The following is a 71,347-nucleotide window of genomic DNA, read 5'->3' as shown; positions in this document are numbered from 1 at the left end:
AGTTTTGCCATCAGCTATACTTTTAGTATATTTTGGCACACGTTTAGTTTTACAATATATATACATTTTTCTATTGCAATTCAACTTTTCCCTTAATATGACTTCAATGCTTGAACGGGGTTCGACCCCTCTGAAAAATATGTATTTGAATGCCCATTTTTTGGTGAAGCAATGTTTATAATAAAACTAAATTGTGAATGCAGATACTGTGAATGTTTTGCTGCTGGTGTGTACTGCATGGAGCCATGTGCCTGTATGGATTGCTTCAACAAACCTGTTCATGTAGAGACCGTTCTTGCAACCCGCAGACAGATTAAATCAAGAAATCCTCTTGCGTTGGTGAGCTTACATTTCGGATTTTTGGATAATTTAGGGAGTTTGAATTTTTCATAGCAATTCTTAATCTTGAGATTGGTGGTAATAATAGGAGTGGAAGCTGAATATGAAGATGAAACAGATACAACCGAGAACAGTGTGCTGGAAAAAGATTTCCAAGAAACTGCACACCATAATGAGCAGAACATGGATTTTGCACCTCTTGCAACACCTTTAATGACCGGAAGGTACGTTTAATCGACAAAATTTCTTGCATTGTTATACCCATCAACATCCATCTAATGAATCTAAATTCTGTGTCTGCTTTATTAGGCTACCGGTTAAACATCTGTTCTCGAATAAAAAACCACGAAGATGTTCTTCTCCCTCCATCAGTTCCCCCTCGAGTTTATACGAGCCAAGATTCTTTCAACCTCCACCAAAGTTTGATAAACATTTGGAAACAGTTGAAGAAGATGAAATCCCCAAGTTTCTCCGAGAAGGGTCTCCAATCAGTGACATCAAATCATCTTCTCCGAATAGTAAAAGAGTTTTGCCGCCTCGTAATGCCGGACATCTTCCAGTTTAAGGAGCAGTCGAAAACTGATACTTCGATCTATTCCCTCTTTTCCTTCATTCGCTTCTAATTGTGAATTTTCGAGAATCACAGACCACGCTCTTATAGAGTAAAAAGTTCGCCATATCATTCATTCAGTTTTGTTAGTTGAGATTGCCTTAGTTATGTGCTCCTAGAATATGCATATTGCTTGTATAATAAATAATGTTTTTGTCTTCATATAGTACCTTTTTTTTTTATGACTTTGAGCATCTTTTATAGATCAGGAGGCCCATTTATACTTGAATTCATAAAATGTCACAAGTCTTGATTGTAATTCATTTAATTTCCGTTGTTTTTCCGGATTAGCAAGTCACATGCTGTTCCTTAGTGTACCCTAAAGATTAAATATTTGTGTAAGGTCATGCTTTCCGGGTACCAATTTAAATGCTCAATTTTACTAAGTTTTTTATTTTTAATGCGCGTATCGTTTTTACCACATGATATCAAAAATCATTATTTATAACTTCCTAGCAGATGATTTTATTTGCATCTCTTTTTGTAGGAATATCCCCCCCGCACCAATCCAAACAACTACAATTACACCCAACATAGCATTTTCCTCGTTTCAAATACCAAAGGAGATTCCAAATCTAGTAATCATCAACTCTTTCTTCGGTATTGAGGACTACCGAAATAAGAAAATTAATAAATTTTCCACTGAAAATTGTCGATCACATACTCGTAACTCTACCTCAGCACATTTCATCACATACTCATAACTCAACCTCAGCACATTTCATTTTGGTCTGAACACTTTGTAGTAAATCTTTTATTCTTATTCCTCTGCGACTAAGCTAATGACTTAACAGGATCGGTCACTAACTGCCCATAAAATTAAACATAATGTTGGGAAGGGAGAAAAATTAAATCTAAGAATCAAAATTAAAGTAAAATGTCAAAAAGTCGCATTATAACAAAGCTTTCACCAACACCATCTTCTCAAACGGAACAAAACCATTCCAAAAATTAAATAAGCAGTACATTTGCATCCCCCAACTCTTTCAAGATAACTCTAAGCCAGCTGCAAGGCAGCACGGAAAAAAAACCAAGGTGGTATAGAATTACAAATCTAAGCACCAACAACTTCGGTTGCCTCAGCCATTGTCTCCTCAGCAGGCCTTTCCAACTTCACGCCAACATCTTCACTATAATCACCGTGCACCTACCACGATCAACGCAAATAATATAAAAAGTCAAGAGAAAGGAAATGATGTTTAAGCTCTAAACAACCAAAACACAGACGAGGGCTACTTCCACTTAGAATCAATACTACAAACTGTATCAAGGTTTCAAATTTAGCACAAATGACCCAAAAACTTTCTCAAGTGGTGGGTGCAAGATGGTTGGGGGTTAAGGCATCCAAATACAATTACCTTCTTGGTTTGACAAAAATAAATTAAATATCAAAGGAACCCATCATTATCTCTCTGGTTAAAGTTCAATTAACAATATACCAGAACTTTCCAAAGAAGAGGAATAGTGAAGTTTACCTCCATCAACTTGCCAAGGTCAAACTTGGGGGCTTTCAAAATCTTAACCTTCCGAATATACACATTCTGTAGGGGATAGATGCTTGAAGTTGCTTTCTCGATCTCTTTGCCAATTGATTCAGGGATGAACTTCTGAACCAAGTCTTTCAGATCACAAGATTGTGCTTGGTTAACCATGATCTCACGCATTTTCCTCCGAATCTATCAAAAAAATGAGGAAATAACAATGAAAATCCAAAATAGATCCTTCAAATTGCTTAGCATTACTTCATAGGTGCACTCCAGTCCTAACCATGAATATTATGCGGTCTTACTAAAATTTATCATGGTTTATTACAAAAAAATACTCAAATACTCACTTGACGAATCTGGCTGGACTGAGCATAACATGTCCTCTTCTGTTGATTCACACGCTTCTTGGTGAAGCCAATGCAGAACATTCTCAAAGTATAATTGTCAGTTGTTTTGACATCAACATGAGCCTCAATCAGCGATTGCCATTTCTTAACAAGTGACCTTAATTTATCGGTAGTGAAGTCCATACCCTGCAATTTCAAAGAAAATGTCACAATCAGAGAGACACCTAGTGCATACTGATAAAAATCCATCTTCCGTTTCTTCATACCCAAAAATTTGTGAGAACATTTTTTCCCTGGACGTCCTCAGCTCTCAAGCGGATCTTCCTGAAGGCATGATCTTCATCACCTTGCAGATCAGCCAAGGACACCTCATACACACGGTGCTTGAGTCCTTCAGATGCAATCTACAAAAAATAAATTAATTTCGATCTTAAAACACTTTCAACAGAGATACAGTAACATAGTATTTTCTAGCCTACTTAGAAAAATTAAATTTAAGAGTATCAGGTTGAAATTTCCATCCGCAACAAATCGAACCCACAGAACGAATCCATAGAATGATAAAACAAAGGTGAACAACATATCCGTGCCTTCATTACAGCATTTGTTTACGTATTTAGAATTTTAAACATTTCTCCTGAATTTATAATGTCACAGCACATAAGCAAGAAAAGAAACACACAAACTCACAACTGAATCAAGTCATGCTAGTGATAACCAATAAAGAGAAGACCTCGGACCCAATTAAATGATCAAAAAACAAGAATAAGAACCTAAAAATTTAGAGAATGTCCACATACAAGCCAGTTTTGAGCATCCAAGGCACCAATAAAACAGACAAGTACAAACTACAGAAGTGAAGTGTCGAAGCAAGAGAAAACCAAATTCAACCAACAAAATTAACCTCCATTCAAGAGTTAAATTTCAGCAAGCAATGCTAAAGCAAAAATAATCAGATCAAAATATAAGTGGACCTCGTAAAATTATACCTTAGTGCCCTGAGTACGAGTGACAAGGGTTTTGCCAACATTTCTAGTATTGAATATGGATGGTGCCTTAATATCGTACCAATCCTTCTTTGCAAAAGGGTCAGACCTATAATTAATCAAAGGAATCAGCAAATCACTTCTCAGGTTACACTAAAACGCAAATAATAACAAAAAAACTCACACTTTCTTCTTGCCTCCCTTCTTCCCCTTCGAAATCCTCTTGTTCTTACTGTAAATGGAAACAACAATGAACATCCAAATTCAAAACAGAGTATTGTACGACTGTGGTCACACAAAATGAAGCGCAACCTTAAAATTATCTATATAATATACGCATGGAGAGAGAAGGTTTACCCGACGGCCATGGCTGCTGAGCTCTGCTGGATGGAGAGACAGACGGCTACAAGATAAATTCCTGCGTAAAATGTGCTCAGCAATGAAACCCTAGGTTTTGTTTGCGCTTTATATATCTGTGGATACATAACGGGCTTGCTTTATTGGGCTGATTATTTAGATGTTCAAATTTTAGTAAAGCTTTTTCCTTGGGCTCGTACTATCGATGAGCTAATTTTGCTCAAATGTACTGAAAAGCTTTTTCCTTGGGCTCAAATATATACACATCGTTATGTGTCACAATTACTAATTTATTTTATTTATAAGAATATATGTATCGGCTGCAGTGATTCGCTTTGATCAACTTAACCAATTAATAAAATTATCCAAATTCTTTGTATACATACGTACGTACCTAAGGAAGTAACGTGGCTTGACATGAAAGTTTGTAGAACGTAAGGCCAGTTTTTAATTATTAACGAACTCCCAACCAATGTTACAATTACTGCGGAGCCCGATTTATCCCCTTTGGCTTTTCAACTGTAAGCAAAATCTCCAGAGCCACTAAATACACAGTTAAAACGTATTAGTTACCTCCCCTGGCAAGCTATTCCGCTAATTCACTTGAAGATTTTGTTCATGGCTGTGGTTTCTGTTCTTGCAATCATTCTCCTTCTTCAATCTAGTTTTGGCACATCCAATTCTGCTCCCTTGTTTGGTTTGTCTCTTAGCCCGTTCTCTTTAAAATTTCACAATTATTTCTGCTCTTCATTTTGATGAATATATGGGATGTTCGCGTTTTCTGGTTTGGATGATTTATGTTCTATCTCCTCAAGATTATCAAGTTTTTTATTTGTGGGATGTCGTTGGATTTTGCGAAACTGTCTTTTGGTATTGTAGAAAATGTTTGCCAAGAAAGTGATCTGTGTGGGAAGGGAAATTGCTTAGCTTCGAATAATAGCGCTTTTGGTTATAAATGCGAATGCGATTCTGGTTGGAAACAAAGTGGTGATCAAGGCGATGAATCTCTCAAGTTCTTGCCTTGTGTGATTCCCAATTGTAAGTTATTTTCTTTCAACGATATGTCTTCAACCCCGTATTAATTGTTCAAGTTTATTAAGTGACAATAATGGCTTGAACAATATATAATTTATTTATCGTAAAATCTTCCTAGATTTTGAAGGAATATTGTCATAATTATTGGATCTCTCCCATCACATATCAAATGCAAACTCAAGTTACTCGAGTCGAGTTCGAGTAGCTAGGAGTGTCAATCGGGTCGGTGGGTCGGGTTTCAGGTCAACTCGTGAATTTTTTTTCAACCCGAACCCAAACCAACCCGAAAACTCATAACCCAAACACGAACTCGTCTAATCCGCCTAACTCGTATTTTATTTATTTTTTTAAAAAAATTAATGAAAAAAATTCAAAAAAATAAATAATAAAAATAATAATAATATTTTAATTTAAACACATAATAACAAAATTTCTGATTTAAATTTGAAAGTTTAATTGTAGAAAATTAAAAGTATATTTACTAAATTAAATAAACAATTGTTAAAAAATAAAAAATATACAAAATAAATATTAAATGATGAAAATTTATCATATAAATATACAATATATAAAAATATAAGTAATATTTTTTTAAAAAAAAAAAAATTCGGGTCAAACCCGTCTAACTTGGTACTAACCCAAACCCACCCGACCTGAACCTGATTTTTTTCGTGTTGGGTCGTGTCGGTTGACGGGTCGTGTTGCATTTTACCATCCATAAGTTCGAGCTCGAATAAAAATATATTTTCGCTGAATTATATATGACGATATTTCAAGTGTAGAACTAGCTCTTAGTTTGACCTTGAGTTTAGCTCTGTGTGAGAATTAATAAATGATCTTTTAATTGCGCATCCAAGAATACTTATAAGGTTGATCGGCATAGTCCTGTTCAGATACAAAAGTATTTTTGAGCCCACGTAGACTAATGGTGGATGATTGATGAATTTCATATAACATAAAATAAAATAAAATAAAATAAAACAAAACGTGGCATATATGTATATATATATACAGGTTCATGGAACAACAGCTGCGTCAATGCCTCTGCACCGGCGCCTAACAACGACAAGCCTACTTCATCATTCTTGGATCGTATGTCCTACTTTTGTTTAACCTCGAGCTCATAATGATTCATTAAATCCATATTTATTTATTATATACTATGCGTACGTGTGGGAATTGACTTTGTTACACACGTAGCATGCTTCTGGACCGATTGTGGACGTGGGAAATGCGTGAAAACCTCGGTTTTCAGATCCACTTGCCTATGTGAAGACGGTTACTACAATTTGTTCAATGCCACTAATTTCCCATGCTACAAACAATGTAAGAATAATACACACATGCACGTATAACATACATATATATGATCGAAAGTCGAAACATACAATGAGATATAGTAATATTATTTTTTGGGGGCGATGCATGGAAAGTTGAATATAAAATAATGATTGGAAAGAGTTGTAAAATAATTTCTTGGGGGTGAAACCATCATGCATAAATGAAGTATATATCACAAAGTTACAAACTAAATTAAGGAAGTGGTATTGAATAAATGAATTAGGTGCATTCGGAGTTGATTGCACAAGTCTAGGAATCAACTTGGGCAACGGATCAACTTCATCTTCCACTGCAATCTCCAGTACTAGCTACGGTAATATTACAGATTCCTTCAATTCCCCACTACTGGACCATTTTGGATTTTCAATGATGTTCCTAACATAGTATTTTGTTTCTTGATGTATAAATGAATGTGCTGTGTTAGGAATAAGCTTGATCAGGAGGGCCGGAGTTGTTTCTATGAGTAGCGTGATGACAATTTTGGTCATGGTTGTTTGCCACTATATTTAAATATACAGTTATGGAGTAAATTTCGAATTTTAAAATATTGTACAATTTTAGGATTATCACTGCATGTAACATAGTCAAGTGCGATTTTGTATGAACGTACGTAATTGCGATACGGTGGCTAATATTTGTAGTGCTAAAGTTGCATCTATTTATAATAGAAGTTTGCTAGTTTCGAACGGTTTGAATCTTTAGCACTTTGCATAGAACACCAAATAAAACAATTTGGTAAATGAAACAATTTGGGCCCATTTTAGATTCGATCCACTACATTATACATATCACATAATACAAGTCTCCCTTCTGTTATCAAAAATATCTTTAAGAAATTGCCATTTATATTAATTAAAAAAATCTCACAAAAAGTCGACGCCTTGTGGAACTTGCTGGATATATGTTGGCCGTGTTTTTTTGTCATATATGGTTGTAAAGAGCTATAAGTCCATGAGTCGGATAGTTCGTGGTTAAGATTAGTGTGGAAACAATTCTGGGTGAGTGAAATGATGGAATAATAGTAATTTTATATCTAAGTTTGAGCTATAATTCTCTTTAAAGGATCAGAGACTTGAAAGGATCAATTATTTTGAGCACAAGTGTTTGCACAATATTTGATTTGCGGACCTGCCAAGTGCGAAGATGCACCGATTTGTGTGAAATGATAAAATCTAACTTCTAAATATTCAAGCGACGTGAATTCTAAATTCGACCGTCAGTTCTAGTCTCCTAAAACAAATGCAATGCCAAAATAAAGAAAACTATTGGAAATTGATGCAAATAAACCCCTGACGTGATTTTAAATTTACAAAACTGTAGGAATTCATCAAAACTTGAAAAATATAATAACTTGTTGCTGAAATCTAAAATGACAAGTCCTATAATGCTAGAAATATGCTGGAAAGCTTGAAAAACTAATGCTTGAAGATTGAATTTTGTAGAGAGTATTTTGCAGATTTGTCTGTAGAGTTGAGTTGTGTGTTTTCTCTGCTTGCCGATGTCTCTTTCGACACCAAAATATTTAATTACATAATTACTATTCTTATCCTACTAAAAACCCTACTCAAATCACTCTATATTTTACATTAAAAAAATCTAAACAAATTTCACTTTTAAATCGAACAACTCTTCTAAATTGAAAATAATTTCGTATATATTATTTTGTATTATTTGATCAAATTAAAAAAAATAATAATACATATGACGTGTGTACATCTTTACTAATCTCAAGAATGTTTGTGTATATTCATAGATAGATAGATACAAAAATTGTAATTCAATTCGGATGGTTTGACAAAGTACTCTATATCTTATCATTAAGAGTGAAATAAGCCCAGCTAGATATATTAACTCCCACTCATCCACACAGCTATTACAAAGTCCGCATTGAATGGAAGAGAAGAGTTGATGTGAGGGGTGGGTCTCANTAGTTGCATTTGGAAAGACGATGAAATATATATATGGATTGAAAATTAAAACGAGAGAAAATGAAAAAAAAAATTAAGAAGAGNCATGGATGACCCAAATAAGATATCCGTCTCACAAATACGACCCGTGAGACCGTCTCACACAAGTTTTTGCCTGATGTGAGTTGTTGCATTTGGAAAGACGATGAAATATATATATATGTATTGAAAATTAAAACTAGAGAAAATGAAAAAAAAATTTAATTTTTTTTAGTAAATCTATTGTGAAACAGTCTCACATCATATTCATATTTACAACAAAATAATACTTTTAATATAAAAAATAATATATTTTGATAAGTAACATAAATAGAAGATTCGTTTCACAAAATTGGTCGATGAGAACAACTCAAAAGAAATTTGACAAAAACTTGTGTGAGACGATCTCACGAATCGTATTTTGTGAGACGGATCCTTTATTTGGGTCATCAATGAAAAAATATTATTTTTTATGTTAAGAGTATTACTTTTTATGACGAATATCGGTAGGGTTGACCCTTCTCACAGATAAAGATTCGTGAAACCTTCTCACAAGAGACCTACTCCAAGAATTTTTATGTAAATTCTTAAAAATTTTCTTTTTTTTAAGAGAAATTAGACACTGTATTAAATGTTCCACCAACCAAGGGTCCTAAGTGGGCTAAAAACACTTGCGTGAGCGTGTGTGTGTTTGGGTTTATGCAACTTGGGTCAAATCAAAACTAATTGTACACCAAACGATTAATTTCAAAATTTTAAAATATAGTATGTATTATTAAATTCTAATGTTTGGGAAGTCGTCAGACTTTATGGATAAAATATAATGATTGTGTATGGAAGTGCAGAAATTAATTGAAATATGTGTGTGTATTTTTGGAAAATTAAATAAACATATAAGTTGATATTAATTAAATTTATTTTCTCGGATATGGATAAAAGTAGAGTGAAATAGACGTTGTTTTAGACAATTTATAAGAGACCGGAGTAAACATTTGGTGTTGAATTGAAACGATATTCAAACGGTAGGTGTAAAGGAATTCATCTCAAGTAATATAAAATTGACATCATTAAATATTTTGAAAATAAAAAACATATTCGATTTCAAAATAATCGAAAGACATACGAAATATTTGGATGTGCGTCATCCGCCGGATAAGAACAACATGTGAAGTTGTGTATTTTTAATATAAGATGATCGAATCAATTGACCACCTCAATTCATCCGACAATTTTTCAAATTCTTCTGACAATACATGATATCCGTACTAAGATGGTCAATTCTTCTGACAACTTTTCAAATTCTTTAATAATACATGATATCCGTACCAAGATGGTCAATTCATCCTACAACTTTTCAAATTCTTCTGATCAATTATCATCTTGTATAATAAATGCACCACAACAAAAGATCAAAATCAGACTTTGAACAAAAACTTGGAGTGTGGCTTTAATCAACTACTCAAATGATTATAAAATGGATTAAGGTTAGAATACATAGTACCATTACCTTAAAAAAAGGATTTACATAGATAAACAATTGGCTATCTTGTTTCCCACTAAGTTAACAAGTGTTTCAAAACTTTGCAAATTTGGGCAAGCCAATTAATATAATGGGTAGTGTATGTAATGTAATGTAATGTAATGTAGGTCTCCTGGTCTCCTACTCCTTGGAATTCGGTGGCGTATTCAATATCTAATCCAACTACATTGATTGATTATTGGGATTTATTTTTTAGTTTGGAGTTTTGTTACCATCTGTCTATTCAAATCAATCGGAACCTCCCCTATACTCTAATTAATAGGTAGAATTATGTTGTCACATAAATCGTAATTGCATTAAATTTATATGTTTTTTAAATTTTATTTTAGGAATATTACTTGAACATTTAGGTGAAGAATTTGATACGACAAAGATGAGGATTATGACAGGGATGGGTGATTACTGCAACATCAGAATTGTTTGAAATAATCGAGAGAGGAAATAAAATTAGCTTAATTTTCAAAATTGAGTATATTTTGTGTAAGGGGAATGTTGTTTCATTTAATATATATATATTTTATTTATAAAATTTTCTGAAATTAGGTAATGCTTCATTCTTGTTTTTTATAATTTAATAACACGTGTATTATATATAACTTTAAAAATAATTTTTTTATCAAAATAAATATGAAAAAACAATCTGAAAATCTTAAATCAAAATGTTATTTATGAAATTTAATATTTAAATTTTTTTGTGAAAAAATTATTTGAAATTTAAAAGTGCTAATTATATAACTAAATTTTAATACATAATGTATGTTAGATTGGAATTCCTTAATTTTGTTAATATTATCGATATAACGACCATGACCTATTGATCTTTTAGGTCTCCAATCACATCTCTAACATTATCACATATATAGTTACTCAAGGTGTTATACCACTCTTGACAGTAGTTTCTCTCGCCTACTCTAGTACTCGAATCGAGTACCTCCATGTCAAATACATAAGTTCTTAGAATATGAATACCAATTGAGTTAGGTGCCTTTATTGTAATGACCATTAGCCTACTGATCTTTTGGGATTGGATCGATTGGTACTCGCACTCAAAAACCTGTGTATTTGACACGGAGGCGCTATGTTCGAGTGCTGAGGAAGGCGAGAGAAACCACTACTAGACGTGAGATACCATTGTGAGTAAAAATACATGAGATACTATGAGAGTTGTGATTGCAGACCCAAAAGATCAATAGCCTTATTGTTATTACAATCTAGTTGTTTCAAGATCTAGCTGTTATTTCAACGTTGAAAGAGTTCCACTATTTAAAGACATAATTTAAGACCGGAGAGATTACTAAAGTTATAAAATATGCTTTGATCAAGATCTAACTGGAGAGATTACTAAAGTTATAAAATATGCTTTGATCAAGATCTCGAGCACTACTATTATTTCTATCATCATCATCAAGCTACTCAACTTTAGTACACATATATTTCAATCTCTGATATCATATCATATTCATGTTCTATTATAATTTTGTTGGGTGAAATAATTGCTCTTGTCAAGTTGAACAATCGAGTCAAGTTGAACAATCGAAACATTGATGACGTTCCCAAAGAGATGTTGAAAATTATCTGATTATATATAAGAACAAACAGGATCCTCACTGGCAGGCGAAGGGATGTTGAAAATTATCTGATTATAAGAACAAACAAGAGCCTCACTCGCAGGTGAATTAGTTTTAAACTGTGGGATAAGATGAAACAAGAGAGGGGGATGATGACGCTACCCAGTACATTGCCACCCACGCCCGCAGCATTGGGTGAAAAAAATAATCAGGCACTTTATCCAGTTAAATGACAGAAAAAGCCATCATCTTAATACTTGGGNAAATTTAAACCGATCTGCTAACCTAACTTAGAATTTGCTAATCATATCGGGTGAAAATTACTAATATATTTACACCAAAAGTTGCTGAAAATGGAGGTGAACTTGGTCAGAAGTGAATGATTGTCGGTCGGGGGGGCCTGGCATGTTTAGTTAGACTGCACAGCTGTAATAAAAACGAAGTAACTTCCCTATTGTCCAAATAATTGTTTTCTACGAAATTTTATTCGGCAGGCACATTTCATTCATCATTAGGAATATTCAAAGTACGAGGCAGCATGAATTTATATTCGCCAGTTAGTTGTTGTATTTATATGTTTACTGTAAATTATACAAACTACCACGTCAAGGAGTGACATTTATGTGATTTTAATTGTGCAACGCATTGGGAAATAAATAATTCAGATTTGGGAGAGACCCACAATGGCGACACGAACACGAGTACTCCCTCCCAAGCATTTGCATTACATGCGGAGGTTATAAATCCCAATCGTCCACCATCACCACTCATCTTCATAGATGGGCTCTTCTTAATTTGGAACCTCGGGAAAATTATATTTTTGTCATGTTATCGGTTGTCAATTTATAATCTTAATCTACTAAATTACTGTCAATGTCATGTCAACTATATTCGTCGTCACGTGCATGTGAGTAAATCGAGTAGTGCATTGATGGTTAAGAGCTTAAATAGACATCACATGGTCCCTAGAAATTAATAATCTATAGACTAGATTTTGGGTAGTTCATTCACGGGTTAAGTATTTCCACACTCAATTCTCAATTATTTTGTCTTTAGATTAGACTAGATGAACAATCACGAGAAAAATAATGAATTGACCTGAGTCCTATTACGATGCAGACTGGACAATTGAAGCAGCTAGTGTAGTTAAAAAAATTGTTTTGAGTCATATCATCTGTTTGTGATATATATAGGATGTGCAAATTGATTTTCATCAAATGAAACATCTTGAATATAGCATCGTAAGTATTTTAACATTTTGATATCCTACTATAAATTTGTGAAGATAAAAATCCATAATTACGTTTTTTTAGAGGGCATATGGATACTAAATAATAATAAATAACTTTTATGTAATTGGATTATATCTGAGTTTATTTATTTATTTATTGAATTTTGAATTTTGTTTTATTTAATAAAGTAAAAAAGGAGTGTATAGTAATTTGACTAAGAAACCATGTTATATTTTAAAATCAAATTAATTAAATATAAGATTAAGAAACCATGTTATATTTTAAAATCAAATTAATTAAATATAATAAAATACGATACCATTTACATCTCTATATAAAAACATCACCACCCCCATTTACGATTCCCATTAACCCACTTTAACTTCTGCAGCAATCTTTTTTTTGTACCTCCACTGAATATTTCCCATCATTTCTTCTATGGAGAAGCTTCAACTTCAGCCAACTTTCAGGCCCACAGAGACTCCAACTGAGCCGATGGAGTTTCTATCCCGTTGTTGGAGTGTTTCAGCTCTTGAAATCTCTGAAGTTTTAGCTCCACAACCTCCCAAGCTTCTACCAAAGAATAACTCACAAGACGGTGTCGTCAGAGGTGGCTGTGGAGCCATTCAAGAAGATGTCTCCACCGAGCTGGAGGTTGCTTCAGCCACTGTTTATGGGAACCCTTTTTCCTTCGCTTCTTGCGAGACGTCTCAGCTTGTCATGGAGCGCATTATGTCTCATTCTGTAAGTAAAGATGGCAGTTTTGGCCTTTTTGTGCATGTGGGTGATTTCTAGAATATATCTTTATTTGCAGAAATTGGGGTTTTACATAAGTAGCTATATGATATATGACGGTTAATTTTGTCTCTCTGTGCAAATGGAGTTGAAAAATATTTGAGTTCTTAACTTGTTCCAAAACTTTTGATCAAATTCTTTTGTCCATATTCTACCTGGTGTTGTCTGGATGTTAAATATAATTTTTACTAATGAACAGATTGTTTTCTAGGTGTCTTTCATGACTTGGGATTGTTGGAAGTTTGGGGTCCTTTTTGTTGGTTCTTCTATGATTTTTCAGAATTTTGGTTACGATCAACTCTTTTGGATCATTGCCGCGTCTGCTCTTTTGTTTTTGTTCGTTCTGTTTGATTGTGTTCGAGTAGCCGAGTAGGGTTATTTTTCTTGAAGCCTGTTTTGTGTAAGATGACAAGTTGAATATAAAGAAATATTTTCTTAAATATGTTTTTATGGGAAACAGAGTTTTTATTACAAATTTTTATTTAGGCTGCAACATTATTTTTTGAGAGAACTTGATCGACACAATACCCTTCATTTCTATGTTTTGGTTTGAATTTATATCTCAAGAATCATTCTTTTTCGTTTTTCTGATTCTGATGAATTGCTTCCCAAGTATCCCGTTTCTTATACCATTTTGAGCCTGAAGTTTTTTTTCCCCAATTTTAAGTGAGCCTGAAGTATTTTCGTTGAAATATGATGTGTGTGGGACATGTGCAGCAGGAGGTATCACCACGCACTTCAGGAAGGCTATCCCACAGCAGCGGCCCTCTCAATGGCTCTCTAACTGACAGTCCCCCTGTCTCCCCCTCTGAAATTGATGATTCCAAGGTCTTAAAAATCCTGACATATTTTTCATCTGTCTCTTCATTATAAAATCTTGGTTGGCATTAATCTACTCATCCCATTGTAGTTTCTCTCAATTTTCTGGCTGAGTTTGAGATTCTTTTCCTTAAAAAGAGTAATTTTTTTTGTTTATTATGTGGTATGGTCACAGAAGACAAGTTTCTGAAGCTTCTGAGACAAAGGGACAACACATTTCAGCTTTCTCTTAAATCTAAAAACATACTCTGAATATGTGAAAGGAGTATCTCATTCAAATATTTCCTTATCATCTTCACCAAGAATGGGTCAGACTTGTTAGTGCAAAAAAACCAAAAAAAAAAAAAGAAGATTGGATTGCTTCTTTGGTAATTTATAATCATCTGAATTTTTTGTTTCGTGTATTGTGAAAATTTTATTAAATTAACTGCAGATTAAAAGGTATTTCGAGAAAAAAAATATTTATCTGGTAAATATTTTTAGATACCATGTGAAAATTTTTTTGAATAACTGCAGATTAAAGGGTATTTTTATCTGTTAAATATTTTTAGGTACCATGTTATCTAAGATAACTGCTCCAGCTTTTGGTGGGGTTGCTCTAATGTTTTCATTTATTGAATGTTGAGCATTCTACCACCCTAAAATTGAATAACAAAAAATTGAATTTTTTGTTTCATCTATTGTGAAAATTTTATTGAATTAACTGCAGATTAAATGGTATTTTGGGAAAAAAAATTCTTTATCTGGTAAATATTTTAGGTATCATGTTATCTAAGTTTCCATTTGAATGGATGAATTCGAAATCTATGATTTCGATTATATTTTTATTGTAAATAATGAAATAAATGATGGAATATTAAATTTATAAGTTAATTATTTACAAATTAGTTACACAAAATAAAATAGAATTCAAATGTCTTTATTATTGGATGAACTTGAAATATATGTAAAAATGTAGGAGTTTGATTTGAAATTATGGTTTGTGGACTCCATAATCCACATCATCAATCAAATATTTCTTTACTCAATTATCTCATATTTCACAATCAAATATCACACCAACCAAATAATTTATGGGTCTCACTGTCACTTTAATTAATATTTTATTTTCATTTAAATAAAATTATTTAACCACTTTAATTACTTTCATCTATTATCTAGTATTATATTTTTATTGAAATATAAAACTAGAAATTTTATAACGATTATTTTTTAATAACTAATTTGTAATAAAATAAATATTAATAAAATTAAAAAATTTATAACGAACTATACAAAACTAATTTACCATGTACAGAAAAAACTTCTCAAGTTTTGTTTGGGTAGATCAACAATTGGTCGACCAATTGTTGGAACTTGGAATTGGTCGACCATTAGAAGTCGACCATATTGTTGATGGTCGACCAAAAATGCAATTGGAATTGGTCGACCAAAAATGGTATGGTCGGCCAATGTTTTTGGTCGACCAATGTTTTGTTTTGGTCGACCCCGGATTTCATTTAATTGTCCACTACATGTGTCTGACGCGCGAGTGCAATGCACGCACATGTCTCAAGTCAGCGTGAAACTCACGCTGGCTTGAAGAAATTAAAAAAAAAATTGCAATACCCGGTTACAAATTTGTAACCCGCGGGTAGGGGTGTCAATCGGGTGGATTGGGTCGGGTTTCGGGTCAACCCGCGAATTTTATTTTATTTTTCAACCCGAACCCGAAGCAACCAAAAAACCCCCAACCCGAACTCGTATAACCCGTATAACCCGACTCAACCCGTCTAACCCGCGTAACCCGAATTTTATTTATTTATTTTAAATTTTTTTAAAAAAATTAATGAAAAAAATTCAAAAAAATAAAAAATAATAATAATATTTTAATTTAACACATAATAACAAAATTTTCGATTTAAATTTGAAAGTTTAATCGTATAAAATTAAAAGTATATTTACTAAATCAAATAAAAAATTGTTAAAAAAATAAAAATATGCAAAATAAATATTAAATCATGAAAATTTATCATATAACTATACAATAAATTTTGTTCAAACATACGATATATAAAAATATAGGTAATATTTTTTAAAAAAAAAAGTTCGCGGGTCGCGGGACATGGCACTAACCCGAATCCACCCAACCCGAACCCAACCCGAACTCGAAAAACCCCAACCCAAACCTGATTTTTTTCGTGTTGGGTCGTGTCGCATTTTGACACCCCTACCCGCGGGTATTGTTCTGACACAAAAATAAATGGTGTTCAGTGGTGATTAATATTTAGATGAAGAGGATATTTAGATGACTTGTCATGTATTATATCCATCATTGTGGATGTCCTAATGTTTTCATTTATTGAATGTATAGAGCATTCTACCACCCTAAAAACATTTTGTAATACAATCACGTACAATATTATTTAATATGACACGAAATGGAATACACAAGTCAAGTTCGAATCAAGCTCTTGAAATTTTGCGTGCTCTAGTTTGATTGACTAAAAAGATCGAGTACAGAAGCTCAAGCTTGAGTGCGGAAAACCTTAAGGTCATTTGGGATCAGCTTGAAGTGGTTGGACAGGCTCGTGAGTCTTATGCCGGCCTCACTTCACACCCCATCGTGCATGTACACTAATTGAACCTTGAGTAGAAACCTTGGAAAGCTGAATCATGCATCAGACCCCGGCCCTTAGTTTGCCACAAGTCTAGGCGTTTCTAAAATTTGGTGTGGATTCCACATCATAGCACGGGATCACGTATATTGCGTTAGATTTTTGCATACAAGGACAATTTCTTTGATGTTTTGTGGTGATACCGTCAAATGGATATGTGCATGCAGTACTCTCAGTTGAACACTATCACGAGCAACTTGTACAAGGCCAGTGCCGTCAATGGCGCTGGCCTTGGTGGTGGAGGAAAAACTGTGGGGAGGTGGCTGAAGGATCGAAGGGAGAAAAAGAAAGAGGAGGTGAGGGCACAAAACGCTCAGCTCCATGCTGCCATTTCAGTGGCAGGGGTAGCGGCTGCTATTGCTGCAATTGCAGCTGCCACTGCTGCATCATCTGCATCAGGAAAAGATGAACAGATGGCGAAAACCGACATGGCTGTTGCATCGGCTGCCACATTGGTGGCTGCACAATGCGTCGAAGCGGCTGATGTTATGGGGGCTGAGCGAGAAAACTTGGCTTCAGTAGTGAGTTCAGCAGTCAATGTTAGTTCAGCCGGTGACATCATGACTTTGACAGCTGCTGCAGCTACGGGTATTCTTATATCCATCTTTCGTGGTCAAAATAAAGCTGAATCTTGTAACTTGAGTTAAATTTTGAGATTACTGTTTATGTTGATCTGCGATTGTTTTTAGCTTTGCGTGGTGCTGCGACCTTGAAGGCAAGGGCATTGAAGGATGTGTGGAATATTGCAGCAGTGATCCCGGTGAACAAAGGCATGGGAGCTACAAATAATGGGAGTAATGGAAGTTCTAATGGTAGTTTTAGTGGTGAACTTGTTCCCGAAGAAAATTTCCTTGGCATTTGCAGTAGAGAATTGCTCGCCAGGGGCAGCGAACTTCTGAAGAGAACCCGAAAAGGTAAATACGAAACACTAATCAAATCTATATATTACATGAAAGCTGCCTTCTTTCAGGTCTATGAAATTCCTATTGATTAAGGTAATGTCCATTCATGTTTCTTGACAGTTCATTTCCGATGATAATTGCAGGTGATCTTCATTGGAAAATTGTGTCTGTTTACATTAACAGAATGGGACAGGTAGGCTTTTTTCTCCATGATTGAACAATCAACCCTGCTTTCAATTTACTCGAGACTATACTGTAGAGTACACTTTACATCTCAAGGACAGAGGTTAAAGTTGTAAACATGAATCTGCTTTACACTTTATCTCGTGATCTGCAATCAGAATTTCATACAAATTTTGCAGGTTATGCTAAAGATGAAGAGTAGACATGTTGCTGGGACCATAACCAAAAAGAAAAAGAGTGAGTTTTTATTTTATTTTGTCAACTTTTGTCTTTTCCCTTATGATGATAGCAGAATTGGAGGTGGTGGGCTTCCTTCTATTTGGGGATTTGAGAAAGTAGTATGTGATTTAGTGGAAAAAAGACAAAAAAAAATTGCATCTTTATCTTTATTTTGTTGTTCTCTTTCCAAATATCAGATGTGGTGTTGGAGGTGTTGAAGGATATTCCGGCTTGGGCTGGCCGCCACTTGCTCGAAGGCGGTGAGCATCGCAGATATTTTGCGTTGAAGACCATTGCACGAGGGGTCGTTGAATTCGAGTGTAGGAATCAAAGGGAGTATGATATTTGGACTCAAGGTGTTTCAAGATTACTCACAATCGCCGCAGAGAAGAACAGTAGACAAAAGATTTGATGTCCCTCTCCTAAGAAGTTGACGAATGGTTTAGTGAGAATATGTCTTTCTTTAGGGCATCGACTGATCTAATTTTCTGAAATTTGGGTGGCATTGGTTTTTTTTTGTCCCTTGTGTTTCTAATGTAAAAATGGGAATTGTTTATCTAAATGGGTTTTTTTTATATAAAATATATATTTATATATATATATTTTTTATTTATTTTTTCTTGTCATGTACTATGTTATTTTCGCATCATGGAGGTTGCATTATGATGAATGATTATATTAATATTGATCTAATGACAAACTATTTACTTAAGTGTAATAACTCGACATGAAAATCATCCAAGATTCCAAAGTAGAAGATATTAACTTCTCTTTTTTTTGGGAATTGTGTTTTAATTTGAAATGTTGTGAAAGTAAAGTGACGTAAAAGAAAAAGCAAGAAAACCATGTGATATAGTCTAAGATTCTCTATGTTGTGGGGGGCAGAGAAGGGAAATCTTGAACTGTGGTCTATTTGTTAAAAAAGGAAGAAAGAATCCTTCTTTTTAAAAATATATAAATAATCGTACTAAGGGAAAGATCAAAGAAGTGGTCATTTAATTCCCGTGGGCCTTTGATTTTCTTATCCATTCAAATGTTTTTGGGAGCATAGATTAAGGTTTTGGATTTAGCGGACTTAAAATTTGTCTCGATATGTGATTAGTTGTTTATTTAGATTTTGTGCTAAATAGTTTATTCCATTTTGTAATATTTATATTTACTGTTTTATTAAATTAGAGCACCTTGTACTAACTTTGATATATTAACATGACACCAAAGTTTCTTTACATTTTTAATCTTCATTAAAATTTTTTTTTGCTAACTTTTCTAATGTAATTTTATCAGTAATTTTTGCACGTCTCTTTATCTTTTTTCGGATTTTTTCTTCAAATCATCTCTAATTTATCTAAAAGTTCAAATTATTCAGTAAATCTTATCTAATCATTAATATTTAAGTATCATATCTTAATAAAATAATATATATATTTTATATAAAAATTATCAAACACAAAAAAGATTAATATGGCTTGCCACGAACACTAGTTATTATTAACAACTTAAAAATTGTCAAAAGATTAATCATATTGTAGGAGAGAAGCCCTTCATGAACTGGCAGATTTCTATTATAAAGATATCCACGATCATTTGGTAAAAATTTGAGATAATGTGATCTATTCTATTTACAAAAAATATAATATAAATAAAAAACATAAAGAATTCAATGTTGATATTGCTTGGTAGTTTTTCTTGTTGATTTTTATCTCACGCGTTACATATACTGTTCAAATCAATTTTTTTTTTTTTCATTTTGTATGATAAATACAAATCTAAGTGATCATAAATAACACATAAATTTACGTTTGCTTGATCTTATTCGTGTATTTTATTGGTACTCTTGGAAAAGAAAACACACAGCTAAGGCCCTGATTTGTCAACAATCTTATGTCAATTTTAAATGTAGTGCAATCGTGCATAATACTTCTCAGAAACGGGTGCTTAAAATACACAAAAATTGATATGTGATAGTCTCACTTGTCAATTTTGTGATACAGTTCTCCAATTCGACTCGATTTATTAAAAATTATTATTTTTTCATTATAATTATGAATCGAGTTGACTCGTAAATATTGTGAATTGGAATTTTGTTTGGTTACATGTACGAGGATATTGTAAACAATTGTCTAAACAAATAAAGCCCAAAAATATAGAAGAGAAAAATTATAGAGTAATATGGGCTAACAAGAGAGAGCCCAAAGATATATTGCATATGGAATAACATAATGTTTTGAAATAACAAGAAAAAGAGTAAGAGTAAAAGGAAAAAGGCCCAAATTTGATTAATGAAACAAGAAAGAGGGCAGTCGGGAAAAAAACTAAAAAGGCATTGCTATACCTAAAATATTCCTATTCTTATGATAAATTTTAATATTTGGATTCATAATGCAGTATGTGATTTCTAATTGAAATATGAGGGATACGATAATGTTTATGGTTTTAAAGGATGGAGAGGCTAACTTGATGTGGAGCATAGAATAAGCAGATCTAATTGGTGAGTAAGTCCTTTGTGAGACTGTGTCACAGAACTATCTATGTGTGACGAGTCAATAAAATTATTTCATGAACTTGGTCGAATGAGATATCTACATGTATAATAAAATTAACTTGGGAGATCTTTTAAAAAAAATAATTTTTTCTTGATTGATTTGACTTTTCTGTGTCATATGAATTAACATAAAAGCTCGAACTTTAAACATGAACTTCCAAAATGGGACAAAATCCTAAAATACAGTAAAAAAAAAAAAAAAAAACTATTGACGGTATCAATAAATCTCACTTGATACTGTTTATTGATTTAAAAATTGACCCAGTATCTGAAAAGATATGCAGTCGAATATTTACATGATAAAAGTAAATTATATAATTATTGGGATAAAATACAGAGGAAAACATGGATAATTATGTAATTATCATATCGTGAATGATAATATACAGTAAAAGTTGAAAACGAAAACAGTGAGTAACAGTGTTTGTAATTGTGATCCAAACAGGGACACGCTTTGACCCCAAGCAAAACAGGGTCATATTTACATTTTACGAGGTGCCCCACTAACTATGTCTAAATAAATAAGCATTAAACAAAAAGTAAATTGAGTGACAACCACAATGTCAAATCAAATATCACGTCTGTTTTTGTTTGCTTACAATTTAATTTATTAATTTTTAAATCTTTCCATTCTATTTAAAAAAAATTCTTATTTTTTTTACAATATTTCGGAACACAAAAAACTTATATCAAATTATTTCACAAATCAATTTTATGAGACATATATTATATTTGAGTCATCCAAAAAAAGGATTACTTTTATGCAAAAAAAATTAATATTTTTTTTATTCTAAATATGAGTAAAATTGATGCGTATCAAAAATAAAGATATGTGAGACCATCTCAAAAAAATCTATTCAAAATTTTATAACATCCGAGTTCAGCATATCAATTAATTTTACATGTTTAATTTTACATGTTAAAACCATCCTTTATATTTGAGAATGCAATAATTATCCAATCATTCTGTTTTTTTCCTTTTTTTGTGTTCAATTATCGTGATACGATTATTAGTTAATTGATAATATGAATTATGGGTCACACTCTGATATGGATATAAAATACTATCCAAATATTACACAGAGTCCTCCCCTAATGTTATGTCATTTTCTATGTGCGCGTGCTTTCATTATGTATGGTATATTTCAAGTAATTTCCGTCCATTCAGTAACGAATTTAAAATTTAATTTAATGCCTACCTAGGAAATAAAATTTTGTGATTATTTGAATTTTTTTAGGAACAATTTGTGGCATGATGTTATATATCATCGCTGGCTGGGCTATGTTAAAATACTATATTTATTTCTTTTTTTTTAAAAAAAAGTTGATCAATGAATTATATTTATCGAGAGCAATAATTGTCATATCTACATAGAGATCGAACCATAACATAAAATTATTGTACGACTTTAAAAATCTAAATTACATAATTGCAAATATATTTTTTGATCAAACGACAAACATTCAGCACGATATTCTCATGTTGAGTAGTTTACCGCCGAAACCATCTGATCTACAGTATATTGACATGAATTGAGACCTCCTACTGTTTTGCCTGGTTCGACTGCTCATACATAAAACGTTACCACGTTTTTTTTAAAAAAAAATAAACGTTATCGTGTTACTTTACTCTATAATTATTGGCGGAAACTAATAAATTTGAAACTAATAAATTTTAGGGGGGGAAATTGTAATGATCTTCAGTATTAATTATTAAGTACAAAATAACGAGATAAACCAATTAGATATTATCTCAAAGCAAGCGCGCCTTTGGGCTTAACCTTGGGGACATGTGAGTCCTATATTTCTGTCTTTGAAAGTCTAATTAATCAATAATTTCAATTCTACGTAACTTTTCCGATGGTGGGCTTTAATGACTTTCATTAATGCATGTGATATCGTGGGATTGCATGGAAGTAAGAAATCGTTGTATTCAATATTATTTACTTCATTCACACACACACACACACACACACACACACACAGACAGTATGAGTTGTGTTTATATTTTCAGATTTACAGTTAAAATCGCGTGAAGATTCTGACTCTTGAAGTTAAAATGATAAATATACTATTAAAACAATTGACTTTTCTGAAAATATAACAACTACGTAGAATTGAAATTATTGATTAATTAGACTTTCAAAGACAGAAATATAGGAGTCACCCTTGATACGTCCAATAATTGTATTCCCAAAGTTCTTTTTTTGTCTCCAAGATCAATTAATTAATAAATAATCTCCAAGAAACAAAAAAGCAAGAACAAAAGTTTATGCAAACTTGATATATATATATATATANTATATATATATATATATATATATATAACCAAACTAATAATTTTTTCTAAAGTCTTCTGAAATTTTTGAACAGTTTCTGCTCGAACTCTACTATATAACGGAGTGTTGGTGCATTGATTATGGAACAAAACTAAGTGAATGAAACTTGAGTAATTCTGAAGATAAAACAGTCTCGAAACACTTTGATTCACCGAAATTACATTTACTTTTTTTTCTACGGCATGGAGATTTTGTTTCTACACTTGCATCTCCAAGCCTCTGGATAGTACTCCAATGGCATACTCAAACCAGGCTGAATCGAAATGTGGACTGGTGTACATGGCGCACATCTCCCACACTTGGATCTGCAACTCGGCGGCGATGATCCAGGGCCGCCGAGTCGCCGCCTAGAGTACACAACTTGCTCCATCATCTCGTCTCTTAATTTCCTTCCCCCAACACCTGTATTATATGCCCGCACATTTGGACGTTACGTTAAGCACTCAAGAAACGACATTAATATTGTACAGTTCATTCATGGTGATTTTGAGTGCACTTACTGAATTTGAATGATGGGTTGGAGCCAAGAACGGAGCCGGAGGCAAAAAGAAGAAACGTAATGGCGGCCACAGACAGAGTTGATTGGCGGTGGCGGTGGCTGTGGCGGTTGTGCAATATGGCCATTGCTCCTCAAGTGGTGGCTCGCGACCGTGAAGGTACAGTGGTGCAGAGGGCAGTAAAAATACTTGTGGGTTAATTATAATATATGTGAACTTGGGATGTGGATGTGTACTTTTGTAGGAAGTTTGATCGCAAAAGCTCGAGAAAAGAGGAAAGTTGGAGAAAAGGAAAATTGATTGTGAGTTGTGGCTGTTAATGTTATTGCTGTTATTGTTGCGTGCAAGCGTGTGGATGAGTCCCAAGTCAAACATTATTCAACTACTCTCTTCATATATAATGGTCTTATTTTTGGTATTTTTTTAGATAACTTTATGAATTGTATGATATAATTTCTACAAAGTTTTGTTTTTGAAGTAGATGTTTCCAATTCTAGATATATATAATATCAAATAATGATATTTGTAGTAATATATTCATTTAAAACAAGACATAATTATAACTAAGACAGGCTTGTGTCAATTAGATGTGATTTTAGAGTCATGTATTTGTAGAACTCACTCTTATCATTAGGATATAAATCACATCGTAAATAAATAAATATTTATATATACAGTTTTGTTACCTTGTTCATCTCAGTGTNCATGCTCATATATGTGTGTATATATATTTATATTTCCTTAATGTATCAGTTGGTATATGTATATTGTTTTTGAAAGAGTTGGTAGATATTCTTTGACTGAGAATACAGTATAGAATTTGTTATTATTGGGTTGATTCCATATATTTTGCAAGCTGGTGAAGCATATTTTTTGGTCAAAATTTTGGGATTCATTTTTTGTTGTTTTGTTATATTTTCAATGTGTACGTAATCCAAGTTGAAAACTTGGTTTCTTAATTGGTAGATTGATTGGGAAAATTTAAAACAAAGGGAACCATACTTGCATGCTTCACTCGACGATGGTCTGTTGTCGTAAATTGAATTTAATAATCACGTTTTGATCAAACCATTCTCTTCGTTGGATGTGCGATCAAGTTTTAAAGAAAGACATTTTATTCGACTAAGCATAATATTGGAAGGGCTCAGATTTAATTTATGTCAAAACAATTGGATTTTCTTGCATTTGTCCTATTTGAATGGATATATTGATTACCGAATCGAAAATTCAAATTTAGCATTGGAACGTTATATTGTTCGTAAATAAATTTGGGTGGTCAATTTACGATTTCCACTAATATACACTTTTTCAATATTGATACATATCTCATAGTGTTGACATGATATCGAACACGCTAACATTTCGATATTATGTCAACACTATGTTAAAAAAACCAAATTATAAAAATAAAAATAAAAAAATACTCAAATTACACACCCAAACATTGATCATGTTTAAACAGTCTATTGGTTGTTGACGTATCTAATCTTGTGTAAGCATTCTCGAAGAAAAATGTAAATAAATTGTAAAGTAAATGACTATATACATATGAATGTTTACAAAAATTATTATGAGACGTTATCATGAGTCAATTTTGTGAGACAAACTTTTTATTTGGATCATCCATGAAGAAATATTATTTTTACACTAAAAATATTATTTTTCATTATAAATATAGACAAAATATAATTTTTTAAGGGATAAATAAAATTCGATACAAATATATTGGGATGATAACCCATGAGAAAGCATATAGCTTACCCTCTGAATCTATCAAATAGTTACAGTGCCCAACACACCGTCTATTGTAAGCACTCAGGGCATACCCCGGATCGGATCAACATTTACAAATACTCGGAGAATATCCTCGGTTACTATTATAATATCAAACTATTTGTATCTCGATCATCAAAATGACAGGCACATACCCAAATGACCGAGATAACATGTACACAACCGTAAAGCTCGTGCCATGGCCCGTAACCGCAGCCGCCGCCACATATACTATATTGCTATTTGCCCATCTGATATGCGATACATGAGATTGGCATCAAGTGTGGGTGCAGTATCCTCAAATGTTCTTGTGGAGAGACCGTTGCTAACAGTAGGCTAAATATTGCTCGAAGTACCACTCTTCCATCAAAAAGGATAGCAAAACAATTTCCACAGAGGAGGGTATACAAATACACGGGAAATACCTCGGATTTCCAAATAAGATAATTTACATGACATCGATTCAAATTGTCATCTAAATAGGCAGTGACAAGTCGGTAAGACAAACATAGGAATTTTTGTAAAATAATTTCATGAGTCAATTTTGTGAAATGAATCTTAAATTCGTCCCAACTCATGAAAAATTATTGTGGTTAGTATGAATCGAGTTGACTCGTATAATAAATATAAATCCGTGAGATCGTCTCACAAAAGACTAACTCAGGTAAAAAAATTTAATGAGTTAATATTTAAAATTGGATTTGCGATATATTATCATATTCGTAATTGTGAAGTGTCTGTACAACATGGTTTACGGTTTGCATGATTTTTTCACATGAGACCAAGTTATCATACAAAGAATGACTTCGTGAAGCAAAAAGAAAACCTAAAACGAAATATCTTCATCTACACAAAAATAAACCCACCCCATTAGAGGAGTTGGGTTTCTATGACCTAACTTTTTAAGGTTCAAGTCAAATTTAAGGTATGCTTGAAAAAAAATAAAAACAAAAACTAAAAAATGTCAGATCAAATGTCCATAAAGCAGAAGTAGGCCCATTCAGTTTGAGACAAATATACTCCTAGCATCTAGTCAAAGTTTGCTGGGTGAAAGCCCAGAGAGTTTCAACAAGTAAAAATCATAAGCGCGTTCGAATGGGCCCAAATGGATGAGGCGAGCAAATGTGATCCATTTGTGAGAAACTGGTGTTTATTTCTTAGCCGCTGTGAGTGAGCCATACAAAACATCGGATCGGCTCGGCTCGGGAGGTCGGATTTGGTAGATCGTGGTTGCTCGAATAGGCCATGTTTGAATAGGTTGGCCAGCAAGTCGGCTCATCCAGTCTGCTTAAATTGGAAACGGTTCTCTTGTAGTTCGACCAACTTTGCCCGGATGATCTCACGGATGACCTATGGTTCTGGTTGAGCTGTTGGATTTCTATTTCCTCGAGGTATTGTGACTTGTGAGAGTGCTGAGCTCACACTATAATAGGGTATCATTATATTTGACAAAATATGAAAAATCACTCATTAATAACAATAAAAAAAATTTTAGAAAAAAATGTTTGAAAGAAAAGCACTCAAATTTTAAAATTAATAATAAAAGAAAATAGCATGATTGGATTAATAAACTTTGAATTTTGTTCAACCAGTTAGGTATCTCTCACATCTTGACTTTGTACCTTTCAATAAAATTAAAAACCATAAATGTAGATGAATATTATGCTAAACTCGTGCTTTTCTTCAGCAATACTATATGAACGTATGTAAGATGAACATTTATTCTCGTATGTGTTGTCCAATGAAGGAAATGTAGATATCGCATATAAGAATAAATATTCACCTTTTGATCCAGTCTTGAAATCATATCTTAAAAATAACATCTCGTTACAAGTACATGGAGAGATTTATAAAAGATATGAATAAGACAAACAAAATGAAAGATAAGTTAACATTGGGTTTTTTTTAAAAATAATTTAATTTTAAAATTTTTTTTCAAAAATAATGTAAAAAAAAAAACATTTCCAAAACTACTGCAATCCGCGCTTACGTGGAGCAGCGTCCGCGCTTCGTAAGCACGGACGCTGGTCCACGTAAGTAACGGAATATTGTAGCGACGGAATATATATAAAAACTGTCGCTAATTAGCGACGGTTTTAAAATTGAATCAGCGACGGTTTATAAACCGTCGTTAATTTTAGCGACGGTTTTAAAACCGTTACTTTATTGGAATCAGCGACAGTTAATAAGCCGTCGCTAATTAGCGACGGTTTTTGAACCGTCGCTAAATGCCAAAATACCTATCTTCACACGCCACGCATAATTGTATCAACAGCGTGCACATGTACGTCGCGGATAATCTTGAACTTTCAACGGTTTGCAACTTTGCAGCGTGCAATATACGCTGCGGAAAAAGAATTTGCGCGCTGCGAAAAGCCATTTTTGTTGTAGTGAAGATATAGAAAAAAACAGACAATAAGCTCATCAAAAAATAAGTTTTTTCAGGAACCTCTACTATGCAACCTAGTTTTTTCAGGAACCTCTACTATTCAACCTAGTTTTTTCAGTGATTCAGGGGTGGCTGACTTTGGTTTGTTTGGTCAGCAGGATTTTAAGACTTCGTCTTGGTCGAACATACACAGTTTTACAAATTTGCTTAATGTTGGTCCGCAGTATCTTGTACATGACATTCGACCACATAATGATGTCGAGGAAAATGAACAACATTCAATTGAGATATCCCAGTCTTGATGAATTTCTTGTTTTTTTTTCTCTGTCTTCACTACAACAAAGATGGCTTTTCGTAGCGCATATTGCACGCTGCAAAATTGCAAGTCGTTGAAAGTTCAATATTATCCGCGGCGTACATGTGCACGCAGGTGGGTGGTATTTCCAATTAGCGACGGTTTTTGAACCGTCGCTGATTCCAATACAGCGACGGTTTTAATAAACCGTCGCTGATTCAATTTTAGCGACGGTTTTTATATATATTCCGTCGCTTATGCGACCAGCGTCCGTGCTTACGAAGCGCGGACGCTGCTCACGCCCTCCATAAGCGCGGATTGCAGTAGTTTTGGAAATGTTTTTTTTTTAAAATTTTTTTTAAAGTTAAATTATTTTTAAAAAAAACCCGTTAACATTAACCTATTTCCAAATTGTCCAAAATAATTTAAGTTCAACGACTTTTGAACTTTCAATTACTATAAAAAGAGGTTCATATATCTCAGTTGTGATGTTTAAAATGACATTCAATCTCATGTTTTATACCAACAGTATAGTATTGCACACGCATTTCATTTATGTAAATTAATTAAATATACATTATTATTTCCAAATATGTATTATGTCTATGTTGAAGAAAGGCGTTTAAGATAATAAGAATACAAAAAGATTGATACACTGTATTAGAGCTTTAATATTTCATATATAATTATTTTCTGGATGAATGATTTAGGAAATTAAAAAATATGAACAGATTAAAATTTGGAAAAATCATACATTAGTAATTAATAATATATCGATATAGATACAAAACGAAATATATGACACAAAGATATTAATTGGTGCCATGTAGTATTATACTATTATTATATACTTGAAAGGAGAAAATTTCAAATCGCCCTTAAAATTCAATGTCCATGGTTCTAGTCTTTTAAAATTAATTTAACATAACAAAATAGTACTTTCCGGGAAATTTCACTTGTCTTCAAACATAATAATTTATAAAATACTTCCCTAAAAATGTTACTTTTTAAAAAATTATAGTAAGGTGAAGATTACACAAAACAATGAAAATCAACGGGAAGCAAAATTAGGCTAGGGATGATAGTAGACCTGGTCAAGTCAGGTTTAAATTTAGTCAAATGGGTCGAGAGACGGGTGTAACAAGCTAAAAATAGATATGGGACGGGATTATAGATTTAAATGAATCCATCGGTATACGTATATTATTCAGCATTTGTGAATAATATTAGTATATAGTTGATGTTATTTTTGTAGGATAATGATATTAGAATAAACTGTTTTCAATATTTTGCTATTTCTTCTATAATTTTTAATGTGTTACTTTTTATATTTAATTTTTTTCAAGATTGTTCTCAACAATTTAGTTATCATCTATAGCTTACTCGAAATAATTCAAATTTGAGAAAATGCGATTATAGGTGGTAATATGATATTTGTGTACGGTATATATATCCAATCATTCGACGGATATGTGAACGGTGATAAAATTGAATATCCGATTAAGATATATAATAATGAATATAATAAATGAGGATGAGGACATAGAATATGAAATATTACTCAAACCCGACTCATTGTCATCCCTAAATAAAACAGAAGTTTACCGATAATTAAAGTTTATTCATATATTAAACTATAAGTTTATTGCTATTCTAAACTTGAATTTCTTAGTAATACAAACAGTTTGTACAATACTATAATAAATTATTGATACCATACAAGGATATTATCCAAGGAACTGGAAGTTTTTGGATTGATAAATAAGAAAATTATTGGAACAAAACCATATGATTTTAGGCTTTCTAAGATTGGCAAAAACATGTGTGAGACGATCTCACGGGTCGTATTTGTGAGACGAATATCTTATTTGGGTCATTCGTGAAAAATTATTACTTTTTATGCTAAAATATTATTTTTTATTGTGAATATCAGTATGGTTGAGTCGTCTCACAGATAAAGATTCGTGAGACCGTCTCACAAAAGACCTACTCTTCTAGATTTCTTATGTGTTAATTAAATTTGATACGACTATCAATAATTTAAATTGAGATTGAATCCCCTTATTGTCATTACCAATAATTGTTTGATCACTTGACACAGAGAAATATCTTTTCCGGCCACTTGAAGATTGAGAAAATATCATTGATCCCAAAATGTCATACATTAAGTGTAATGGGTGGATTTATTTTGTGAATTGCACTCACATAGTCACTTAAAAATATCATTTTATGTTAACATTCGAGTAAGATCTAGCTTTTCGCCAACCCAAAGACAATTTATCTTTTGCAAGATGTGCATATGCAATCTATATTTAATATCTACATAAAACTAGATCTCAGAAAATTTTTGTGTTTACAAGAGGTGGCACTGATATATCATGGAAGTATGCAAAACAAGCTTTAAGGACGACATTATCAAACCAATCTGAAATTATTGCAATGCATGAAGCAAGTCGAGAATGCATATAATTGAGATCCATGACACAACGTATTCAAGAATCATACAAACTACTCGGTTATGTTTTTGTATGAGGTGTGGATAAATAGATAAACATTTACTTAACGATTGGTTAGGTATGATTTGTAATATTACAAATCTATACATATTATAAAAGTGTGAACTAAGGTCAAAGTTTTTCTATTGTGTATTGTCAACTTTGTCTTTAGTTTGTACATACAATAGAAATTTAGTAAGGATATTTTTGTAAAATCAGTTATAATGATGAGGACAAATTTGTCAAACTACATTTATTCTAGATAATGATCAAGTTGCCAAGAAAGCTAAAACTCTAAAATTATTTTATTTTTATTTTCTTGTAGATGAATTGAACAAACTTTTTTCACAAAAAATATTAATTTGAAAAGATTGAAATACCAAAATATATTGGTTTTATTTTTTTATAAATCAAGTGAAAAGAATTTTTTCAGAAAAAACTTAATTTGTAGTTTTTCTCACAAAAAAGTTAATTTGTAGAAGATTAAATACTAAAATTCTTTGGTTTTATTTGCTTGTAAATAAAATGAAAATATTTTTTTCAAAAAAATACTTAATTGTATAAAGATATGATGTTAAATATATTTTATTTTACGTTAATTAAGATTAATTATTTTGAAACGAATAATTAAACTAATGAAGCCAAATAATTAAACTAATTTTCTTTTTGTTTTACCAAGGTTGGTGTCATGAAGAAGGTTAGACATTTAATTACATTTACAAAATGATACAAGAATTATCAGATATAAATATAGATAATCCTAATAAATATTTCGTGGGTATTTATTCTATCTATATTTCTTTATAAAAAAGAAAGTCGACTAATAATTTTCAAAGTCTTGGTTTATTACTAAAATTTAACGATATAAGATTGCATAAATATATTTGTATTAATTTTATCTATTTTTTCCTCTTTTTAAAGGCTATAAACTATAACAATTACTTTATGAGATATTCTTGCAATTAACGAAGGAGTATTTTTATAAGAGATATATATTGACAAAACAGTTACAGCTTTTTGTAAACTTAAAATATATATCTTTGAATGTAAATTTTTAATTTGGTGAGGATGTTTTTGTAAAATCAATTATTATGATGATGTCAAAATTGTCAAGGTAAGGATCAAGTTGCCAAGAAAACTAAAACTCCAAAATTCATTGGTTTTTATTTTCTTGTAGATGAATTGAACATATTTTTTTTTCCAAAAAATATTAATTTGAAAATATTGAAATACAAAAATTCATTGGTTTTATTTGTTTATTTATAGATGAAGTGAAAATAATTTTTTCCCAAAACAATTAGTTTGTAAAATATTGAAATACCAAAATTATTTTGTTTTATTTGGTTGTAAATATAGTGAATTTTTTCCACGAAATACACATTATTTGTGTAAAGACATGATTTTAAATATCCTTTATTTTACATTAATTGAGATTATTTAATTTAAAACGACGAAATAAAATAATGAAGCCAAATAATTAAATCATGTGTGTTGGTGTTATGAAGAAGGTTCGACAGTTAATTACATTTCACAAAAATGATACGAAGCATTATCGGATATAGAAGAAAGATGACCTTATAAATATTTCGTGAGTATTTATTCTATCCATATTTCTTTATAAAAAAAATCCAACAAATATTTTTCAAAGCCTTAGTTTATTTTTAAAATTTAACAATATATGATTGAATGCATATAGTTTTACTAATTTTAAATATTTTTCGTCTTTGTAAATGTCAAAAATTATAACAATTAATACTTATTTGATGATATTGCAATTGACAAAAATGTATTTTTATAAAAGATGGATATAAGAAAATCAATTATAACTTTATGTAATCTGAAATGACATATGTTTGAAGGTAAAATTTTAAAATTATTATGAATAAATCTTTACAAAAATTATCATTAGCATTACTCAATATTTCTCCTTATGATTGATAATAAGAAAGGTCAAAACTATTTGGTTCTTATTTGCTTATAGATGAAGTGAACATATATTTTTCACAAAATATTAAATTGAATGTGATTTGTTTTATTTTGTAAATCTATAATCTTTTGAATGAGTTTATATATGCAAGAAGTTTCTCAAGAAAAAAAAATTAATATATAAAAATTTGATACTTCCAATAATATAGTATGAAATATAAAAAAAAATATGTTGGTCGTAATTTTGAATTTTTGTATTTAAATAATATATTGCATAAATCTGTTATATCACTAAGAGTTGAACACTTTTTGATAAATTAATATCATATTAATTAAATCATATTTTTCAGTTGTCTAGAAGATGAAATAACCAAAATTCATTGGTTTTATTTGCTTGTAGATTAAGTTAAAAGATTTTTTTACAAAAAAGAAACATAATTTGTAGAAGACTGAAATAACAAAATTCTTTGTTTTTGTTTGCTTGTAGATTAAACGAAAAAATTTTTCCACAAAAAACTTAATTTGTGTGAGACTTGTAGAGGCATCAAATAGAGAAGAATATACATTTCTTCTCAAAATAGGCAAAACAATTTAAATAATTTATAATTGAACACATTCAAATATATGAAAAAATTTCAACAAAGAAAACATTGAATGCAAAAAGATATCAGTAGATTCCGAACAATTAGAAATTAAAAAGAAAAAAGACGATCATCAACTGTCTCAATTGTAACAATATTGAAATATAAGTGATAGAAGACGATAAAAACACAAGAATGAATATTGAGGATAATTAAATTGTTGCACGGAAAGATTTTCAGCATCAAAATTATTATAAAAAAAGAAGTCGTCCAACAAAAGAATCAAAAAATACAGATATGAAAATGCAAATGATTGATATCGACAGCACCATAAGATTTGCTAATGAAGATGATGAGAATATTGTTTTTTCCCACAAAGAAGAAAAAGCTGATGAAAAAAAAATCTTGAAAGCAATAAAAATTGAAAATATAAAGGAAGAAAATATATGACGCAATAATTTAATTTAAGATTTAGAATATATTATCTATATTATATTTTTATTTTTCATAAATAAGTAGCACGTGGTAAAATAAAAGGTCAACACTATGTATTATAATTTTGAATTAAAATAATGAAACCAAATAATTAAATCATGTGGGTTGGTGTTATGAAGAAGGTTCGACAGTTAATTACATTTCACAAAAATGATACGAAGCATTATCGGATATAGAAGAAAGATGACCTTATAAATATTTCGTGAGTATTTATTCTATCCATATTTCTTTATAAAAAAATCCAACAAATATTTTTCAAAGCCTTAGTTTATTTTTAAAATTTAACAATATATGATTGAATACATATAGTTTTACTAATTTTAAATATTTTTCGTCTTTGTAAATGTCAGAAACTATAACAATTACTTATTTGATGATATTGCAATTGAATAAAATGTATTTTTATAAAAGATGGATATAAGAAAATCAATTATAACTTTATGTAATCTGAAATGACATATGTTTGAAGGTAAATTTTTAAAATTATTATAAATAAATCTTTACAAAAATTATCATTAGCATTACTCAATATTTCTCCTTATGATTGATAATAAGAAATGTCAAAATTATTTGGTTTTTATTTGCTTTAGATGAAGTGAACATATATTTTTCCACAAAATATTAAATTGAATATGATTTGTTTTATTTTGTAAATCTATAATATTTTGAATGAGTTTATATATGCAAGAAGTTTTTCAAGAAAAAATTTAATATATAAAAATTTAATATAAAATTATTTTGTAAGAATTATTGTACAAATGTGGTTGTACATGTAGCATTACTCATTTTCTATTGACTAAAATAACATGAAAATCATTAATATATAATTTTCTGTAAATTAATCTCTTCGGATCTAATTTCTTTAACAACAATTATTGATAACAGAAATGTATTTTCACGTGAGTCTCACTCATCTTTACCTAGTAGATATAAAAGTGGAGATTAAATAATAATAATATTTTGAACAAAAATTTGACATTTAAAATAAGACGAAATCATTTTCTTTTACAGAGAAGGCTCGGAGAATTCGACAATACAGAAATCATGCCTAATATTTTTACAACCATGGGACGAATAAATCTCCAAAATCTCAAAATGAGGCAATTCAAAAGTCAACCAAACTAATAAAAAAATCTATAATTTATATAGGTACGAGTGCATTGGTCGTAAAAAAAAAACCTTGTAACCTCGGCAATGCAAATTCAGTTGTTACCAAACCTATTTAAATAATTAAATCACAAAAAATATGNAATGCAAATTCAGTTGTTACCAAACCTATTTAAATAATTAAATCACCAAAAATATGAAGAAAGCTTTTTTTTTTTTTGGTTCTTACGTTATTGAGTTAATTAAATCAAAACATTAATAAAATGAAAGACTTCTGATTTATTTATCACAACATTTTTACTTCATCACCTCTTGATTTCGTCGTTCGATGGCTTACAAACACGAAATGACAATGTATTGATATTTATAGTCCTATACTACAATCTGTAAAATATTTAAGTCAACTGAAATGCAATTTTCAGATTCATTCTCGGGAAACCAAATACCAAACGTAAAAAATTATAAACACAAGGCAACAATTACCGCAATTTGTTGTTCAAAATCAAATAATTTCATTTCGTGTTAAAGAAAAAAAATATATAAAATGATATTAAAATGTTTATGTTATAATGTAGGGTGAGAGAATTACCGGAACTAATGATCTCTTGAGAAACTTTTTTAATAGATTGTGTCAAGTTATTGTATCGTTGTATGATCTTGTTGGCTTTGTGAGCCGTAAAAATAAGGATATCAAATATTAATTGGTAAAATTTATATCTTATAGAGAGAGATAACATCAAGAAGATATCAAAAGATTGATCATTCGATAATACGAGACAATATCAATAATAAAATATATATCTATTCCGACTCTAATATGAGACAATATTAAAACATGTATATCTTGTGACTCAGTGAGCTAACAATCAAACTCATTAACACTTAAGTGAAAGAGTAGGTCTCTTGTGAGACGTTCTCACAAATCTTTATTTATGAGACAGGTCAACCCTATCGATATTCAAAATAAAAATTAATACTCTTAGCATAAAAAGTAATAATTTTTCATGGATGACTCAAATAAGATATCCGTTTCACAAAATACGATCCGTGAGACCATCTCACACAAATTTTTGTCTTATGACTTTGGTCCAAAGTCACGTGATCCCAAGAACATATTTAGGTCCCCGGTTTTTAATGTTCCAACGATTCTGAACACGCTTTCACCCCTTTCTCCAAATCAAACCCTCGCAAGGAAAATGTCACAAAAATATTTCACTCTCTGAAATCCACCGTCTAAATCTTCCTCCACCACTCTCCTCCGTCAGATCCGAACGCATTTTATATAGGATAGACATACACTCGCATCTAGTCACACCTACTGACTGTTTGATATATACAGAATGGGCGGAGTGCCATCGACGCCGCGACTGGGTGGCGGAGCTCGCCCGCAGGAGACGGCGGAGTACTTAATTGGCGAGTTTGTTGGTGAAAAATCATTTCCTCTCACCTCTGATTACTGGCAGAAGCTTCTGGAGCTGCCGCTCGATCTTCGCTGGCAATCGGATCGCGTTAGGCAAGCATGTCACCTCTTGGGTCAGTTCATCATCAGTTTTTTTTCTTATTTGAGTTTCAGCAATTTGTTATTTAATATTCTATTGTTTTGCCGTGTCATCGTTGCTATTCAAGTTACCGTGCATTGACATTTTTCTCGTTTGTAGAAATCTGTGCTACTCCGGCATGTCTAACTTATGCGTTGTTTGAATATCAATCTCCAGCAATTTTACTGCAACTTTTTATGTGCCGTATGATGATACTATTAATTTTTAACTGTGGCAATATTGTAATATTGAGCTTCAAGAAACGAATGGTTGATTTCCTGGCTTCGTTGATGTAATTTTTAAAGTGAAGTTGTCAAAAATTTGTCCAATAACCTGTGTATTTTCATATATTTGTGGTCTATTTGAGATGTTCTCTACTTTCCTTTGATCTCTCAGTGAGTTTTTATATGACATTCTCAATGTTGAGCTGTCAAATTATCACAGGTTGTGAATCGAGTTTTATTGCTTGTATTAGTATTGCCATCGGAATTTCTTCTACTTTCTATCGAAATGAATATGTTATATAAGACTTGTGATTCATACCTTGAATCTTTTGTTGGTCAAAATCCTGCAAATATTATTTCACAAAATTTGGGATTTGAGATAAACAATTGGATTCTGCATAAAGCTTTTCCACTCCTGCAAGAAAAAAATAAATGTTTGTGAATTTTTGGGACGGACTCGTGCTTTTAAAGTTGGTAGAAAAATATTCAACCTTACTCTTGGGATTAATAAATTCCAACCTACTGCCATAGCTATGCTGTTGATTTACCTCTCTTGATAATTGGGTTTTATTTAGGACAAAGGAAAGCCATTGTAGCAATAAAGTTGGTATATGTGTCTACGTGGGTACTGGGTAGTAGTTTCTTTTTTCCTTTAAGTTATTTTTGTTTGTGTTCTTTTTTATATGAATTCCCAATGCCATGTGTAATTGTTGGTAGGTCGCATCATACGTGCCATTTACCCAAAAAAGGAGACCGCATCATAAATGCACATGCCACGAAGCTGCCATGATGATCTTGATTGCCAACATCTGTCATTGATATGTTATTTTTTTGGTGCGATAAATGCTAGTGATCTCATATGTTGCTTGTGATTGAATCACAAATTTTGTTTTATTCGGTTAATAAATGGCTAATCTAGATTTGAGCGTTAAAATGTAATTTGGATCCCATTTAATTTGTTTCGGTTGCATTTGCATGCAGCGACGAACAATTCCACAACCAGGCACCTTGCAAAGATTTTGATTCATCTAGCATGGTGCTTGCAAGAGTGCATTTCTTCTTCTGGTGTGCCGACTACAGCCTTCTCGAAAGCTATTAATGCATTGTTTATATCATCTGTGTTTTTGAAGTTCCTGATCGAGAATGCTAATAGCGAGAACTTCAAAGAACTATTCCTTTCGCTGGATGAAACTGAGCCCATACCAAATCATTTCTCGAAAGGTGTAGATGTTACAAACCTTATGATGTACAGTGTGCTGCGCTTTGTTGGAAAAGTTGATGTTAGGTATGCTATGATCTCTGCAATATATCATTGATGCCATGCTTTATATTGTAATTTTCCCAAATTGACGCATTTTTGCTTGTCAGCCCTGAAACCTACATTCTTCATCATGATGCGCTTAACTTCTTGCTGACGGCAATGTCAACACAGCTTCTTTCTGGGCCATCACCAGGACCAAGTGATGTTAACCCTTTTATCGATGCAGCCATGGTTCAGGTGATGCTAGTGACTTTTTGGGCTTCAATGCCAGTTATATAGAGTTCTACTTTCACAATTTGCCATTATCATTGCAGGAAACTTCCATGGTTAATTTGGTAGTGCGGAAGTTATTGCTCAATTACATCACATTCCCTCGGTTTCCTGGAACTAGTTCGTCTTATACCATGTTTTCCGAAAGAAATCAACTTGGTGTTCTTAGGAGAGTTGGTTCTGCTGCTGGTAAGATTGTGATAGATGCCATCCATTCATTTCTTATTATATATGATGTATGATTTACAGTTGAGCTTTCTCAAACTTTTTATGCTGGATCTTAAATTTTTTTTCAAGGAACTTTCTTGAAACAGTTCATTGTTGATTCGTGCATACTTATATCCTCTGATTTTACAATTTTTACTTACTGGCATCATGATATTTTTCTGCATTTTAAGTCGTTCTATGCTAATCATATTTGCAGCTCACTTGATGCTGTTACCATTGAATTTCTTAGTTGGCTCAACTGGTGAAGCTTCTAGAAAGCCTTTGGCGGAATGCAGCCTTAATGTCTTACTTGTTCTTGTTCATTATCGTAAATTTATTTCTATGGATTATGTGGTGGATAAAACTGATAACAGCAGTTCAGAGCATCTGCGAAAAGAAGAGCTGAATTTTTCAGAAAACCCTTTCTGCAAAGCTGTTGAAAGTGTCAGGGATATCCAATGTACTATTCTAAAAATTCTTGGGTTTCGTTATTTATTGATTGAAAATTATGCGATACTTGAGAATATGTGAGTCTTTCTGTTGTCTGGTTGCAGTCGATCGTAATGATGTTGAGGGTAATGCACACGGTGGTCTGAACGTGAGACTTCCTTTTGCTTCGCTTTTTGATGTACTTTGCATGTGAGTGTTTCCAATCTCATTGCCTCTACTTCTGATTGGATTCTAATTTAACATCTTTTTACTGCAAGAACTTGTTTCTTAACATGTTCAAATTCCCTTATCAGTATCTTTGATGTGCTTTTTTATTATTTTAAATTATTTTTTTATTTGAATAATTTCGTAATTGTTAAGATTAAACATTTGAGTTTTCACTGCTTGAATATTGGATTTCAATTAGCCAGAACTTGGTTATGTCGTATATTCTGCTTGTGGTTTAAATTGGTACTATATATGCTAAACGTCTCCTGCTCTCACATCCTCACAAAGAGAGACTACACATTAAAATGCACTTATAAAGAGCTCGAATCTCGATATCTTGGATTTAGAATTTTGTTCTTGTTTTTTATGTGCAGGTGTTTGGCTGACGAAACCTCTGTCCTGTTGCTTTACTCACTGGTCCAGGGAAATTCAGATTTTTTGGAGTATGTTTTGGTGCGAACAGATCTAGATACACTGGTATGAAAATAACAAGTCTAAGTTCAAATGAAGAAAATATCATTATTTCTGACTTGAAGAACGAAAATTAAGGATGAAACAATAAAATCTCTATTACTATATTACGCTTGAGGTGGGGTTTGGTATGTTGGTATGGTCAACTTCCTTTTTCTTTTGCCCTTTGGTGGCTATTTATTTACGAAAATGCCACATTTGTAAAATTAATGTACATCCATTGCCCTTGCTATTTATTTACGAAATCGCTGCTTCAGAATTGTTGTGTAAGAGAACTTTTGTGTTCTTTATCATTTTACCATTTATTTATTTATTTATTTTTTTTTATGGTTTTTCGTTACAAGAAAAGGACTGTATTAATAGTGTGAGAGTAGTTATGATAACATTTGGCTAGTTTGTGACTTCAAGCGGTCATCATACTTATTGCTTCTTGTTGTAGAAGAAATAATTCATGCATAGACTTGCAGGACCCAAAATTCGTATCAAACTAGACTTCTATATTGGGATGACACTTTTTCAATCTTCAACTACTGGTCTTTTGCTAAAATGTTGCAGGCTTATTTTCTGTAGCCACTTCACTGACTTTCCGTGTGCTCATTAGTGCTATGCATTTGCATCACTGGTTTGGGCACAAATTTTAGTTTGATATCTGATTTATCACGATCAACAGTTGATGCCCATGCTGGAAACACTATATAATGCTCCAAGAAGATCATCCAATCATATTTATATGGTGCTAATCATTTTTCTTATACTGAGTCAAGATTCCTCATTCAATGCCAGCATCCACAAACTTGTAAGTGGTAAATGTAGCTTTAGTCTGCTGATTAGCTTATTACTTACGTTTAGGTACACTCATCTGTTAATGTTAATGGCTACAGATGCTTCCTAATGTTCCATGGTATCAAGAGCGTATCCTCCATCAAACTTCTCTTGGTTCCCTGATGGTCATAATATTAATTAGGACTGTGAAATACAATCTCTCGAAGCTACGGGTGAGATTTCTTTTTCTTTCAACTCTTCCCTTTTTTCTCGCTTTAGAACTTATTAATGCTGCAGAAACAGCAGACTTCATTGAAAGTTTTTGATGTTCCTGAATGTTTATTTGTGAATGATAGGTTTCATAATCTTCATCTGTAACTGCAATTCTTAGTTTCCTTTTGCGGCAGTTACCATCATAGAAGAAATTTTCATTTGTCTCTGAAGTAAATCCCAATGTTAATTTGGTTGTTTAATATTTTTGGATGATTTTTACGGATGTTCCATGGAACAAAGCATATTACCATCTGTGCATTGTGAATCCAGTTGAAAATTTACCTCTTGGAGTCCGGTATTTTTTCATAATGGAAACAAACTCTGTACCATATTTTTTAAAAAAAATTTTGGGTTCGATGCTAATCTATTAACGTAGAAACGATTGCATACAGCAATTGGCCCTTCAGAGAAGAAAAAAGAAAATTAGTTACTTATAAATAAAGTGCTCTACGAAGTCTCTGCACCAACTAAAGGAGGCATCAAATTTGAACTCATCCATCTTGCTAGCCATATCTTCCCTTGTTACTTTTTTATTCAAGCTTGAGACGCTGTTTTTAGTTCCTTTTGAAATTTATACATCTACCTAGTGAAGTCTTTCGACATGACTGAGTGATAGCAATCACCAGAAGATGTGCTCAAAATATGTTTTAAGATAACCCTATTTGGAATTAATTTTCAAATGATTATTTGAGTATCTAAGGTTGCATATAGGTTAAATGAATTGGATTTGAGGAAGGAATTTGGAAGAATGATTGCAAATGAATCCAAATTTGATGGATCTGGAATCCATTACATCGACTCAAATACATCATAAATTTATAGTTAATGATTTAAAACTCGTATAATGAATTTATCCAAAACAAATTAATGGATTTACCATGATGGATTTGAAATCATTAGCTTTAAATTCATCAATCCAAATAGAACCTAATAGATGCAATGACTAACATTACAATACAATTAGTTCTAATTGCTAAGTGTCATTTGTTCTCGGCATTTACATCTCACTACTTCAGCAGGATGTCTATCTTCATACAAATTGTCTTGCAACTTTGGCTAATATGGCACCACATGTTCATCGCCTGAGTGCATACGCATCACAGCGATTGGTTAGCCTCTTTTACATGCTTTCACGGAAGTAAGTCTCATCTTTAATTTTTTTTCTTGGTATCTTACTGGACATTGAATAACTGATGACAAGAATAATCATCTCATGTTGTTATTGACTCTTAATTTATTGTTTCAAATTTCTAAATTTGTAGGTATAATAAATTAGCAGAGATAAAAAATGACAAAATGAATGTAGCAGATGATGATCTGAGTGGAGACACCGTTGCAGAAGATCCAGTAATGAAGTTATTTTTTGTATGATCATATTTACAAGTTAAATAATGTTAACAAACATTTGATGATATTCCAAATGCTGCAGTCTGCAGAACTTCATATATATACTGACTTCCTGAGACTTGTGCTGGAGATACTAAATGCAATCCTAACTTATGCATTACCTAGGAATCCTGAGGTATCACAAGTATTTTAATTCTAAAGCAACTGTTGCTCTATTTCTCGTGTGTGTATGACATACCCTCTTTTGCTGCTGCCATACCTTCAGGTTATTTATGCAATTATGCACAGGCAGGAGGTTTTCCTACCTTTCAAGAATCATCCACGTTTTAATGAACTGTTGGAAAACATATATACTGTATGTATTCTGCAAATCATTCCATTTGAGAATTAAATTTGCTTTTCATGTTCAGCAAACAAAATTGAGTTACATCGTCATACTTATTCTTATTTTATATTGCAGGTTTTAGATTTCTTCAACAGCCGAATTGATGCACAGCAAAGGGATGGTGAATGGTCAGTTGAGAAAGTGCTTCAAATCATAGTTAACAACTGCCGATCATGGAGAGGTGAAGGCATGAAGGTACACAAATGCTTGGGTAACCAGTCAATTACAACGTTTGTTATGCTTTATCATCTTAACTCCATTGTTTGGTTTTTGAAAAGATGTTCACGCAACTACGATTCACCTATGAACAAGAGAGTCATCCTGAGGAATTTTTCATTCCGTATGTGTGGCAGCTGGTATTGTCCAAGAGGTATGTTTCTCAAATATAATATAACGAGATCAATACCTGCACTGTTACTTTTTATTGCCGCCTTGTTGCTCTGAGTATCATTTTGTTTTCTACGACAATTTCATATGTCTGATTCGTCGGAGGAAAGTAAAGGATTCAAAACTTACCATCATCATAATATGGCTTTTCCAATTTCGGAAAAAAAAATAAATTCAGATTGGCAGACTCAAAACCGAAAAGCAATGAGATAGAAAATTCATTTTAGAGACACTTGATTGTTAAGTTTTATCGTCCCGGAAGCTGACTAGCGGATAAGTGATGTCGTTTTACAGCGCTGATTTTTTAGAATTCTGATTCTCCTATAATGTTGTTTACTTGCTGCAGTGATTTTACTTTTAATCCAAGCTGCATCAATCTATTCTCGGTCGACCAACCTGTAGAAGTAAGTATTTTTTTAGTTAATTCACTGATTGCGTGGTTCTTTTATTCCACACAAAGCACATTATTTTTATATCACTGCATTAATTGGTGTATTTTTTGATTATGTATGTATATTCTTGTGTACGAGTATGTTCTTCTCAACACATTTATACGACGACAAGATTGGTTGGGTTTGATTTGTTCATGTCCATGCATTTTGGGATCTTTTTATCTCAACTAGTGAGGAGTATCACCTTGTCTTAGACATCGCTCATTAGTGTCTTCCTATGTTATGAAATGTATCAAGTTTGGGGACTAAACATATTTGTGTGGGACACAAATTTACAAAACCCACAACAAAAGGTGACGAATCGAAGAGTAAAATTAACTTGACATAAAGATATACAACCCGGTGTATTTTATTTATGAATAATCGAGATTTAATTTTAAATGAACCAAATTAAGTGGGAAAAGGAGCCATGTGAATTTCCTGACTTTTAGTTTTATTAAGCTTCTGGTTTTGAAGATCGGCACCATCTTTTGCTTTGGAATTACGGTTCTTTAGCATATGGCATTGTTTTTGTCTCTGATTTACAGGAAATGTTCGACGAACAAGACACGGAGAAGTTTGAAAATGGTGAGGCAAAAGAACTTGCGTTTGAAGATAAGACACCAGTATAAATAATGGAGTTACATCTTGCTGAAGTGATCGAGTTTAATGTACATATATATACACATAAAATTGTTGTCCATTCGTTAATATGTTCTCCGAGTGTACAGGCCTATGTTATTATTCTCTTTATTAAACACATTACCGTGGTAGGGAATAAAAAATATATTCTTATTTTATCATTATAAGTATATGACAATCAGAAATTTTGAAGTTTTCTATTTTTAATATTTGTCAGTAAAATGTATAAATGATTAGTTGACTATAAACTTACGAGTGAAGTTGACCGGCCAATCCCCAACATATTCGTATTCTCATTCATTTAAGTATTTATTTTTCAGATTTGTTTTTTGAAATTTTACTAAGCATGGTTGATACAGTCGATGATAACATGTCATCAATAGCTGCGTCGTATCATCCAACAGTCGTTGTCCACGTCAGGCATTTGCTGGAGCAACAAATCACTTCATAAATATGACCCAAAGAAAATCATCTTAAAAAAAGAAAATCAAGGAAAAAACGTTAATGCTAATATATTCCTTTGCTTCCTCCAAACCCGAAACGGGACCCGGGGCGGGGCTTCGATTAAACAATCGATTCACTTTAATGAAGAGCGGGAAGAAGCCTCAGCTTCGACTCGGCGGCGTCTGCCTCCTTGTTTACTTTCCTGTTTTTGATATTTTTGGGCGGCGCATCGGCATTGTCGGTTACGGTAAACAACGTCGAATGTGTATACGAATACGTTTATTATGAAGGCGACTCCGTTTCGGGGAACTTCATTGCTGTAGACCACGATGTCTTATGGAGCTCCGATCACCCCGGCATTGACTTCACTGTAAATTCAAGTCTCTCTCTCTCTACACACACACACGCACACACGTGTGTGTGCATTGAACACCGGTATGTTGAGCAGAAAGCCTTAAAAACTAAGGATACTAATACCTACCGACCAGAGTCAAAACTACTTAAAAGCAAGCGCACATGCAAGCACTCATAAGTTTCGATATGGATGCATATAAATATACATTCATACATATTTGGTGATTTTTCTGTGGCGTATTCCCCCTCTCGTGTTGCGTTTCCTCAGTTCTGTTTTGAAATACGCAAGTTACATGCAAGGGGTGTCAGTTTGTCGGAATCACTGTTCTATTGAATTTCCAACCTTGTCTCCAAGAAAATATTTTGTTTCCTGAGCTAACTTGGTTATTTTTCAGGCTCTCAGGCTATTGAAAAATCGATTAGATTTAATTATCTTTGAAATTTGAATTGATGGTTTTTTAAAACTTGTGTGTATTTATCGATTCTTGGTGTAGGTGACTTCTCCTGATGGTAACACAGTGCACAATTTGAAAGCGACAGCAGGGGACAAATTTGAGTTTAAGGCACCTAGAAGGGGAATGCACAAATTCTGTTTTCACAACCCTTACTCCACTCCAGAAACAGTATCGTTCTACATTCATGTTGGCCATATTCCCAGTGAACATAACATAGCCAAAGATGGTTTGTATTGCCTTTGTTTTGCTTTGAATTGTATATTTTGATCCAGCGTTAGTTTTTTATTTCTATTATGGTGTTTCTTTCCTCTCTTACATTCAGAACATTTGGACCCCGCTAATCTTAAAATTGCTGAGCTAGGGGAGGCTCTAGAATCTGTTACGGCAGAGCAAAACTACTTGAAAGCGCGAGCCGCTCGTCATCGCCATAGTAAGACCTTTTCGTTTTTTAATTTCTCTTTTGATTCTGGATCCACTTTGGAAGAACTCTAGTTGCATGAGTAACCAACCACATGTGTATTTGCCTCTCACTTTTCCATGTTCATGAAAAATTGGAAATACTCTACTAAACCAATGGAAATACTTGTCAGTTGATGGAGTGAAGGTTCGAAAATTTCAGACACAATTGTTACTCAATGTCATGATGCACACAGTCCCTTTTACTTAATTTATAACTTGATCGAAATTCTTTTAGCATTGCTGCAACTTTGACAATATCTGGTGGTGATAAGATAACTGTGTAATTTGTCCATTCATATTTACCTTCTCTTTTATCGGACATTTAACTCAGCAAAGATTTTCAAGTTCATACAAATAGAACTAACCGAAAAACAGACATCAACTTTGGTAGATCTCAAACTCCCCCCTTCCAAGAATTGAGTTTGGTTGCTTTGCAGAATGACTGTTACTCGATAACGATTCTTTCAGTGCATTTCTTTTAGTTTGCACATTACATTAAGTTGATAGTTGTTATCCTAATATGCGCCATTGATCATGAAATAAGCGCTATCCATATCTTGGTGCAGTAAATGAGAGCACAAGAAGGCGCATCATATTTTATACAGTTGGGGAATACATATTGCCAACTCTTGTAAGTGGACTTCAGGTTGTGTACATCAGACGTATGTTCTGCAAATCTGTTGCATATGACCGAGTTTGATCAATTCATCGGCCGGACGACGATTTTCGGCTCTCAAAGTCTAGGTTGCCCAATGTTTTAGATTTTCTTAAAGTATAATAAATACACACTTGTCGATCATGATTAGACTTGAAATATTTTGAAATTTAAATCACAGTATATTTGATTTAAATATCTTATAATAACATACTAATATGAAAATTAATGAAAAATTAAGTTAAATATGTATAATTATGTCGTAAAAGTATAGAAAATGGCTATATTAAATGATTATATTTGTATAGAAGAAAAGAAAGGTTTGGTGAAATAAAAAAAAAAAAATAGTATGTTCTTTGTTTTAAACTTTGACAAATATTATATATGGTGGCGTTTTGGTTCCATTTTTTCTATTTTGAGGAAAATAATGAATATGATTTTTTTTTAAGAGATATAAATGATTTTTTGACTTGCATATAAAATTTTCTTTTAGGAAAATGCCTAGCATATAAAATTTAAAAGTTAATTAATGTGAAAAGTGAGAATTATGTGCAATGTAATGATTATGTGAAAAAATAGTACAATGATTGATAAAATCATCGTTGAAAATTTTTATGCAAAGATCATTTTTTTTCAAGAACTCGATGAAAATTTAAGACGTACAACTTTTTTTTTTTTTTTTTTTACATTTAAAAATTAACTTGTCGGAACCAAAATTTTGATTGCGAAATGTGCAATTCTAAATGAGAGCCAACTCAATATTTAAATTATATTAAACGAGACACGTCACCGTCTATTATTTAATTTAATATTTATATTAATATAATATCTGAATAAATATCATATTTGTCAATTATTAATTAATCCACTAATATAAATCATAAATGTCGGAGATTGCCACGCATCACTGCCTGTGTATTTTGGTAAAGCTCCAATTCCCAAGTTCATACCAAATGACAATAATACCCTAATAATATTTTATCCTTCGCATAATAATTCTAATAATATTTTTATTCAACACATTTTTAATTAATGTTTTTAAAATGAAATCTTATATTTTTTATTGAAAATTTTGAAATATGTTTACAAATATTTTTATTTTTCTCTTGAAAATATATTACGATTTATATATCTCCCTAAATTATATTATCAATGGTTTTCATTTTCATACAATTAATTATTCTTTTTTATTTTTATTTCTACAAAAAAAATATACGGACTATAATTATAAAAAGATTACATGCATTAATTAAGTGAAATTACCTATTTTTGTATTATATGTCTTTTACTAAAAACTATTGTAGACAACTAAATACAAATCAATTTTGTTAATCTATCTCTAAAAAATATAGATCAATTTATTTGAGTGATACAACTTAACACAACGTATTTTCAAAAACTATCAATCAAAATATATAATATTTTTTTATTAATTATTTACTTGAAACTTTAAATATTTTTTTTAAACAAAATCCTTACGTAAAATAAAAAATATTTCGAAGCCCAACTATTTTAAGTATTTCCTGAGCAAGGGCATTGTCGTCAACTGACTTTATCCATCGTAATGAATATTGTTATATAATAATCATTCAGAGACTTTCGATTCACTTCCCATTTTCATAAACTGGAATCAAAGAAGGATAGTCGAGAAATTCATCCATTCGCTCAACTAAATCTCATACACAATTCAAAGTTGATCTTTACAAAAATGTTGGCAGTTTTTGACAAATCCGTGGCGAAAAGCCCAGAAGCTTTGATCCAAAATTCTGAAACTCAATCGGTTTGCGCTCTCAAGGATGGATTCTTGGCGACCCATTTCTCGTCCGTACACCCTGCATCTGTCGTCATCAACCTCGCTTCTTCTGGTTTTATGGCATATTCTTCTGATAAACAGAACCCCATTCTTCCCAGGTTTGTCCACTCGCTCATATTTCTCAATCACTGGTTTTTGTTTCTTTTTGCAATGATTAATATGTGGGCCTTTACTCTCGATGGATCTAGTCTGGTTTGCTCACGCTGTCGTTAATGGGTTGGTTTTTGTTATTGTGGGGAGGATTTATGCCTGTTTTAGAGCATTTTATTTGCAGATCGCGTTAGCTTGAATCTTTAGTGTGGGGGGTTGTAGGACTTTCTGTTTTTATTAATTTCACTTGTATAATTTAAAGATTCATATTTTTGCTTCTGGAATCTGACTAACTGGATGCGTCTCGAATTTTATTTGTGACACGGTCACTATTTTTTTTGTCGTCTTTATTTGGTGTCAATTAATCGTCGTCTTCTGAAATCCCTTAACAAGATTCATACATTTCTCAATTAGTCGGCGTCGTGTTTATGCTTTATGCGGAGTATCTTCTAACTTTTCTTGAACCCCATCTTCTATGTCTTGTCTTTGTCTTTTTCCCTTTTGTGTGGTGTTTTATGGAGGAAAAAAGAAGTACTTTTTGGAAGATTAATAAATTTCTTCATCACTTGTTATTGGGTTTTTGTGATTACTTGAGTATCCTTTCATATGGCTTATGATATATAGGCATTGGTTCGGTTTAAATGAATTAAAATTTGCAAGTTGCTGCAATTTTTTATTTCCTTCATGTATCATATAGATCTTAATTATAAACTACTTAGGTGAACATCGGTGATGCCAAAATCACTAGAGTACGTTTAATAACTTTATTAGCTGTTTGTTATGGTTGATAAGACACCAAACACCATGTAACTAATCACACCACATATATTACCTGTGGGTTGAAACTGTCAATTTTTTTATCGCTGTATCCCATGATACCTATCAAATTACCTAGTCTTTAGGATGCTGTTGATAGTGGCTTTATTGATTGGATCCCGTTATTCTTAAAAAACCAAATGTCTCTAATTGATTTTGTCATTTTTATTTCAGATTGTTTGCAGTGGTCGATGACATATTCTGCTTGTTCGAAGGGCACATTGAGAATGTTGCGCATCTTAAGCAGCAGTACGGGTTAAACAAGACTGCAAATGAAGTAATCATTGTGATTGAAGCTTACAGGACTTTGAGGGATAGAGGTCCATATCCTGCGGATCATGTCGTGAGAGATATTACAGGGAAATTTGCATTCATTCTGTTTGACAGTGCTTCAAAAACTGCATTCATTGCTTCCGTAAGTAGTCTTAATCTTAATAAAGTTTGATTTATTTTTTTGGCATGTTATTTTATACCTGTTATTTTTACAGTTGTAAAGGAGGGCTATTATTAGTATATGGTTCACACTTCATATCCGTCTTAGTGAGGGCTGCCTATCGATTATTTGAAATTGAGTTCTACACGTGGTGTTTCTGAAACTATGTATCCTCATTTGAAGAATGAACGAATATGCAAGCACGTGTAGCATTCATGTTGAGCTTAATTTTATGACACAGGATGCTGATGGGAGCATACCCTTTTTCTGGGGAACCGATGCTGAAGGTCATCTTGTTCTTTGTAATGATGGAGAAGTTGGGAAACAAGGTTGTGGCAAGTCTTTTGCTCCATTTCCTAAAGGTACGGTCTTTTAGGTTTAAGGATCTGTATTTTCCTTTTGTTTGGGGAGTGTGTTTGAGCTGTATATTGTGCGGTTATTAGCTGTGAAGGTGTACCATGGATCATTATATCACTTGCTTTTATGTTTTTATGCACTTAAAATTTTGAAGACTAGTTTTTGGGTGCAACCATTCTCTGCCCCTCCATTCTGTTTTTGCTCCATTTGTATGAGTAGGAATCTAATGAGTTTTGTCTGAACTTCAGGTTGCTTTTTCACATCCTCTGGTGGTCTTAGGAGTTACGAGCATCCGATTAATGAATTGAAGGCGGTTCCAAGAGTTGACAGTTCTGGGGAAGTGTGTGGTATGACCTTTAAAGTGGATGCAGAGTCTCGGAAAGATAAAACTGGAATGCCTAGAGTTGGAAGCGATGCTAACTGGTCTCAGCACTACTGAACTAATGTTGGATGTTGCATCTTATGTCAAGGCCTTGCTTATTTACAGGCCCTGCTTTTAAAGAATGTTTCTCACTGTTCTGTTTCATTAGTGGCATACCGAAATCCAGCCATTTAAATGGCACCAAAACATCAATAAAATAAGGCATTTTCTATTTGGAGCCGTCGGTATAGCATGTATGATGCGATGAATTATGACCTGTATCTGTTTTTTTTTTTTCTCCATATATTCTACGGCTTTTGCTAATTCGAATGATTAAAATGGCCCCTCCTTGGGTTTCTTTTGTTGATTTGGAATATTGTTGTGTGAAACTAATGAATTTTTTAAATAAAAATGAAAACTGAAATTAAAGTTTGAATAATTACGATTACTCGTGACTTGATGACTAAAAAAAATAATTTTTGAATTACACATTTTATGTTTGACATGTGATCAAGGTTAAACTCCACAACGGAAAGTGGACGATGACTTGATTACATAAATTTTTTTGTCAAATTCAAGTATCTGCTTAAATGATCTCATTTTAAAATTTTTTGGTATTGTCAAAGGCCCTGAAAAATATAAAAATTGTTGGAATAAAGAGGAATAAAATTCATATTGAAAAGTGAAGTAATAATGGGAATTGATATATGCAACAAAAGTGCGTATCACCACAAGATTTATTTGAGCAATCGCATAAGCTAATTAGCGTGGTGCACAACTGTGTATTCAAAGACTGATAACTAAGAAAACGGCACTGAATTAATTAGAACCTCTGGCTAGCTAATTCAATCCTTTGCATCCGCTATCCCACCAGCAGTTATCTGGAATACTTGTTACTGTCAAGAAAAATCGAAAATAACATGCACGATCCCGCCTCACGACTTCCATACCGATTCTATTTCAACATGTTCATGTGTAACTTGTAATTTGCATATGAGCTACACACACACTCCCCTGGCTTTAGCGAAAAGTTCAAATGAAAAAAATAGAAATGACGAAATTTTAAACAAGAAAGGGAAGGATATTGCTTCAGATTCAGGAAGATTTGGAGCATCAAACACCTTGCAGACACGTTGTTCTCCTTTGCCCTTCCTGAACATTAGTCTTATGGTGGCAGCATGCGCCAGAACATGTCCTCCTGCTGGCTTCTTTGGATCTGATATGAAAACTCCTCCCCCAGGATCAGCTATCACTGCATTCACCAATTTAACGAATCAGCAACACGACTTTAACTTGTTTGACGTTATCATGGTTAAAAGTTTACCCTGATTGGTCATGTACACAGCCACGTTGAATTCTTCAGCAATCTTCGTCAATCTTGACAGCATTTGAGCCAACTTTTGCTGGAGAATGTGGAGTTTGTTTTATTATAGGAGCTATGTTACATTGAACTAATGTAATAAGCTAGATTTGACCTGACGATCAGCAAGTTCTCCTCTTCCTGTGAAGTCAACTCGGAAGAGGGCTATCACCGAATCAACTATCTGAAAGTAAAAACCCAATAAGTAAACTCCTAACGGCCCCGCACACCAAATAGTATGTTTGGGACGATGTTCTGTATTATTTCCTATACACTCAGAGTGAGAAATGTCTTTAATATAAATTTTAAAATGCATAGACAAATGTATGTCACTCATTTACAAAATGGAACAAACCCTTGGAACTAAAAATCTAGTATATTCGCCACAATAGCTGATTCAACATTAGTGACATAATTTAGCTCACCAATAGTCTGAAAGGCTCTTCAGCCATTTTTGCTGCCAGACCAAGGAGCAGGTTGAACTGATGCTCGTATGTGTAAGCTCGAGCATATATGATCTTTCACAGATAAACAAACAGAGGCTGAAAATGAGATCGCTCAAACAAATTGTTTAACTATTACTTTGAGAACAAAACATTATCTTTACATTGTCGAGCACTGCTCCTGGATCCATTCCAAATCTTTCAGCTATCGGTATTATTCGATCAGGTCGGCTGAAAGTTCATTCAGTGAAGGTCTATAAAAGAAAGAGCACGGATTGCTAAATATATGTAATTTTTTCAATCTAACGCCACAACAGAGAATTATCTTTCATCTTGAAATTAATGTTAAAGAAAAACAATCAGAAAGATACAAGGTCCCTTCAGTGTCAATATAAGCAACCTTCCCATTGCCACCTCTCATGTTGGTAGGAAGCTGCAAAATTATGGGATCGACAAATCAAAACAAATTTCACTTCCAGTCATGCAGAGAATTCAAACACAACAATCATAGGAACAAACTGATGGAAAATGAAGATGTACCATTCAGATTTTAATTTGTGTATTACATCTCTGTTTACAAGCTAGTAGGAATACATGTACAAGACCGACTTCACTATTATGTTACCTGTGTGGAAACACAGAGAGTATGTGCCAGTTGTGTTTTTCCAGACCTGAGTTAAATTATCAACTAAGCAATTTAGAAAGAAAGTAATTTAAAACGGCTCGATTTCAATGGTTGGTGAAGTTTATTATATCAAGTTGGTAGAACAATGGCCTAATTGTCACCTGAATTCCCCAAAAGCTTCTGTGATAGCCCGAGTTTCTATACCACCTTCAAAAAGCACGGCCAAATGTGAATTATATCACAGAAATTCAATGAAAGACATTTAAATGAAAAACAATACTGAGAAGATTTCAATAGTTACCCCCAAGGAGTTCGTCTAGAGCTTGGCTTCCAGTTGTAATGCGAACTACTGCTTTTCTCTATACACTCATAAATAGTAGACTATCAACCTCGAAACAATTTTCCTTCAGTCGATACTTTAAATTATTCCACAAAAAACACCAAGAAACTAAAAATCTTACTTTCAGCAGAGCATCACTTCCAGTGATATAACCAAAGTTCTGAAAAGTAAGGAGGAAATAAAAGAGTCAGAATCCATAACAGAATGATTCAGATGTGGACTACAATTGTAAAATGAAAGCACTAACCACTATTTTTTCTACTGCTTCGCAGATCTTATCAACTTTTGCTTCAGATAGCCCTTTGATTCCAGTCAAATTCTAGATAACCCACAGAATTACAATTTAAATACATTGCAAATCCGTATACCTAAGATTGCAAGGCATTTGATTATCTATCTTCACCTTCTTAGTATGCATCATCAGGCCATTGCATGTATAGATGCCGGCATCCTGAAGCCTCTTCACATCTCCGGCGTTGATTCCATGAGCTATCACTGGATAAACCACATAAAATAGTTCTCAAACGCATCAACATATCATTCATGAAAATCTACTAGATATAATGAAGACTTGATTTGATATTCAATTTCCAGAAAAGGATCAAAACTTTGTTTCACCATATTTGGGTCAGTGGGCGCGCGCACAAAAATTTTGCAAAATCTAGCGGAATTTTTGTTCCAGACAAACCAACACTTGCACACTCAAAATCTCATGAAAACGTAAGGCGCAAAACAGAGATAGGTAACTAATCGCACAATGACATCCTGAAACAATATTTTCGTATGCAATTTACCTCACCAAAAATATAAAAACTAGAAAAAAATTAGAGATCAGAACCAAATCGAAAACTACTGCAAGAAATTACTGTGATTCAGGATCAAATACTTTACTAAGTTCCTAAAACTTTGAGAAATTCCCTGTATCATAGAAAATGTTGCAAAACACTGAAATGTTTAATGAAATTTATATGACAGAATGGAACAATAAACTTCTGCAAATAGTAAATAAGCATGGACGATCTGACTAAAAGAGGAATTTCTCTTAGCATTCAACGATTAAAATTCGAACACAAACAGGATGAAACCAAAAACTATGAGAAGTACAAAACTGCAAATCTCGATCATTTATTATATGAGCATTACGAGACTAAATGTACGAAAAAAACTCAGCATCCACATAACTTCATACATTTATCAATTGCTTCAAACAAGTCTTCTTCATCTTCAACTTCTTCCCTTTGGACGAGCTGCAGCTGGCTCTGCTCTTCAGTTCTGTTGCTCAAAATTCACCCAACGCAAGAATTATTTAGTAATTGATCTAGAATTTTATATAGTTGCTTGAGCATAGAAATTAAAATGTACTATTTGAACTGAATCATACTTGAATGCAAGCATTTTTGTTGAGGAGGTGGATTTCGATGGAATTCGTATAGAAATCAGAGCGCGAATGAGTTTGTTATTTTCAAACTCGATAGTGGAGATTTATATCCAGGTGAACTCACGGATTGCATGTATTTTGGGTTATGATTCAGTGCGGCGGCATGATCTTTGGAACTTGCACGCGTTAAATCGTAGCCATTAATTCGTCTATTCAATTTTGGCTACTTGCTGAACGGACATAAAATAACTACCTAACTTTGAATATTTTTTCTTAGAGGAATATAGTATATTTTGTGGTTACTATGACTATTGTTTTGTTCATCAGAAAGACGACGGTTATCATACCAACATTTCACCATTTTGGAAACTTGCCGGGCTTCTTTCTCGGAGAGTATCCTGCAATCATCGATCAAGGAATCAAATCCCAGTACAGTGTAAAATATAATCTATGCTATATTAATTAATAAATAATAGAGGTCAAGGTAACTATAATTTGATTTGTTGGTATATATTTTTTTTATTAATGTTCTAAATTACCCATTTTTAGTTATGAATCTTGGTGGGTTATTTATAATTAAGTGCTAAAATGTCAATAATTGACCTAATTCTGATTCTCACATTGACTCTCTATGTAAAACCTGCAAATTTCAAACTCGGTGTATTATTTTTGTTCTACAAATTTGTATTAAATTATCAACTTTTTTTATTTAAGATTATCAAAATTATACAAAGTGGTGTAAGATAATTAAATCTTTTTGTACAATTATCCAAAGAGTTCAAATTAAGAAGATATTATGTCTATATTTCGATTTTGGGATATATAAATACAAGACATTGATATAAGATAAGAGATATTTAATAAATATATATATTTGGATAAGGATAACGAGATGCATAATGAGATAGATAAGAGATGATAATCTATCCTAGACACAAAATTTAATTCAAAAGTTTTAAACGAGAAAATAATACACTATCTGGATAGCAACCACCTCCTATAAATAAGAGAAACTCCTATTCAAAATTTACACTTCAAATGTTCGAGTTTCTCTTCAAAATTTCGAAATTCTCTCTAAAAATTATGCACGAGTCATCCAAATTATGTTCAAGTTCAGAAATTAGTTCGTTTGAATGCTCAGAATCCGATATCCACTGTTCAGAATATGCTTTCATATGTTTCAAATAACATATCCAAATTTTGACCAAATCCAACGTTAGTTTTTCGGTTATAGTATTTCAAGAAAATTGCTCAAATTTTAGGCGGAAACAGCAACCCGATCTCACCGTTCATAATTTATTTGACGTACCTTTGAACGTACTGTAAAAGTTTAAGCCTGATCTAACCATTCAATAAGGTGTAATGAATTTTACAAGACGACTGATTTTTCGGTAGATGTGTTGCTACGTTTTCGAAGTGTTGGCCCATTTAAATTCGGGCCTAAACGGGCCCAGTCGCTCGGGCTGTGGGTTGAATTGGGCCTAACCCGATGGGCTCGGGTTAGCCCATGGCCCATGGGTTAAATAAAAAAATTATTTACTAATAGTCTAACTCTAATTCTACCTTTGGACAATTGGAGTATTGGACCGAGAAAGCGAGAAACCTAAATAATAATTCATTTTCTCACAGCCACACTCCACGCTCCACAGCCTCCACCGACCACCAACTCTCCAAATCCAATAGCTGCGGATGGCGGACTGGCGGTCGCGGAAGCTATTGAATTCAATAAAGCTCAAAATCAGCGCCTTAAACCGGTGAGTGGGAAGTGATTATAAGTTTTCAAACTCGTTAATTTTCTCCAAAGCTTCTTCCCTGTTCCAGATTCTGTAAAACCCAGAAATACTGTTTTTGTTGGCTCTATTTTTCATAACTCAAGTTAATCTAAACTTTTATAATCTCCCGGTTGTTCAAGCTATTTTGCTTTATTTATTCATTTTATTAGTTTTTTTTTTCAATTTATGATGTTTTTTTTTGCTACGTCTCTTAATTAATTTATTTTTTAAAATTTTATTTCGTTTCTTATACTGCATGATACTAGTTGCAAATGTTTTGGATTCTCAACATCACGATGTAATTTGAGATATTTTAAAGAGATCCAAAAGAAACTACATTGCCATTGTACCTAGTGCATACGTATTTCCATATTCTGATCCAGTGATCCTAGATATTTCAGGAGAGCTTCCATTGCTACTCCAAAGCCCCGCCCACCAAGTAACACCCCATCTACTACTTGACCCGCAGCTGTTGTCCGTTCCCATGAAGTAGTCTGTTTTAGAGTTTCAAGAGCAGAAGCAATACATTCTTGAATATATTCTTGAATACAAGTTATTGAATACATTCTTTAATACTTTAAAATTTTGATTCAAGTGAAATGATGTGTTACTGTTAATTCCTATTTTTCCTCTTAATTAATACATTCTTGAATACAAGTTATTATTGAAATGATTGTATTTTTAAATTGTGAATTCAAAATTACAATAGGTTTTTGAAAAAAAAAATTACATATTGTTGAAATGGACGTTTCTTCTCAAACTCCAACTGCTGATATGGATGTTGATGAACTGAAAAATCCTAAGAATGATGAGGGTTCAACTAAACCAAAAAGACGTAGAGAAACTTCTGATATTTGGGTGTATTTTAAGAAAATCAAAGGGATTGATGGTTTAGATAAAGCTGAATGTAATGGATGTAAAAAACAGTATCAATGTGGGACTAAACAACATGGAACTTCTACGTTGTGGCGTCATCAGAAAACTTGTAGCAAATTGAAGTTCCATGATGTAGGACAAATGATTCTTGATCAAGATGGGAAGATGAGGTCTAAGAAAATAGACCAAAAAATTGCACGTGAATTATTGGCTTGTGCAATCAGTAGACATGATTTATCATTTTCGTTTGTTGAGTATGATAGTATTAGAGCTTGGATGAAATACATAAATNCGTGAATTATTGGCTTGTGCAATCATTAGACATGATTTATCATTTTCGTTTGTTGAGTATGATGGTATTAGAGCTTGGATGAAATACATAAATCCCGATGTTCCTTGTATTTTTAGAAACACTCTTGTTTGTGATATTAAAAGAATCTATTTGAGGGAAAAAGAGAAACTTAAGCATGTTTTGGCTACTATTCAGAATAGAGTTTGTTTAACTTCGGATTTGTGGACGTCGTGCACTAGTGAAGGTTATATTTGCTTGACTGCTCATTTTGTCGATAATGATTGGAAGTTGAATAGTAAAATTCTTAGCTTTTCTCATATGCCTCCACCACACTCAGGAGTTGAATTAGCAGCAAAATTATTTGAATTTTTGAAGGAGTGGGGAATTGAAAAAAAAGTTTTTTCTTGACATTGGATAATGCATCTAGTAATGACAACATGCAAGTTAATTTGAAAGAGCAACTCTCTTTGCATGATAGCTTATTGTGTGACGGTGAGTATTTTCATGTTCGTTGTTCTGCTCATATATTGAATCTAATTGTCCAAGAATGTTTGAAAGTCGCTGTTGTTGCTTTGAATAAAATTAGAGAGTCAGTCAAGTATGTTATAGGTTCGGAGACTAGGATGAAGAAGTTTCAAGAATGTGTACAAGCAGTCGATAGCATTGATACTAGTATTGGCTTGCGATTAGATGTGTCTACTCGTTGGAACTAGACATATTTAATGCTTGATAGTGCCATCAAGTATGAGAAAGCTTTTGTTTTCCTTCAATTCAATGACAAGAATTATAAATTTTGTCTTTCAAGTGAAGAGTGGAAAAGAGGAGAAAAAATATGTGAGTTCCTTGAGCCATTTTATGACACTACCAATTTGATCTCTGGTTCTTCTTATCCTACATCAAATTTATATTTTATGCAAGTCTGGAAGATTGAAGTTTTGTTAAAGGAAAACTTAATGCATGAAGATGAGGTGATAAGTGATGTGTAAAAAAATGTTGGGAAAGTTTGAAAAGTATTGGACACAATATAGCATGGTGCTTGCATTTGGAGCCATTCTTTACCCACGGATAAAGCTTTCGATGTTGGAGTTTTTTTATTCTAAGGTTGAGAGTGATTTTGTTAAATGTCTTGAGAAGATAGAACTTGTGAAAGCAAAATTCTATAAGCTTTTTGATGAATATTCTAAGACTGACAATGCAAGTTCTTCACGACCACGATCTTCTTCTAGCACACAAATTGCTCCCCAAAGTGCAGGAGAAGGTAAAGGAAAGAGCAAAAGCATTTTTTTTGTAAGTATTCTAATACTTTTTTCTTGTATTATTTAACTGATTTATATTTTCATATCATAATTATTGCAATTAATATAGGAAATGATGGCATATGAGAGCCAGACAATTACAAATGTTTGAAAATCTCAAATTGATCTTTATTTGGAGGAGCCAAAACTTGAATTTTCATATCATCAAGATCTGAATGTTTTGGAGTACTGGAAGGATAAAAAACATCGGTACCCCACCATAGCAATGATAGCATGTGATGTTTTGGCTATTCCAATTACTACTGTTGCATCAGATTCAGCTTTTTCCATCGGTGCTCTTGTGCTTATCAAGTATAGAAGTTGTACACTTCCTGAAAAAATTCAAGCTCTTATTTGCACTCGCAATTGGTTGCATGGTTACGTTGGTAATTTTGTTTACAAATTTCTAGTTTGTTGTTGACTTAGTTGATAAATTAGTTTATTATTATTTTAATTTTAACTACATTCGTATTTTTGTATTTTAATGTTGATCAAGGTAATGAAGACGACACAAGTGTTAAAACAGCGTTGTCTAATCAGGGATCAAATGCTGATATTGATAAAGGGGGAGAGGATGAAGATGGAGGAGAATAATTTGATATAAATGATTTTATGATTAATGAAATTTAAAAAATTGTATTGTTTTTTTTGTTTAGTTTGATGAACTTTAATTTCTTTGAACTCTTTAACTTTTTAGCACTTTGTTCGTTTATTTCACTGTAAATTGTGGCATTTCATGTTTTAACATTTACTCATCTTTGGATTCTTTGACCGCCAACAACCCTTTTTTATTCAGATTACAGCACATCGTTTTTTGTCAATTGTTTTGGGTGAACTACAGTATGCAAAACTAAGCAAATGTATTGAAATTGTTTAGATTTTTTAAGACCCGTGGGTTGGCCCAACCCAACCCGTGGCCCATCTTTTGGTGGGCTGAGCTGGGATTTCCCAACCCACCAACCCGATGGGCCGGCCCGCCACAGGCCGACCACTTCCCAACCCGAGTCGGGCCGACCCAACCTGACACGGGCCGGCCCGATTGACAGCTCTATATATATTAGAGGTTGGTGGGTCGAGAAATCGTCAATAAAATGCACTATTTAATGTGGTGAAGCAAGCCGGCCTGACGGGTCTAGTAAGTATTGACAAGTTTACCAACTATTGGATTTATGCGTGATTAATTATGATGAAATGACAATTGAGCTTGGGCTTCACAATATGAACTATTTCCAGCTAGATGGATACATAGAGGTTGGTGGGTCTAGAAATCATCAATAAAGTGCACATATTTTATGTAGTGTTCTAAAAGGTGTCGCTTAGACGGTGGGTGGTCGCCTACCTCCCCGAATTTTGGATAAGCGACCCCTAATTATTCGGCCGCCTAGGCGGATCTTATTTTAAAAAAATTTCAATAACATAATTAAATCCCTCTTAACAGGCTGCCTCCGCTTGCGTAGGAGACATGATGATGGCTGCTGGCGAGGAGGGAAGCCAGATCTCCATAAAAAGGATGATAGGAGAAAATATTTCCAGGAAAATCGAAATATTGCTTAATTGATTAACAAAGATTTGGAGGAGAAATACTAACGGCTGTGAATACGACCATTGGCGGCGGTGCCGCGTGTTCACTTGTGAAATTTGAGAACCTGAAAAGTAAAATGCACGCACACAAAATCTCGTATGATCTATGTCGATTTTGTTTACTAAGGTTTTATTTCGACATCTGATTTTGATATTAAGTTTTTCTGGCCAACCCAATTAGCTTGTGGGCTCAAATTTATTAATAAAATTCTTTTTTAGTAGCATAAGATCCAAAAAAAAATTTCCTGTCAAAAGAAAAAAGATTCAAACTTAAAATATATTAAGTAATTTTTTTATAATAAATTATAAAAGGAGAAAAAATGGCTCAAACTTCGGATTTAATCAAACCAACCACTTGTTCCATTAGGTTTGGTTTATAAGAAATTAAGAATATCTATTTCATACAAAAAAATAATATTTAGACATAATCACATATATGAACTATTTCCAGCTTGCTAGAGGGGAGCATCATCTTGTCCACTGCCTTACTTTAAATAGACTGTCATACGTGCTTTTGCCCTAACCGTAAACAGTAAATGCTTGTACAGCAACCCTTCACAATTAATTATAATTAGTATTATTCTATTATTTATACATTGTTTTTTACAGCAAAAAGTTTGTTGATTGAAATAATAAAAGAGTAAGAGGACCACTCTACTCTATGATAATATAATTACCTCTTTCTGTCACCCACTAACTAGCTATTTCCAGGACCACAGTACGCATGTGTATGTGCCTACACACACACACATACTTATTAGATATAGTTTTTAGGGTTTGTTGTCTTAATTTGTTGCGAGAGAATTTTGGGATTGCGCGTTGAAATTATGTTATGTCAGAAAAGACTAAAACTTAAAAAAAAACTCAAATTATAACATATTAAAATTAAACTTTAACAAACATAAAAAATAATTATAATTTTCCTCGTGTTGCATTTGGATTGAATGATTTAAGTGGATTTGATTTTGAATCAACATTTCAAATCTATTCCATTTGCGTAAAATAGAATGAAAGATTTGGAAAACATGTGTTGCTAAGTATATTTTTTGTTTCAATTTCAAATCAAATTTTCAACCTAATCGTTTGAATTTCTCTCACAAATCCGATATATTGGTAGCTAGTTGTTTACAATTTTAATGATTATGAGTTCGAACTGTTTTAAAAATAGAAATCAGGTTGGAATATCTGATGGAAGCAAAAAAAAAATACTACTTTTTTTTTTAAAAAAAATTCTTGCTTGTACGAATGTCATGGAAAATTATAATTTATATTTTACTTTTATTTACTGTGTTGAAAGGGAAAGCATCCCACTAATTGGGAATGCATATTTTAAATTAAGAAAAATTGCAATGTTGATTCTGTTTATTTGTTGTTTATGATTTTTAAGCTGCTTTATTTGCAATTTTAGTTCAAGTTTTAGGTCCTTGTGCTGTCAAATTTTACTTTTGTTACCTTTATGTTTCCTCTCAATTTTCCACTTGACATTGACTTGATGTCGACGTGAAGCTCGATTGTACAATCATATAAACGTACACTTCCGACTAAAAATGACTAAAATTGTCAAGATCTAAAAAATACTAGACTAAGACTCGATATTGACAATATAAATGAACAAAATTGCATAGAGATATATTGACAATATAAATGAACAAAATTGCATAGAGATAAAAGATACGTGATGAAATTTCATTTTCTCCATAAATTATTAAAAAAGTTTAGGGACACTATCTATATAAAGAAAAGATATGTAGATATCCCACATGATTTTATATCATTAATATATTATCTTACTGATTATTTATCTATTTACTATTTTAACAGACAGAATTAAATTAAATGTTCTCTATTATTCTGTAAAAACTGTAGAGATTTTGGAAGCAAAAATCAAACTTGCGTGGTAGAATATATTATCTCCCCATATTGCAGTAATCACTTTTTTCCCCATATATTTCTGTTATCTTGTCTAAATGTGTTTTGCATTTGATAAAGAAAATGATATTGTGAAGGTTTTATTTTTACTATTTCGTTTATCGAGAGAGTCAATTAGACTAAAAAGATTAATATAAGTGTACCACATACAAATCTTCACATCTGTAATTTCATATGTACGTTTTTCTAACATGATATTTTTTTAAATATAAATTTCAGCGAATCGGAAAGAAAGTCTCTTAATGGCCCGACTGTGTGCTTTCGAGAGAGTTCGAGACTCGGGGTGGTGCAAACAATTAATCTCCGACTACAGTGTTTTCTTTGATAAGCTAACTAATATTGAACCTAAAACTTATGTTTCGGGTCGCCAGCACTCACTCTCGATATCAGATGGAAATGTATCCATTTTACCCACACACCAAGTAACATATGATAAATTATTACATTATTAAAATTTCTTACGAAAGGATAACATAATATGAAAACCATTTTATAACTATAAATATCATTCATCCTTTATACATGTCTTATATATTATAAAAACTGATTCTGAAACCATAAGATAATAAATATCCCGTCACGTATGTATGAATAGAGGAAAGAAAGTTTAGTTTAATTGTAAAAAGTGAAATTAATTATTGGATCGGCTTTACTTCCAATTCAATAAAACACGTCTTTAAAGTTTAATCGAATCTATTTAATCATGTTTTAACTAACAAATTACTTGTTGCATTTTATTTTTATATTACCCCATACGTGTTATTGATTGCACCTGCAAACCTAGTATAACTACTTTTTATATATATTTTTTATTTTTGAAAACTAGCTCAAGTAAGAAACAAGATTCACGATCAAGGGCGTAACCAGAAATTTTTAATCTAGGGCAAATTTTTTTTTAGAAGTATACTTGTGAATACAGAAAGATATATGTACTCTCACTGTTTTCTTTTGCAATTATGAAACAAACGTTCATCGGATTAAATCAATAATTTACACATCAACAACAAAATCATAGATTAATGTAATTCAAATTCATAATAAAAAAGGCTGAAACAAAGTTTTAATTGGATAGTTATGTTATAATTAATTCAAAATGATTTCAAATTTAATAAATGCATAGAACATGATTAGTGTTTTATGCACAATAAGATTCATAAAAAAACTAAATTTAAGGTGGTTTTTAGCTACTTTATCCCTCAAATTACTCTCCCCTCATTTACATAGAGAAAAAGAAATGCAAGTTTTTTCTTTTGTCAACATTGTACTTCAAAATCAAAATTGTTTTTTTTTTGTTATTTTTGTTGATAATCTACATCATTACTAAAAACTATCCAAATTCCAAATTAAAATGAATTTGGGAAAAGAGATGGCTACTTTAATTGGATTTGGCTATTAAAATTATAAGGGTAAAATTATACCAAAATTTTTACCAATTTAATCATGCAATAAAATGTTGGGGCAAAACTGCCGGGAAATAGGCCAGCTTTGACCGAACTACCATCCGCCCCAGTTCACGATCAGAATTCATTGCCAATTTTGTATCAACAAATTCAGAAAAAGGATCTGGAAGCATACAGCATTGGATTTTTGCAGGTGCAATCAAGAACAGGTATAGAGAATTGAATTTGGATCCGGAATCAAGAAATTAAATAGGTTAGAAATAAATTATATAATTGCATATAACTATTGCTACGAATTAATTAATCAATAAACCTGGCTACAATTCATTCTTGGGATCGAAAGTTTTGAAAAAAAGTATACTTGTTGAGAGTTTAATATTTTATAAAATTTTAAAAAATTTAAATTAAATAAAGCATGATTTTCCCCCCATTCTGTATTTATAGATGAATTTCTACTGTAGACAATAATATCTTCAAATCTTTTGTGTTAATGATAAGCGCTTTTGTATGTGGAAACAGTTATCATACCACAAATATATGATTTAATGTAAGATAAAGTGGAAACAGCTTTTCTAATATAATAACTTGTTCGATTTTGGGTTTTAGTTTATTATAACTTAGTAGATCAAAATTTAAAATTGAACAAGTTAATAGATAAAAAAAATTTGTTTTCCTTGAGATAAAAATACACAAATTTATAAAATATTTAACATAATGCAACACAACTGACGAAATCCACCCTGTATATCTCAACCCTAAAGGCTAATAAAAATATAGGAACACTGAATACCTTTCCGCAGTCTCCATGTTGGAGGCGGTGGCGTGACAATATTCAATTTGCATCAATATAGGGACCACCCACCCCACCTCTCACATCTACTACAGAGCTTCCTCCGGCTCCGGCTTTTTTATTCACCAATCTCTTTTCTTTTTACACTCCATGCTTCTGAAGCGTAACCCTACTCACAAATATATTTATATCCCCGTCTTCTAGTTTCTCCCGCAGCAAACCCTTCAGCAAAAGAAGAAAGAAAAGCCATTTCCAAGGGTTTTCTAAAGCCAGTGTGCTCTAAGAAATTGATATATCTGTTTCTCTATCGTGCAAAGGGATTAGATGAAGCTGCCAGCATGATCTAAACCTTTCTCTTTTCTTGAGAAAAGATCAGATCATGTGGCTGCTTCACCTGATGCTGCTTGCATGAAAAACGATTAACCTCGTCTTTTTCTGCTATTTCAAGCTATTTTACCCTAAAAACCCTAATGTTCTTGGACCTTATAATTAATCAGTTTAATCCCCCTTTATATTATATATTTTCTAGGTTTTCTCTGATTGATATAGGTACTATATAAATCTGTTCTTTTATCATTGTGTTTCTGCTTCAGATATGTTTGCCTCTAGGCTAACTCAGGTCTTTGATTTTTATTCCATTTTGATCCAAAATCTCGAGAGAGAAATATTTGATGATTCTATTTATTTATTTTTTTGAAAACGAATATTTGATTAACTGTCTGTTTTCTAGCATCTATGTCATGTATTTGCCATATTAGGATATTCCGTACATTCAGAAAGCCAGACTTTTCTTAGATATTTTTGGGTGTCAAAATCTCAAATTATATTAAATTTGGTGAATATTTTTATATATATGTTTTTTAATTAAGTTCTATTTCAATCGTATAGTGGATTCTATATTTTTTAATTTTTAGTTGGTTGAAATATAAAAATTTTAAATTATTTATGCAAATGCACATTCTTCTATCAAATACCAAGTTGGAGCTTAGATTCAACTAATTTGAACAGTATATGATTATATATTGCGAATATTGTTTTTTTAGCCGCAAACGTTAAGTTTCCAAGCAGAAGCTTTGTGTGTAACCAGTACTGTTTCCCATTCTAAATGAATTCGTATTGATGAATGATTTTATTAAACTTTGGAATTGAACAACAGAATCATGAGTGCGCATTATAGCTGTAATTAGCTCTTTGTTAGTGGGATCTAAGCCACAAGTTGCATAGATAAGAAGATTCCATCATTGACAGGGTCAGCATTTAGAAGAGTGAGCTCACTGGCAATCTAGAGATCGATGCAACAAAGATAGTAATAGAAAGATCACCACCAGTAATCATAGTCAAATTTACCTTTGAGATAAATCAAGTGAGTGGGAGATCCTCGGCGTAGGGACAAGACATATGATCGAGACTGAGCTTCATGATTCAATGTGGCAAACACACCAACGGAATGAAAAACTCACTCAAAGAAACCAAAATTGCACATAAGAATGAGATGATCTTGACGACATCAAGGAACATGGTCTAGATTCGGAACACTTTTGTCGTCTTTAGTCACCATGGGAGCAGGACATGGAAGAATTCCATCGAGATAACCAAGAAGATCCACCCGAACAAGATAACATCAAAATGAGTTTTCTTAGCAAGTAATTGAATTTGGGGAGTTAGCTAGAGAGGAAGCTGAGCTTTTGTATTAATAATATAAATGAAATTTTGAGCAGCAGTGACTGGAAAATTGGCAAAAAAGGAGAGAATATTAGAGGATTGAGATGCCATTTAGGAGGAAAAAAAATTCATTACATACATACCAAGTTCGTTAGAGCTGAGATGCTCTAATTCCATAAAAGAGACATGTTGCTGAATATTTGATTGTAACTTAAAGCAATAATTTAGTTTACAGATTACAACATTTGTAGGCTTGGCAACTAGTTACTCTGCATGCACATCTTAAGAAGTTCCAGTTTTTTCTTGTGTTCCCTACTAGCCTTGACCTACAAATATACGATGGACTGTTTTATGGACCATCCCAAAAATGTCTTCCTTTCGAACTAGTTTTTGCGTTTGAGTTAGGTTAAAGTTCCAATCTTTAACATCATATACGTACAAGATTTGGGATTTCATATGGCTAAACTAAACTCAGTTTGACTGAATTGAGTTTGAGCAAAAACAAGTAATATGCATGCGTAAGCATCACCTCTCCGCCAGTCAAATGACTTGGTTGGTCCTTTCCGCTTAGAATTCGATTGGGCTCCCACAAATTGCGTTCGACATATATTAAAAGAATATATAAAGTCGATATCCACACATTATTTTATAAAGAATCATAAATTTAAATTTAATATAGATAATTAAATGGCACACGGAAGAATCCTCAGTTGCATAAAATACATAAAATTATAGAATTTTGTTGATTTTATAAATTTTTATTGATTTTTACATAATATCACTGAATAACAAACATATTTTTGTGGAATCTTGTAAATGTTTTTGCAAAATTTTATATAATTCTGTAAACTTTTTATATAGAATTCTGTATATTTTATACCTAATTATAACATGTTATTTTTTATTAATTTCTTTGAACTAATAATTAATTGACATAGACAATATATATAGTTTAAAATAGTTTTTAAAATTTATATTAGTAAATAAATTTAATTATTTGAATAATTTAGTCCTTACGTGTATATGTGTGTATCTAAGTTCTTATTTATGTTTGTAAATTTTTAAAAATACATCGTTGTATTAATAAAATTAAGGAAAATTTGTAAAATAAAAATATATACATATATATATATATATGTATGTATGTATGTATGTATGTATGTATGTATGTATGTCCAAATCTTTGGGTTAAACCAAATACAATTTTTGACAATTCATAGTTGTACCTTAAGTTTTAATATTTGTATGTTAATGAATTTCATGGAGTTATTAAAATTTTTTTGAAAATTTCAATACGTTTAGACTTTTAAAAATTTTTAAAAATAATTCTGAATATCATTTGACTTTTTAATGTTCTATGAAAGTCTATTTTGAATAATACTGGATTTCTATAGAAGTATGCAAAAATCTTAATTGAATATTTTTAAACTTATAAAATCTACAAAAGTCATTAAATCTCCTAAATTTAGTGCACTCCCCTTAATTCCCTTTAATGACGTTAGATAGATTAACAGTTTCACCGCCATATTGTAGGCCGTCTTTCTTTATATTTTTTTTCCCGTCGACGTGCTTTTAGTTTCTTGAACTTTTTACAAAATTAAGGTCGAAAATGCTGTCATCTGGTGCTTGAAAATATTTGTTCTTGCTTTTGTGTACATTGTCTGTATAAAGAAAGTTTTTTGCAAAATGGATTGCCAATAATTCACTTGAGAACTTATTATTGCTGTCTTAACTTCTTTGTGATCGTTTCTGGTGGATATTGAGTCCTTTTTTGATTTTGTAAGCTGTTTTTGTTTAGATTTATTTTGCAAAATGAACCCCTTTGTTCATATGATTTTAATCTTAACCATGGAGATATTGTGTTATCAACCATGTACTGTCTATCCATACTTTACATTAATGGGGCCTCTTCCAGATCATTTTAATTTGGTCCATATGGGACTCCTCTTATTCCTAATTCCTTAAAATTAAAATATCTTTCCCCTTTCGTAGTATATTAATTTATTGATTTATCTAACATTTTTATCCATTTGGTGCGTATTATTCAATTTCTAAAATTCACCTTGGTCTTATTGTAGTATACAACAATAAATTATTATTATTTTAACATATTGAATTTTCTAATTGCTAAAATACGCGTTATTTTAATAATAACATGATGTATTTTAAATCCTATTAAAAAAACGTCCATGATGTATTAAATCCTGATGTTTGAAAAAACTAATGCTTTATTACATAATAACAGATATAGTCACACACCAATGTTTGTTCATTATTACTAGTTATTAATGAGTATGTGTTTCTTTGGCTTAGAAATTATGATTTAGTCCCTATGGTTGGTTGGATGGTTGTGAAAGCAGAAACTTGCATCGCTATTCTTTATAATAGCTAATGTTTCTCATTGAAATTCATCCATGTTTCACATATATTTTGTCTGACGGCAGCTCACTGAATGTGCAAAAGCAAGGTTGATTCACTTGGACCGCACTCATCTCTTCCTGTATAGCGACAATGCAAGACATTGGATACTTTCAAACGAGTCCGTGCTCAGATGATTACAACCCGCGGCCTAGCTCGTCCTCCACACATATCCTGACAGCTGCGTTCTCTACTTTTCTTCCGTTCTAGCTCCTGTAACCTACACATTAATCATATTCAACCTATTCTTGAACCCAATTAGTATCTTTCTCTATATCACCCTTGTCTCTTCCCTCACTCGAGAAGATCACATTCAAGTTGGATTGTCTATGTATTCTCGCATTCTGACTCACGCCAGTGTCAAACCAAATAACTACACCTACCCTTCACTCTTCAAGGCTTTGAGGTCCCATCAATGGCTCAAAGAAGGCAAATCCCTACATGTACATGTCTTAAAATTTCTTGGTACCCCTATTGACAAATTCATTCAAGCCTCGTTGTATATATTTCGTCACGACGTTTTTCAATTCTTTGTATATATTTATTGGTGAGTTTTTTGTATCATCTTACACTGCTAAGCTGTCATTACTAAATCATTATTGTATCAAACACCCAATGAGAAAGTCTGTCTGTAATTGAATTATTATGCATTGTTTACAATAAAATAAAGGATCAAATGGGATTAAACAAATGAAGAATAAAAGTTCGGTTTCGACACTTCTTTTTTAGTACGTCTGAATCTGGCTTTGATTGTAGTGAAGATTAAATTGGAAATGTGGGCCTATGAGGAGTTAGTGGATTCTTAGACACGCACGATACGGGATAAAATGTCATTAACTAAAATCTGATTTTTAAACTTGATCATCAAAAGGCAATACAAATTTTAAATTTGGAAGTAAAATGGTAAGGTGAGAATACAGTCTAAGAATGTTTGCGGAAGATTATGTTTTTATTGAAATGATTAAATTTAGACTATGAAATGGGGAAAAAAATCAGAAATGAATAATGTTTAAAAAACAAAAAACAGATTTTTTTTATTACGTAGAGTATTTGATAAATATGTGATTCTCATAATAATTTTTAATAAAATAACAAAAAAATTCTCTTATTATATAATACATAATCGCTTTTGAAATATATAGATGTAATTAGTTTTGAAATTTTACTTAAATTGAACAGAATCATGATAAAATCCGAAGCTGAAAAATACAAAATAAAAACTGATTTTTTTTAAAAAAAGTAAAAGGTGAAAAAATAATAATTTTTACTGATTGCAAATACTTTTTTAGTATATCACAATGATAAAATTTTATATTTAAATGAATTTCTCCAAACAAATTCTGATGAGACTTGAACGTAGACCGAGAATTGCTTATCTCGAGTAAAGAAAATATAAGAAAACAACTAAATTTATCTAAATAAACTAAGAAAACTACCCTCAATCAACGGACTCGAAGATGAGAATAATAAATCTCAAAGTCTCAACCTTAATCATTGACCTAGCTAATCCACCAATCCAAGAGCATCAATTTAAAACGCATATACCTAAAAATTCTACCTACACAGGAAAAAAAAAACAAAACAAAACAAAAGTGTAGCGTATAACTTATAGCTTTTAAAATTTATAAAAATTATATATTCCTCATTTTGTGCAAGAGCATCGGTCAACATGTAACATGCACAAAACATATATTAAAAAAATGTATTTATATATGTCTATATAGATATGTACAAAGCATCACCCCACTCAAAAACCGGTGGGGCCCATTTGATAAAGAAAACAAAAACAAACGAGGCATTATCATTACTTTGGCTTAACATTACAATATAAATATATACTTTATAATAGTTAACAATAGTTTTTAACGTGTGTTAAGTTAAATAATTTTCAATATACGTATAAAAAAATTAAATTAAATATACTTTTATGTTGAGAAAGTCGACCCCAATTCGAAACTCATCCTAACCTTTGGAATGGTTCCATCTCTGGTTTGAATCCATTGTGCGTCTTGAAAGATTGAGCCGTGATTAATTAATTTAATTCGAATATTTACTATGTGTGTGTATAAACTTGCCCGTGAGACTTAATTATACTGATATAACTGATGTAGGAGTAGGTCTCTTGTGAGACAGTCTCATGAATTTTTATTTGTGAAACGAGTCAATTCACTGATATTTAAAATAAAAAATTAGACGTTTACCATAAAAAATAATAATTTTTCATTATGACTCAAATAAGAGATCTGTCTCACAAAATACGACTTATGAGACCGTCTTAAACAAGTTTTTGTCTCGATTATAGAACCAAGAGATAGTATTGTCCTTTTTATTATATTAATAGTATGACAAAATTATATGGACACCTGGATTATTAAAAAATATTATTCTTATAATAGTAATTATTATTAAATCATGACAACATAAAAAAATTGAAAGGACGCAAGGAGTTTGAATCCAGAACGGTAAAGTTGTACTTGACCTTAACCTTAAAAACGTCTATGTTCATTCCGCTGTATAAAATCCGTCCAAAACCTGATGGCACCAGCATCCGGCACTTAAAGTCCTTTTCGTTCATTTACGTTTCGTACGGTTTATTTCTAAACGTAACATTTATTAAATGTCTTGTTATAATAAATTACACAAAATAAATATGCTATAAATGGTTCTGTATATTTAAATAGAGTAAAATAAAATTCATCTTAGCAATTAAAATTAAAATTGGATAAATGGATATAATGTGAGGATACTACCCTTATTCTAGCATCTTATAAATAGATGAAAATTGAATTGTTTAAAGTTGTGTTTGGATGGACGGATTTCAAATCTATAAATTTCAAATGTATTTTTATTGTTTAAAAAAAATTAACACCGTAAACTTCAAATCCACATCTTTCATATTTATATAGTATTTCATGTTAATTAAAATATATTTCAAGTGTACTTAATAATAGTTTCATTTGAAATTCATTATACTTTATATAACTAATGTGCACATAAATAATATGTGGATTTGATCTATGTTTCATTATTAACAATAAAATTATTATCCAAATTCATATATTTGAAATCCGTTAACCTAAGCAGAAGCTAAACGTATAACATTTTTATTATTACTTTTTGATGATTAAATCAATTATAATTGTAGAACATTGAAAACAAGAGTAGGTCTCTTGTGAGACGGTCTCACGAAAATACGACCCGTGAAATCGTCTCACACAAATTTTTGCCTTAAAACAAATGCCTCTTGTTTGGTTTAGTAAAGATTTCTTCTATACATCCAATTTGTTTCTGA

General features: G+C 32.1%; 7 protein-coding genes, 1 long non-coding RNA gene and 1 pseudogene across 9 annotated transcripts; 6 read left to right on the top strand and 3 right to left on the bottom strand.

Moving 5' to 3' along the window:
• LOC140969613 (CRC domain-containing protein TSO1-like) overlaps positions 1-1,313 on the top strand; it is a 4,124-nt pseudogene extending 2,811 nt beyond the window's left edge.
• Positions 1,314-1,797: 484 nt separating this feature from the next.
• Positions 1,798-4,245, bottom strand: LOC140969667 (small ribosomal subunit protein eS1). The gene is made up of 7 exons (XM_073431089.1): positions 4,127-4,245; positions 3,954-4,001; positions 3,773-3,878; positions 3,050-3,187; positions 2,784-2,969; positions 2,425-2,625; positions 1,798-2,096 (listed from the first exon to the last, which is right to left on the bottom strand). The coding sequence occupies exons 1-7, from the start codon at positions 4,135-4,137 to the stop codon at positions 2,004-2,006; spliced, it is 783 nt and encodes a 260-aa protein (XP_073287190.1). The 5' UTR covers positions 4,138-4,245; the 3' UTR covers positions 1,798-2,003.
• Positions 4,246-4,615: 370 nt separating this feature from the next.
• Positions 4,616-7,076, top strand: LOC140969670 (uncharacterized). The gene is made up of 6 exons (XM_073431094.1): positions 4,616-4,823; positions 5,006-5,164; positions 6,176-6,253; positions 6,362-6,487; positions 6,726-6,815; positions 6,927-7,076. The coding sequence occupies exons 1-6, from the start codon at positions 4,745-4,747 to the stop codon at positions 7,010-7,012; spliced, it is 618 nt and encodes a 205-aa protein (XP_073287195.1). The 5' UTR covers positions 4,616-4,744; the 3' UTR covers positions 7,013-7,076.
• A 6,082-nt stretch (positions 7,077-13,158) lies between these two features.
• Positions 13,159-18,932, top strand: LOC140969651 (VAN3-binding protein-like). Of its 2 annotated transcripts, none has more exons than XM_073431058.1 (7): positions 13,159-13,532; positions 14,304-14,411; positions 17,227-17,647; positions 17,749-17,973; positions 18,105-18,154; positions 18,324-18,381; positions 18,561-18,932. In XM_073431058.1, exons 1-7 carry the CDS (start codon positions 13,227-13,229, stop codon positions 18,773-18,775), a joined length of 1,383 nt encoding a protein of 460 aa, XP_073287159.1. In that variant the 5' UTR covers positions 13,159-13,226; the 3' UTR covers positions 18,776-18,932. The 2 variants fall into 2 exon arrangements, with proteins under 2 accessions (XP_073287159.1, XP_073287158.1); XM_073431057.1 differs by having other exon boundaries at positions 13,160-13,532; positions 14,301-14,411.
• A 4,412-nt stretch (positions 18,933-23,344) lies between these two features.
• Positions 23,345-24,079, bottom strand: LOC140969600 (uncharacterized). Its single transcript, XR_012173960.1, has 2 exons — positions 23,745-24,079; positions 23,345-23,646 (listed from the first exon to the last, which is right to left on the bottom strand). It is a non-coding gene; the product is annotated as an uncharacterized lncRNA (long non-coding RNA).
• An 11,868-nt stretch (positions 24,080-35,947) lies between these two features.
• LOC140969633 (uncharacterized) lies at positions 35,948-43,857 on the top strand. The gene is made up of 17 exons (XM_073431034.1): positions 35,948-36,335; positions 37,546-37,849; positions 37,933-38,062; positions 38,140-38,284; positions 38,520-38,762; positions 38,857-38,941; positions 39,334-39,436; positions 40,101-40,226; positions 40,312-40,425; positions 41,485-41,603; positions 41,728-41,812; positions 41,895-41,987; positions 42,078-42,167; positions 42,273-42,392; positions 42,476-42,567; positions 42,931-42,988; positions 43,564-43,857. Exons 1-17 carry the CDS (start codon positions 36,143-36,145, stop codon positions 43,645-43,647), a joined length of 2,184 nt encoding a protein of 727 aa, XP_073287135.1. The 5' UTR covers positions 35,948-36,142; the 3' UTR covers positions 43,648-43,857.
• A 146-nt stretch (positions 43,858-44,003) lies between these two features.
• Positions 44,004-46,197, top strand: LOC140969612 (transmembrane emp24 domain-containing protein p24beta3-like). The gene is made up of 5 exons (XM_073431011.1): positions 44,004-44,077; positions 44,249-44,471; positions 44,950-45,136; positions 45,233-45,340; positions 45,936-46,197. The coding sequence occupies exons 1-5, from the start codon at positions 44,004-44,006 to the stop codon at positions 46,067-46,069; spliced, it is 726 nt and encodes a 241-aa protein (XP_073287112.1). The 3' UTR covers positions 46,070-46,197.
• Positions 46,198-47,626: 1,429 nt separating this feature from the next.
• LOC140969671 (stem-specific protein TSJT1) lies at positions 47,627-50,126 on the top strand. Its single transcript, XM_073431095.1, has 4 exons — positions 47,627-47,935; positions 48,918-49,158; positions 49,418-49,538; positions 49,782-50,126. Exons 1-4 carry the CDS (start codon positions 47,733-47,735, stop codon positions 49,970-49,972), a joined length of 756 nt encoding a protein of 251 aa, XP_073287196.1. The 5' UTR covers positions 47,627-47,732; the 3' UTR covers positions 49,973-50,126.
• Positions 50,127-50,803: 677 nt separating this feature from the next.
• LOC140969652 (meiotic recombination protein DMC1 homolog) lies at positions 50,804-54,179 on the bottom strand. Its single transcript, XM_073431060.1, has 14 exons — positions 54,044-54,179; positions 53,852-53,934; positions 53,066-53,157; positions 52,910-52,981; positions 52,784-52,822; positions 52,624-52,681; positions 52,484-52,529; positions 52,323-52,368; positions 52,069-52,130; positions 51,862-51,928; positions 51,680-51,772; positions 51,370-51,438; positions 51,219-51,297; positions 50,804-51,146 (listed from the first exon to the last, which is right to left on the bottom strand). The coding sequence occupies exons 1-14, from the start codon at positions 54,055-54,057 to the stop codon at positions 50,893-50,895; spliced, it is 1,074 nt and encodes a 357-aa protein (XP_073287161.1). The 5' UTR covers positions 54,058-54,179; the 3' UTR covers positions 50,804-50,892.
• Between the last annotated feature and the right edge of the window lie 17,168 nt (positions 54,180-71,347).

This window comes from Primulina huaijiensis, unplaced genomic scaffold (assembly GCF_012295235.1).
Source record: "Primulina huaijiensis isolate GDHJ02 unplaced genomic scaffold, ASM1229523v2 scaffold42415, whole genome shotgun sequence".
NCBI lineage: Eukaryota > Viridiplantae > Streptophyta > Magnoliopsida > Lamiales > Gesneriaceae > Primulina > Primulina huaijiensis.
The sequence above is the reverse complement of the archived record's forward strand: the minus strand, read 5'-3'. Positions and strand labels throughout refer to the sequence as shown.

Bases quoted from the DNA above. Each gene is read 5' to 3' on its own strand.
- LOC140969667 (XM_073431089.1), bottom strand. The intron at 3,879-3,953 runs GTGAGTTTTTTT...GATTAATTATAG, and splicing joins AAGGGAGGCAAGAAGAAAGT to GTCTGACCCTTTTGCAAAGA. The intron at 3,188-3,772 runs GTATAATTTTAC...TATTTTTTGTAG, and splicing joins CTCGTACTCAGGGCACTAAG to ATTGCATCTGAAGGACTCAA.
- LOC140969670 (XM_073431094.1), top strand. From the start codon at position 4,745: ATGGCTGTGGTTTCTGTTCTTGCAATCATTCTCCTTCTTCAATCTAGT. The intron at 5,165-6,175 runs GTAAGTTATTTT...ATATATATACAG, and splicing joins GCCTTGTGTGATTCCCAATT to GTTCATGGAACAACAGCTGC. The intron at 6,488-6,725 runs GTAAGAATAATA...TAAATGAATTAG, and splicing joins TTTCCCATGCTACAAACAAT to GTGCATTCGGAGTTGATTGC.
- LOC140969651 (XM_073431057.1), top strand. From the start codon at position 13,227: ATGGAGAAGCTTCAACTTCAGCCAACTTTCAGGCCCACAGAGACTCCA. The intron at 17,974-18,104 runs GTAAATACGAAA...TGATAATTGCAG, and splicing joins TCTGAAGAGAACCCGAAAAG to GTGATCTTCATTGGAAAATT. The intron at 18,382-18,560 runs GTGAGTTTTTAT...TCCAAATATCAG, and splicing joins CATAACCAAAAAGAAAAAGA to ATGTGGTGTTGGAGGTGTTG.
- LOC140969633 (XM_073431034.1), top strand. From the start codon at position 36,143: ATGGGCGGAGTGCCATCGACGCCGCGACTGGGTGGCGGAGCTCGCCCG. The intron at 41,604-41,727 runs GTAAGTCTCATC...CTAAATTTGTAG, and splicing joins TTTTACATGCTTTCACGGAA to GTATAATAAATTAGCAGAGA. The intron at 41,813-41,894 runs GTAATGAAGTTA...CAAATGCTGCAG, and splicing joins ACACCGTTGCAGAAGATCCA to TCTGCAGAACTTCATATATA.
- LOC140969612 (XM_073431011.1), top strand. From the start codon at position 44,004: ATGGTTGATACAGTCGATGATAACATGTCATCAATAGCTGCGTCGTAT. The intron at 44,472-44,949 runs GTAAATTCAAGT...TTCTTGGTGTAG, and splicing joins ACCCCGGCATTGACTTCACT to GTGACTTCTCCTGATGGTAA. The intron at 45,137-45,232 runs GTTTGTATTGCC...TCTTACATTCAG, and splicing joins ACATAACATAGCCAAAGATG to AACATTTGGACCCCGCTAAT.
- LOC140969671 (XM_073431095.1), top strand. From the start codon at position 47,733: ATGTTGGCAGTTTTTGACAAATCCGTGGCGAAAAGCCCAGAAGCTTTG. The intron at 47,936-48,917 runs GTTTGTCCACTC...TTTTTATTTCAG, and splicing joins CAGAACCCCATTCTTCCCAG to ATTGTTTGCAGTGGTCGATG. The intron at 49,159-49,417 runs GTAAGTAGTCTT...TTTATGACACAG, and splicing joins AAACTGCATTCATTGCTTCC to GATGCTGATGGGAGCATACC.
- LOC140969652 (XM_073431060.1), bottom strand. The intron at 52,682-52,783 runs GTAAGATTTTTA...ATGAGTGTATAG, and splicing joins GAAGTGATGCTCTGCTGAAA to AGAAAAGCAGTAGTTCGCAT. The intron at 51,929-52,068 runs GTATCTTTCTGA...ATGAACTTTCAG, and splicing joins ATTGACACTGAAGGGACCTT to CCGACCTGATCGAATAATAC.